The 65,084-nt window shown below is 54.1% G+C and overlaps 2 protein-coding genes across 6 annotated transcripts; one reads left to right on the forward strand and one right to left on the reverse strand.

Annotated features, from left to right (window-relative positions):
• Positions 1 to 1,431: 1,431 nt before the first annotated feature.
• BRD9 (bromodomain containing 9) lies at positions 1,432 to 23,174 on the reverse strand. Of its 4 annotated transcripts, none has more exons than XM_059916055.1 (16): positions 23,011 to 23,174; positions 22,158 to 22,372; positions 21,732 to 21,864; positions 20,137 to 20,197; positions 19,556 to 19,700; positions 17,538 to 17,648; positions 16,751 to 16,926; positions 15,417 to 15,549; positions 13,730 to 13,805; positions 12,487 to 12,582; positions 11,919 to 12,051; positions 10,055 to 10,166; positions 6,605 to 6,643; positions 5,422 to 5,521; positions 3,243 to 3,410; positions 1,432 to 2,179 (listed from the first exon to the last, which is right to left on the reverse strand). In XM_059916055.1, the coding sequence occupies exons 1-16, from the start codon at positions 23,060 to 23,062 to the stop codon at positions 2,079 to 2,081; spliced, it is 1,851 nt and encodes a 616-aa protein (XP_059772038.1). In that variant the 5' UTR covers positions 23,063 to 23,174; the 3' UTR covers positions 1,432 to 2,078. The 4 variants fall into 4 exon arrangements, with proteins under 4 accessions (XP_059772038.1, XP_059772037.1, XP_059772035.1 ...); XM_059916054.1 differs by having other exon boundaries at positions 16,751 to 16,863; positions 23,011 to 23,149; XM_059916052.1 differs by having other exon boundaries at positions 16,751 to 16,866; positions 23,011 to 23,149.
• A 50-nt stretch (positions 23,175 to 23,224) lies between these two features.
• Positions 23,225 to 37,713, forward strand: TRIP13 (thyroid hormone receptor interactor 13). 2 transcript variants are annotated; one of them, XM_059919199.1, is made up of 14 exons: positions 23,225 to 23,456; positions 23,911 to 24,129; positions 24,281 to 24,446; positions 24,541 to 24,670; positions 25,375 to 25,430; positions 26,231 to 26,321; positions 27,573 to 27,645; positions 30,282 to 30,345; positions 31,136 to 31,222; positions 31,433 to 31,539; positions 33,200 to 33,353; positions 35,272 to 35,384; positions 36,381 to 36,450; positions 36,773 to 37,713. In XM_059919199.1, exons 1-14 carry the CDS (start codon positions 23,365 to 23,367, stop codon positions 36,866 to 36,868), a joined length of 1,518 nt encoding a protein of 505 aa, XP_059775182.1. In that variant the 5' UTR covers positions 23,225 to 23,364; the 3' UTR covers positions 36,869 to 37,713. The 2 variants fall into 2 exon arrangements, with proteins under 2 accessions (XP_059775182.1, XP_059775183.1); XM_059919200.1 differs by lacking the exon at positions 23,911 to 24,129.
• The last annotated feature ends 27,371 nt before the right edge of the window (positions 37,714 to 65,084 follow it).

Genomic DNA, 65,084 nt, shown 5'->3' on the forward strand with positions numbered 1-65,084 from the left:
TGGCCAAGAGCGCCTGTGGGTCTCGGCTGGATCCTGCCGGCTTCCTTAGGCAGAAGGCCTGGCACGGAGGCCCCAGGTCCCCCGGCTTCACGGCTGCGACACCCCCAGGAGGGGCCTGAGCCCCGGCAGGGCCCGGGGTGAGGGCCGGTCACCCGCAGGGCCCCACTAACACCTGCTACAACATGGATGACCCCTGAAAACCGTGCTGAGAGAAGCCAGACCCAAAAGGCCGCAGAGCGCACGATTCCCCTTGAACACGAAGTCCAGGGCAGGGACGTCCGCGGAGACTGAAAGCAGAGTGGTTTCCAAGGGCGGGAGGAGGGGGACCTGGGGGGTGGGGGCTGCCAATTGGTGCAGGTTTTCTTTCGGGGTGATGGAATGCTCTGGAATTTGAGAGATGATGGTCTACGAAAACATGGGGGCCTGGGTCGGAGGGCCCTCCTTGCCAGCGGGCGTGCAGCTCTGAGGGGCAAGGCGGGCTCCCCTGTACACCGTGTGCCCCAGACTCCACACGGCGAGCGCGGGTCCCTGGGACGCCCTGCCGCATGCACCAAGGCGCGGGGTCCGGCCTCCTGTGTGCACAGCTGACACGGCCACTGTGCTGGAGACCAGGCCCTCAGGGGAGTCTGTGCTCCAGGGACTCATGTTCTGTCTCGGCGGCCTTGCCCTCATGTGCTATACTCCACGTCACGCTGGCGTCTACTGGAGAGCTCAGGCTGCGGGCCAGGGAGAGGCCACGCCCGCGGGGCTGCACCGTGGGGACCCCGCCTGGGATGCGCAGGGGTCCCGGCCTCCTGAGCCCTGGTGGGGGCAGAGCCCACCGCCATCCCAAGGGGGTTAATCCAGATCCTGCCCCTCCCGGCCTCCCCACAGCTGGGGCGCTGGCTGAGGTGGGGGCTGGGGGGCCTGCAGGGCGGCGGAGGGCCAGCCACAGGGCTTGGGGCCAGCTCTGCGGCCCCGCGTAGGTAGGGAGGACGGCTGCCCTCCAGCCCTCCCGGGCGTCGGCTCCGTACCAGCCCTGCTGATGGGCTCCTCTGCTCACAGCGGCCACAGCTGCTCCCGACGCCTCGCCTGTGAGATGCCTTGTGCTCCCCTCTCCCCAGCGCTCACGGGGACCCGCGTCCGTCCAGACGGCGAGGCAGCCAGCCCTGCTCCCTGGCCTCTCGGCCACACGCCTCCCCCAGGACTGACCCTGCCCCGGGAGGCAACGGAGGCTCCGGTTTTACGTTTCACGGCGAGGGAACAGAACGGGAAACTGCGCGGGGATGGGCGTGACCCTGGACGTCACTGCGGTGCCAAGAACCGGGCCAGATGCGGAGGAGACGGCAGGAGACGGGGCTAGGAAGAAGGAATGCCATCCAGCTCGCACGACAAGGGTTTTTACTAAGTCACGCAAAAGGGGACGCCTAGCAGTGCTGTAAATACGCGTAATGACACTCTTTGTGTATCTTTTTATTAAGATCTGTATTTACATTTTGCAAACACAAACAGGCATCCAGTAAACACTTCCAGAACAAAGAGCGCTTTCGGACACTTAACCCTTCGCCGTGCCAGCAGGACACGCCAGCTCGCAGCACCAGGCTCGGAGAACGGGGGGCGCTGCCCTCACTGCCAGCTCCCGCGCGGCCCCCGCCACGGCCCGCCTGGGAAACGTGGGGACGTGGGGCACGGGCGGGGTGGGAACGTGCAGGACGCCCCAGGGAACAGAGACAGACGCACCCACGTCTGCCTCCCAAGGGCTTCTCCCAGAGGACGCGGGGCAGACAGGTGCGTCCACACAGGCACAGAGAAGGACTTCACCGCCACCGAGAAGCTCGGAGACAGACCACACCAGCTTCCCAGAATCTGGTCACACACCCTTTATGAGTGATCTCCAGCTCTTCAGGACGCACAGGACTATCCACAGAAACGCTGCATCCCAGCGCGGCTAACATGACAACAGACAATTCACCACCTCCCCGGGGCTGCTTCCCGCATGCCAAAGGGGACAAAGTGAAAGTCTTCGTCTCACGACAAAAACTCTGTACATGCAAATAAAAACTTAAAAAATAAAAAACAATCAAAGACTATCTACAAGGCTAGTTCTTCGTGGAGGCTGCAGGTTCTGGGGACTGAAGAAACTCGTACGGGTCGTGGGTCCCCTCTGGCTGCTCCCCAACACTGAGGCGAGAAGGGCTTCCTGCAATCACGGGAGAGAAGGCACGTGTCAACCCGGCGTCTGCCACACGCGTGCAGCTCAGGACCCTCCTTCAGGGGCGTCGCTGCTCCACGGAACAACTTTAACAGCTACAAATTCACGCGTGCTGCACACGAACGTCCGCGTGGCTGCAGTCAGCTGAGCCCAGGCCTCAGCCCCGAGCCGTGGCTCCCGGGGACGGGCCACCCGATGGCCCCAGAAAGGGGGCCCCGAGCCTCCACGCAGCAGGGTTGCTGCTTCTGTAGGAAGGAAGGCTCCTCGGCCGGGGGCCCTCTGACAACCCCAGCCTCCGGAGGAGCCCCAGTGTCACCCTGAGTCCACCAAGACCTTGGGGTCCTCATATCTGGGGCTGCCCCAAGGTCACCTGGAACCTCCTTCACGTGCCTTTATCACAAGGTTAACGGGACCAAAACGCTGGTCCTTAAGACAGTTTTAGCCAAACCTCTACAGGCGATCAGTCCCCTCCCCCTCCCCCAAACGCCAAGATCTGTTACGTTGAAAGAGTAACTCAGTATCTGTATCTGGGAACGAAAACAGCAGCACGAGGACTAATCTGCACACTCAAGGGGCCAGGAGACACCCATCTGCTCCCTGGCCGGGTGGGGCCCCCATACACCCACCCGCCCTCACTGGTTCAGCAGGGGACTCCCAGGCCAAGCGAGGTCCCGTGCTCTCCCCACACGAGGGTCCTGCAGGGACATACTTGTCCACACGCTGTTTCAGGACCACAAGTAGGAACAGCAGAAAGAAAGCAACGTTCCCAATCCCTCATTCTGGAAGGCTGGCAGGTCCACAGCTTGGGGCTCCTCCTGACACAGGACCTGCAGCACCTTCCGGCCAAGCCCCCAAATCCCTAGACTGAGTCCCACCCAAACCCTTCACCTCAGTGCAGCCGCCTGACCCGGGAATCCCAGGGGACAGGGTCCTGGGGGGGGCAGCGGGGCCCACGGAGCCCCGTGGGCCTGGACCCAACCCCGCACGTGCCCTGGCCTCCCAGGGTCTTCCCAGCCGCGACCCACGCCACTCCGCACGAGGCAGGCCTCACCCAGGTGGTGCTGGTCCCTGTCAGAGGCGTTGGACAGGGAGCTGAGATTGGAGGACGGCCGCGAGCCCCCGCGCTCTACCTGCGCCTCCTGCAGGTCCTGAAGGAGCTTCGTGGTCTCATCCAGGCTCAGGTGGCCGTCGTCGTGGTCCAGCTCCTTCTTCACTTTCCCTGCACACACGGGACGATGGGATGTGGGCCAGGCCGGCCAGCCCGTCCACCCGCAGCCACGCTCGCTCGTCACCACGCGCACCAAGGACGATAACCGCCTGGCCGAGCCTGCCCTGCGCCAGTAGGAGGGCGGCCTCTTGGGGGGTCAAGAGCCGCACACGTGCTGTGGACACCTGCGGCCCAAGCCCCCAGAAGGCGCGGCCCAACGGCGGGACCACGTTCGCCCTGCACTGACCTGGCTCTGTACCCTAAGACGGCCTAAGAAAAACCTGGACAGGGCCCGACGCTCCAAGCTGCCTAACGACCGTCGGAACGGCGCCCGGCACGTGCAAAGGCGCGGACTAAATCCAGCGCATCCGGCCAACCACGACCCGGCAGGCAGAGAAACAGGGACACGCAGCCCCACCGGGGTGCGGGGGGCGGGGAGCGTCGCACATGAGATGCGGGGCCAGCGATTAGCAACACGCACCACATGTGCAAAAGGCAAAGGACACGCGACCGGAGGCAAGAAGGGGGCGACGCAGGAAAAGTCGGTGGAGCTTCTGGGGGTGAAAAGAACGGCAGCTACCGCGAGCCCAGGAGACTGACAGGTCAGCAGCAGAAAGGGCGCCCAGTGCCCCCAGGACTCCGTCCGCCACGGCCCGAAACCAAGCAGAGAAAAGACCAAAGGCAAATGGGCAGAATCGGGCCCAGGAGAGTGCTGAAGAACTACAGCCAGAGTCCCCACATTCGATAAGAACCCCAAACCCCCAGGCCCAACGAGGAAACGTAACCCATGAAGGATAAACCTAAAGAAAAACAAACCAGGGCTGCTGTAACCAAACTACCAAAAACAGGTAATAAGGAGAAAACCTCAGACTCTGCGAGAGGAAAAGAACAGTTGGTCAGAAGGCCAGACCGGCCCTTGGCTGGGTCCCACCCGCCGAGTGACCGAGGAGGGGTCGATGTGCCAGACCGTCTGTGCCATGGTGTGCTTTGTCCTGGGCCCCTGCCTTCCTGCTAGGAGTCTGGGGCTGGGGCTGGGCCAAGCAGAGGCTGCCGGTCGTCACAGCTCCGGCCGGGGGCTCGCAGGGAGGGCGCGGGCAGCTGGCGCCGGGTCTCCTGCAACAACACCCCCCCGGGCCCCTCCCCTTTGGGGATCCTGGACTTTGTCTTTTCGCCGTAATGAGCCGTGAGTACGACCACCACCTGCCAAGCCCTGGGGTCCTAAGGAATCACCACATCTGGGGGTGGTCCTGGGGACCCCTGAACCGCTGGGACACCAGAAAACAGCCAGGTGGCAGGCTGGAACGCAATCCTATCCATAACTGCGTTGAACACCAAAGGTCTGAAGCGCTCCAACCGGAAGGCAGGGCCCGCCAGGCTGCGTGACGGAGTGAGGCCCGCCTGACACCCTTCACGACGGGGTGATGAGGTCCACTTCCAACAGCAGGCAGGGGCCCGGACGCAGCCCCCGACCGCAGGCCAGGCCATCCTTGCTGGGGCTCTTCTGGGGTTTCTGGGCGGTAAGCAGCACCTCCGGCCTCTGTCCACTTGAGGCCAGAAGCACCAGGTCCCAAGTGTGAGGCCAAAGAGGTCTCCAGAGGCTGCCACAGGTCCCCTGGGGGAACCGCCCTGGGCGAGACCGCCGAGGGGACGCACAGCACATCCAGCAGGTCTGAAGGGGGAGGGGAGGAGGCGCTCCACGAAAACCACGGGCCACGAGGGGCTGGGAGGGCCTCGTCAGCACACGAGAGCCGAGGGGAGCACACAGGCATCTTCCCCGATGGGGCCGGCCCAGCGGGCACACGTGGACGATGGTGGTGTGCACACCGCTGCACTAACCAGGGGCGGGACCCCAGCGGACGATTCCCAAGGATGGGGCCTGAGGTCAGACAGGAGAGCCGGGCGAGCCCCATTTGGAGTCACCTGGGGGGGTCCTGAGGATGGGGGTCTTTATCGTGCGGCCAATGGGCAGGGCCGAGCCACCCTCCCGGGGGGCAGGGTACACACAGCGCCCGGCACAACCTACCCAGACAGCCGAGCACGGAGATGTCCAGAGAGACGTCCGAATAGGACTTCATGGCCATGAAGTCCAGGGTGGAGCCACCATCCCCGAGAGGGTCCCCCACCTGCAGGAGACAAGCGACGTGAGACAGGAAAGGAGAGGCAGCTGACACGGACGTTAACGGCCTGCCAGCCACGGGGAGGCCAGGCCTGCCGCGTCGTGTCCACCCCGAGGAGCCCACGCCGCAGCCCAGGGGTGAGCTCCCAGTGGATGCCTGTACCTGGACCAGCAATGAAGGCTGCCGGTCTCTGGGGACCTACAGGCGCTGAGGGGACCTGAGAGAGACCCAAGACCTGAAGGGCCAGGCTACCTTCCAGGAACTTAACAGATAACGCGGCAGATTCCAGAGCAGCGCACTCTCCTTCCTTCTCTGGGCTGACCCGCGGAGGCCCTGCTACGGGCCAGAGTGGGTGGTCCCTGCCCAAGGCGGCCTGCAGCCCATCCCAGCTCCTCGCAGACTGTGCGAGGCTGGCACCCAACACCACACGTGTCTGTGTAGCCCAGACAGAGGCCCGAGCAGAACCCTGGCCGCCCCGTGCACCCGGGGGAGATGCCCTCGGCACCCTCTCCAATTCTGCCCATCCAAGGGCCCCCACCTGACAGGCACCTGACGCTCTGCCCTGGCTGGGCCCCCCGGTCACCAAGGCCAGGTGACCCCTGCAGTCCAGGCCCCCACACCCTGCCCAGAGGAGTGGCACCTCTGCCCACATGGCCATGTGCAAAGCTGGGGGCCACAAGTGCTCCAAGTCACTCCAGGGCAGGATGAGGAAACCACGGCCGGACCGCAGCGGACCGTTTCCTCAGAGAGTGCCTGCCCCGGCGCCGGCGAGGCCCCAGGACGCCCCAGCTGAGAGCACGTGCCCGCCGGCAAGCCCGCCTTCCGGGAGGACCGGAAGCCCCCTGCTCACCCTGCGGGCCGCCCCGCCAGCCTGTGGATCCCTCTGTCCGATTTGGAGGCGCGTGCTGCGCCCACACCCCCAGCCAGTCATCGCAGTCGGCTGGGGGACCACCACTTAGGATTCCTCATCAGCAACACAGCCAGTTTCTAAGTAAAATACCTCAACCATCCCACCTCAAAGGCCAAACGCAACTGTCCTCAGGGGAACCCGAACGATTAGGCTTCCACTACCTTGTCCACGAGACTCACCTGTCCTCCATCCGGGGGCTTCGTCGGAACGCTTCTCCTCTGCAAAGCAGGAGAGACGAGGGCCAGTGCTCCCCGACGGGCTCACCCAGGGCCACTCACCCAGCCGCCCGCGCGTGAGGCGGACGCGCCCACCCGCTGCGCCGAGCGGGCCCTTGTGGGGTCACGCTGCCCGGTGACTCACACGGCCCGCGGGTCGCAGCCAGAGCGAGGCCGCCCCTCGCCCCCTGGGGCCCGGCTCACGAGACCACCCTGGGGTGAGGTGGACACCAAGCAGAGCAGCCCAAGCTGCGTCTGCATCCCCAGGGGCAGAAAACCAAAGAGGAAAGTCAGACGTTGGAAAAACAGCCGATGGTTTAACCCAGAAGATGGTTTAACCCAGGAGGTAGAGAGATGCAGAGACCAGCTGGATCCCGACAGAGCAGGACGCCTGTGGTGCCGCCGCCCTTGCAGGGATGGGGCCACGGGCCAGGCACCCTTCTCTCTGGCCTGCTCAGCACCAGGGGAGGGCGTACACTTGACCACCCCTGTGACCACCACTCTGACCACAGCACAAACGCTGCACTGAGCTGTGTCCTGTGATCTGGCAGGAGCATTGTCTGAAACTACCCTAGTTCTGTGGACGAACCTAGAAACAGCTACTCAGCCTGCATGCTCTCCATCTGCGATCTTTGGCTCAAGATGATGTTTCTGGGATTCGCTTGTGTTAAAAGCTCCACAACTTTTAAGTAGAAAAATAAATACTGCCATTGTTTTAACGTCTATTTCCTCACATAAACTTCTGCTAACATATATATTTCATTATTGGATGCTATTTATGCTGTGGCACGCCTGAAATTATGCCATTCTGAACAGAGTTCACATTCAGAAAAGTGATCAAACTGTTCTTGTCTCCTTTGTCATAAATTGGCCATAAGTGGATGGGTTTATTTCTGGGCTCTCTATTCTGTTCCACTGATCTGTGTTTCTGTTTCTGTGCCAATACCACACTGTTTTGATTACTCTAGCTTTGTAGTACAGTCTAAAGTCTGGGAGTGTGATACCTCCAGCTATTCTGTCTCAAGATTGCTTTGGCTATTTGTGTTTCCATATCAATTTTAAAATTATTTGTTCCAGTTTTGTGAAAAATGCCACTGGTATTTTGATAGGGATTGCACTGAATCTGTGAATTGCCTTGGATAGCATGGCCGTTTTAACAATATTACTTCTTCCAACGCAAGAAAAGACAGTCTGTTCAACAAGTGGTGCTGGGACAACTGGACAGCTACATGTAAAAGAATGAAATTAGAACACTACCTAACACCATATACAAAAACAAACTCAAAATGGATTAAAGACCTAAGTGTAAGACCAGAAACCATAAAACTCCTAGAAAAAAACACAGGCAGAACATTTTGATATAAATCGTAGCAATATTTTTGTTTTTGAATCTGTCTCCTAAAGCAAAGGAAATAAAAACAAAAATAAACAAACAGGACCTAATTAAACTTAAAAGCTTTTGCACAGGAAAGGAAACAATAAACAAAACAAAAAGACAACCTACTGAATGGGAGAAAATATTTGCAAATAATATGACTAATAGAGGTTAATATCCCAAATACATAAATAGCTCATACAACTCAACATCAGAAAAACAACCCACCCAATTAAAAAATGGACAGAAGAACTAAACACACATTTCTGCAAAGAAGACATACAGATGGCCAACAGGCACATGAAAAGATGCTCAACATTGCTAATCATCAGGGAAATGCAAATCAAAACCAAAATGAGTTATAACCTCACACCTGTCAGAGTGGCTGTCATCAAATAACAAATGCTGGAGAGGGCGTGGAGAAAAGGGAACCCTCCTACACTGTTGGTGGGAATGTACATTGGTGCAGCCACTATGGAAAAACAGTATGGAGATTTCTTCAAAAAACTAAAAACAGAACTACCATGTGATCCAGCAATTCCACTTCTGGGTATATATCCAAAATATATACTAATTCGAAAAGATACATGCACTCCAATGTTCATAGAAGATTATTTACGTTTGCCAAGACACGGAAGCAACCTAAGTGTCCATCAACAGATGAATGGATAAAAAAGATGTGGTGTTTATGGGTGCGTGCGTGTGTGTGTGTGTATATATATACACACACACACACTCACACACCCACACACATATACATACAATGAAATACTATTTAGCCATAAAAAAGAATGAAATTTTGCAATTGGCAATAACATGGATGAACTTGGAGTGTTTTATGCTACGTGAAATAACTCAGACAAAGAAATACAAACACTGTGTGTTATCACTTATATTTGTGATCTAAAACACACAACAAACCAGTGAATACAACAAAAAAGAAGCAGACTCACAGATACAGAGAACAAACTAGTGGTAACCAGTGGGGAGAGGGAAGGGGGAGGGGCAAGACAGGGGAGTAAGAGGCACAAACAAGCTACAAGGATGTATTGTGCAACACGGGGAAGAGAGCCAATATTTTGTAATAACTAGAAATGGAATTTAAACTTTAAAAATTGTGAATCACTGTATTGTATACCTAAAACTCACATAACACTGCACATCAACTATACTTCAATAAAAAAATGATAAAGAAAAGCACAATCTAGACTTCACACACAAAAAAGAAAAAAAGATATTTGAAGAAATAAAGGCTGAAAATATTCCAAATTTGATGAAAACTATAAACCGGTAAGCCCAAGAAGCTCAACAAATGTTAAGCAGAATAAATACAAGGAAAAGCACACGAAGAAACAACAAAAGTAAATGGATGAAAGTCAGTTATAAAGACCAAAATTTTAAAGTATCTAGAGGAGCAGGCAGCACTTTTTCTCCAAATGGCTGGAGAGCAAATATCTGGGGCTTTGCAGTCACGCACGGTCTGTAGCACGTTTTTTTTTCTTTAAACCTTCAAAAACTGTAAAAAACACTATTAGCTTATGGGCCAAAATTTGCCAATCCTTGATCTTGACCAAAAAAGACACATTACAAATGGAAAACAAAGATAAAAATGACTGCAGACACTTCCTCAGAAACAAGGCGAGTAAGACATTGTTTTAAGTAGAGGCTAAAACGTCACCCTATAATTCCACACCGGGAACATAACTTTCAAAAATGAAGGAAAACGAAGACACTTTTCAGATAAAGAAAAAGCTGAGTAAATTCGCAGCCAGCAAATCTGTCCTTTAAGAAACTTCAAAGGAAAGTTTTCAGGATGAAGAAAAGTGACAGCAGATGAAAGAAATGTAGGTCTAGAGAGCAATGAAGAATACGTGCTAGACAGAGAGGATCTCTATAAGTTTCTCTGAAAGACAATTGGCTAAAGTAAAAACAAAGAATAAATAATAACCAGAGAGGGAGGAACAGCCACCGACCACTTAAAGACAGCACATCCCCTAGCGCCCAGTCCGGCGGGCACAGGAGTGGCCCAGCGCGCCCACCTGCCTCAGCTGGAAGAGCAGCCGCGAGTGGTCCCCGCCCGTGATCTGGTCCAGGAGGTCATCCACCAGCTTCTTGCTGTAGCTCCCGGCATCCTTCACGAACTCCTGCAGGCTGGGAGGGGCCGCAAGAGAACAGGCTGGAACCCACCCTCCGCGCCCACTCCCCATCCTGGCTGCACGCCCCTCAGACATCCCCCCACAGGACAGGCTCTCCCTGAGTGCTACAGCCCTCCAGGTGGGGCGGCTTGGGGAGTGGACAACAGTCTTCATCAGAGTGGCCCATGACCCAGAAAAGTTAAAGAGCAAAGTGAAGAACACGTATCCGCATACCGACATACCTCACGCTAACTTTCATACAAGAAGCACGCTCCTATCTGCTTGTTTTGGATTTAGCAGCACAGGGAGATCGAGGAGAATGTGCAGCGGAGGGCTCCACACTGGGGGGCGGGGGGCGCAGGTACGGGAGCAAGACTCCCCACGTGCACCTGGAGTGTCATTTTGATTTCCTGACCACGTGAATGCTTGAAAACCCAAAATAAGACTAAATAGCAAATTTGGAAAGGAGCCCGGGAACGGAACCCAGAGCCCAAGCAGCAGAGCCAGGCCGAGTCCCAGAAGGGGCCCCGGACTGCAAAGGCCCTCACGTGGGGCGGGGAGGGCTGCGGGCCTGGAGGGTCTCCACCAGGAGCCTTGGGGTGGGGAGCAGGGCCGAGCAGCGGCTCTCCCGGGGGCCTGGGAGTGCCCAGGGGAAGGGGCGCTGGCACCTCGAAGGGCGCGGCCTGCGCCCTGGGCTGTTCAGGAGGCCCGGGATCCGCAGGCCTTCCAGGAGCAGGCGCCGGGGGCAAGCTCGTGCTGGCCGCACTTGCTGCCTGAACCAAGGGGAGCGGCGCCCCCAGAGCTGCGAGCCGAGGAGCGGGCCACCACTCGGGACACGAGCCTCCCACCTGCAGCTTCCTCCTCGCTTCTTTACCTTCACTTCTTTTTTCGCACAAAAATCAGGGTGAGGTATTCATTTACTGTATTAGGGGCGAACTGATTTCTTGTTGTGTGCTCTTCAAAGATATTCCATATTCTCTTTGGAATAAAACAAAGATCTAGCATGGGAAGACTCTATTTCTCAGAGACTAGCAAAGTCGTTACTGTCCCCATAGAAAAATCACTAAAATTCTATCTAAAAGAATGATCCACTTCTACTTCATCTCAGAAAACAAAAAATACGAAAACAGCCCCATAAAAATGCAGTGCTCTATCACTAATTTTCACATCACATCTTAATCGCAGCTGGGGCTGAACCGCGTTCCCAAAACTCTCACGTTGAGGCCCTGAGCCCCCATGCCTCAGAGCGTGACTGTATTCTGAGACGGGGCCTTTAAAGGTGATGAAGTTAAAACCAGGTCTTTGGGGGGCCTAACCTTGGTGTCCCCAGAGGAAGGGAGCTGCGGACACAGACGCGCAGAGCGAAGCCGGGCGAGGGTGCGGGGGACGGCGGTCTGCACGCCGGCGAGCGAGGCCGCGGGAGGCGTGCCCTGCCCGCACCTGCACCTCGGATTCCCGCCTCCAGGACTGGAGACCCTGAGCGCGTGTGGCGCGAGCCGCTTTGTTTGGCGGCTGGAGCCCTCACGCAGCCACGAGACCCTCTTCAGGACAGCCGTGACCCCGGCTCTCCCTGACGGCGCACGGCCGCCCCACACACGGGCTCCCGTGGCTCCGGCCTGGACCGTCATCACCCCCAAACCCCGACCGACCGAGTGACCCGAGCTTGAGGGCCGCCTGCGGTGGCCGCGGAGCTTTCCTGGACGCTGCCGGGGACGGCGCTCGGCCCCCACCCCAGCCCTGCCCGCAAGCGCGCCGCGCCGCCGCCCACCTCAGCGCGCACTGCACCCCCGTCTCGTCTCCGTAGGCCGAGTACAGCAGCTCCACCTCGTCGCACTTCAAGTCGCCGAACACTGAGTTGCTGTGCGTGGACAGCGCGGGGCTGGCGCCGGACAGGAAGGTGACTGGGGGGGCGGGGCGGCGTCAGGGCTGCGGGCTCACGCGGGCCACGCCCCGCGCAGCCGCCGCGCCCCGCCCACGCCGCGCCCTCCGGGGAAGGGGAGGTCCCGGCGGAGCCGCGCAAACCGGAGCGCCCAGCGTGAGCCCCACGCGTCCTCCCGCCCTTCGCGCAGGGCCCCCGCTGCAGGCAGTCTCGCGACCCCTCCAACGGATGAAGCGTGACGGCTTGTTGGAGGAAACGTACACCGCACCCGCAGGGCGGCCGCCAAGTGCAGGCCCCGCCCCCCCCAGCGGCAGAGGCGGCCCCTGCGCCGCCCCCGCTCCCGCCCGGTGGGCTCCCGATTCCCACCGCTTCACGCGACCCGACTTGGGAGATTAGAGTCAGAACCAGGACCGGATGCGGCGCCCACACGGTGAGCCGGGGCCGCGGGGGCACTCACCTCTGCTCCTTCTCTCCTCCCTGAAGCCCAGCGCGGTGAAGCCGGGCAGCAGCTTGCTGGACAGCGCGCTCAGGTCCACCGGGTGGGTCTCCTCCTCTGCAAGGGGACCAGGGCCGTGAGCAGCTGACCCCGGAGCCCCCAGCCCCAGGCAGTGATGGGCGCACGCAGGAGGGCGGGCCCGGGGGCTCCCTGTGCCCATCTACAGCCCATCTACCCAGCCGGCTGCCTTTCATCTCAGCTGCACCGTAATCTCACCTTAGTGCCCCCGCAGCTCTCACGACGACAGGCCAGCTGTCTGCCCACCACAGGGCAACATAACCTTCCCAAACCCACGCTACTGAGAGACCTCGGGCCATGTGCCACAAGAGCAAGAGAGCAGCCTGAGGGCAATTCCTACACTGAATTCGCCCTTCAAGTTGCTCACGTGACCTGAGCAGGACCTTCAAATCCCCAATCTGAACCTTAATCTCATGTTCTCTAAGTGTTGACCAGCTCGCCTGTTCTCTTCTAACGAGAACGTATGATTCACTCCAACTGAAGGTCAAAGGCAGTGGTCAACGCTTGTCCTCCTCAAACATCAGAGGACACTGAGTGACCCTGCTCATCTTGGCAGTGGCGGGGAAGCACGTAGGGGCATGCTGGGCCGTGAGAGCCGTCCCACATCCACACAGGTGAGAACAAGGGGAGTATTTCACCTGCTGTGTGTGTGTGACAAGCCTTTGAAACACTTTTCCAGAAGATGGAAAAGTGTAAAAGTACTTTAAAGACCACAGCCGTGACCATGCAGGTTGGATGGACCCTCCTTTTAAGGAAGCTCATGCCTCCTTCGAAACCTTCCCTGATGTAACTGACGAACAGGCCGTGTGGGGCAGACGCCTGCCTCGTTCTCGCTTCAAGGGCGGGCAGAGCCCAGTGCCCCAGTTCCAACAAAGGAGCCTCAGCTGGGCTGCGAGGCAAACCCAGCCCCCAGGGCTCTGCGGCAGCCTTGGGGAGCGCGACCCAAAGCGCTTGGGGCTTGGGGGCCCTTGGCCCGAAAGGTCTGACCAGCATCTCCGTCCTCGCTGGATGGCCGCCCGCGGTCCACAGACCACATTTGCATCCCGCTGCGTGGAAAACCGGACACGCCTTTATCTACCCTTCCCCACAGCGTCGTGACCAGGGCGAAGGGGCATGTCTGGCAGGCTGTGAGGTGCAAGGTCACTGGACGGGACAGAGGTGAGGAGAGCGCATGTGAGCCACCCACCGTCTGCGTCCGGCTCGGCCGTGTTGACCACGCTGTACAGCAGGCTCCCGTCCCCGTTCTTCTTCAGGTAGCCCATCTGCAAGGAAGCACGCCTGAGTGCCCACTCTCTGCGCGGCCCCGGCTCCCTGGCCCAGGGCTCCACCGAGGCACCCACAGAAGCAGGCCTCCGAGGATGGCCTGAACCCTCAAAGGCCACGAAGTTACTCATTTCCCTGTGAACAAATGGCCACGTGCACACGTGTGCGATCGAGGAACTTCGGGGACGGGCTCCTCGGGACCCCTTCCAAACAGGAGCTTTGAAGACAGAGAATGAAACCTAGAAACAGCCTTTTCCAGCAGTCAGAGGCCCGAGCAAAGCGAGCTGGAGCGGGACCTGGTCAAGGAGACCAGAGATCCACCTCTGACGCCCGTGAGAACTCATCTCCGTTTGAAAACCAGCCTGCGCCTAAGAGCAGCCCCCCTGCACAGGCTGTCGGGAGGGCCCAGGAAGGGGAGGCTGCCATGTGGGTCGGTGTGTGCGAGGGGCCCAGCGTCCGAGCAGGGTGAGTAGGGCATGGGTAGAGGGGGATGGAGAGGGGATGTAAGTTGGGTTTCTCACTGTGGAACTACGAAACTGTAAGGAGGAAAAGCAAAGCAGACCCACTGATGTTGGACGGAATTGAAGGTCTCAGTGTGAAAACACGGTGTTCAGTGAACGTAAACACAGCCGTCAGTACAGGCTGTACGGACGGATGGGGCCTTCCTAGCTTTGTCCACCAGGGCCCAGGTCTAGGTCTGGGATGCCGCTCTCCGCTAGGGAACCAGGGCTCCTTGGAGAAATGCTGACTCCAGGGCTGAAAGGCCACAGGAGTGCAGACAAGCGAGCTCAACAGAAAGAACTATCACGTGAGCCACACGGGCAACTTCAAACTTTCTAGAAGGCACATTGGAAATAAAAAGAAACAGGTGACGTAAAATGTAACATATTTCATATAACCCGACACATCCAAATCGTTACCACTTCAAACTTCTTTATGTAAAATGTAAATTCCAACGCATGTTTCACAGACTTAGTACAAAAAAAAAAAGTAAAACTGTAATAAGTCTTTACACAGACTGCACGTTGAAATAAAATTTTAGACATTATCAGGTCAAACTAAACACTAGGGTTAATTTCACCTGTGTCCTTGCTAACACGACTACTAGGAAGTTTAAAGCCGCACACGTGTGTGACTCACCCTGTTTCTATCGGATGCACGGATGTAGGATGCCTTGTGTGTTAGAGAGAAGGTGCTCAGAGGAGCGCAGGGCCCCCTCGTGAGGACCAGCAGCCCTCTGCACAGGCTCACACCTGGGTCACACCCACGAGGGACTGCAGGGGCACACAGACACGTGAGCACACAGGGGAAAGGATTCACCTACAGCGGAGAGTCCCGGCCGGCTCGGCCTCGGTCCGGGACAGAGGGTAGCGCCCCTGCTGGCGGGCGGCCCGCACACAACCACACCCGTCCTGTCCTTGAGGTGCCCTTGGAGTCCCTCCCCGCCCTCCGGGAGGCCGGCCAGCAGGCTACCCTGGCCAGTGGGGAGGAGGAGCCGACCCCTCCGGTGACAGCAGCGCCGCACGCTCGTAATGCCCGGCTGACCTCTCGCCCGTGACGGCCGTGCCGCTGTCCCGGCAGAAACACAGCCAGCCCGTCGGGGGAGCTACCTTGCCACCAGGCAGCAGCCGGCTGATCCTGTCCCGGGCCTCGTCGGCCGCATGCTCCACCAAGGCCAGGACGTGCTCCTCCGCGGTGCTGTCGGTCAGGCTGCAGGCGTTGCCTTCCGGCTCGAACATGCAGCTACGAGGCAGGAACAGGCAGGAGTCAACGGGCCGCACGTGGCACGCTCACCCTCATCCCCACGGTCCGTCCCTCACGCCACGCTGGGCGCAGCACAGGGCTGGCTGGCGGGGCGGCGCAGAGCACGCTGCAACTCCCTGCCTCTACTTGCGACGCTTCCGCTAAGACGCGAAGGTACCAGCCAAGCAGACGCTCCGCGTTTCCTGCATCTCGGCTGCACGTTTTGGTCACTTGAAGAGCGACAGAAGCCTCACGGGTTAGTGCCACTCAAGGCGTCAGTAGAAAAAATGACAATCCCACGCGGGGCTGGGGCGCTGGCAGTAAGCCTGGGCTGGAGGGCGGCCCCCCAGGACCCAGGGCGCCTAAGACCGCAGAGGCGGAGGGAGAGCGGACTGCCAGCGCCCGAGGGAGACGCCCCCCGCCCCCTCCCGGCGGAAGGCTCTAGAAGCAGAGGCGCCGGGCCCCTGCAAGGAACTGTGGGGATGGGGTGAGCCCTCCTGGGGCTCTTGAGCCTATGGAAGGCCCTCGCTCAGGCCCAGGCTCAGAGCTACCGGCGCGGGGAGCCCGCCCTCACGCAGCCGTCGGCCCAAAGCAGCACACCCGCGCCGAGCCTGCGACGGGCAAGCCCAGGTCGCCAATGCGCGTCCTACGCAGGAGGGCATGTCTTTGGGAGTGAAGGGTCAACAAATATTCACACAGAGCACGGGTGTGGGAATAGCAGTGACCGGTCAGCAGTGGACACTGCAGAGCCAAACAGCTGGCCCTGGCGAGCCACGCCTGGGACAGAGCGTGCGTGTGTCCGGCCGGCCGGCGGGGGTCCATCAGGGCGACAGCAACTCTTTGCCAGGACAAGCCACTGTGCACTGGCATGCGGAGTGTGTGGGTCACAGAGCAGAGAGCTGCGCCCCTCACAACTGACCCCGGGGCTCAGGGTCTTCTGACACACCCAGCATCCACCGGGGCCACCTCATTCCCAAGGTGGGCAGGGAAGAAGGGTCGCCTCCCTCTGAACACAGGGTCCAGGGCTGTCCCAGCTGCCTTGAAAGCCCGGGGGCTACAACATGGCCCTCGGCTTCCAAAGAGCAAACTCTCCGGCCAGCAACGCAGGCAGCCTGTCCACAGCAGCTGTGCAGACCCGCGAGGCCCAGCTTGTCCCCCGCTCCCCACAGAGCCATGGCCCCCAAGGCGGGCGGTCCTTTACCTGATGACTTCTCTACTCGGCCTTTTGGATTTCTTGGCAGTTTCTACTTGTACGGGCACAACCTCAGGGACAGGCTCCTCGACGGCTGTATCTTCGTTGCCCAAAAGAGCTGCCTGCTGAGAAAAATCCATGTCCTGCATAAACGACATGCTGCGCTTCAAAGCTAACAGCCGCTCCTAGAATCAGAAAGGACAGAGCAGCAGGGACTTTACCTCTCCCTCCGGCCAAGGCACCATGACGATGGGATGGGATGGGTGGCCACAGCCTCACCTGGCCTAACAGCTAACCTGCCACGGGGTGCGGCACCAAAGGGCGTGCCAACTGGCCGGGAGTGGTCAGAGCCGGCGGGGATGCACCTCACCTATGGCCTGGTCAGGCCCAAGGCACTGGTCCTAGATGCGTGACGCATGCAGCCTGGCTCACGGGAGAGGTCGGGGAAGCCACCTGGGACGGCCGGGATGGCTGTTTGGCTTCAGAGAGGCAACCACGTAAAACAAGCCCGCAACGCAGGCTGCGACCCAGTGAGACCAAGAGATCCGGAACTCTGCACCAACCCTACGCGAGACCCTGCAGCTGGGGCAGGAGCAGAGAGAAGAGAGCGCCTGCAGGAGAGGGGCGTGGGGAGGGCGGCTGGCTGGGGGGCTAGAGCAGAGGGCCCACGCCGTGGCCAGGGGCGGATGGATGGAAGCATGTCAGTCACTGTGAGCTGCCGTTTAGGCACGAGGACCGTGGAGGAGGAGGACGCTCACAGCCGTGGCTCCGCGCTCGCTGTTAGAGGGTCCCTTACTTTGCTCATCATCTTAAAGCCCGCGTGGAGGATCTTCTTAGCTAACTTGTAGTACACGGTGTCTGGTCTGTTGTATGTCATTGCATTATCACACATCAGTTTGAAATCTGCCTGAAAAGAAAATGAATTCATCAAGTTTGAAACACCAGATAACAACAAAGAGTTGAGATTTCTATCAGAAGAGGCCAGAAGTGGCTGAAACAGAGTGGAAGACAATTTGGCTCTTTAATTCAAAGAGTAATCGTTGTGAATTTATATGAACTTTGACAGGTTATTTTCCACTACGGATTACTATAAGATATTGAGTATATAGTTCCCTACTCTATATAGTAAGTCCTTGTTGCCTATCTGTTTTATATATAATAGTCTGTAACTGTTAGTCCCAAAGTCCTAATTTATGCTCCCCCCATGCCTTTCCCCTTTGGTAACTGTAAGTTTGTTTTCCATGCCTATGAGTCTGTTTCTGTCTTGTATATAGATTCAGTTACATTTTTTACATTCCACAAGTGATGTCGTATAACATTTGTCTTTGTCTGACAATACTTCATTTAGTATGATCATCTCTAGGTTTATCCATGTTGCTGCAAATGGTAATATTTCATTCTTTTTTATGGCTGAGGATACTTTTTAAAAACTGAGAGATTTTCATAATTGTTCATTGGTCTTTACTTGTATGAAAAATATTCCAGTGAGAAGCTTGCCAAAGTGTGTAACTGCTTTCTGAACGTAATACACACATTTCACAGGAGTAAAATGCTGGTTCCCTCTGCTTCCTTCCTGACCCACCCTATTCCCTCTCTTTGGAAGGAACTCAGACGTTAATAGGAAAAAAACCCAACAACTGGTTCTTTCAAGCAAAAGCAGAGGGATGAACTGAGAGGTGGGCATGTCCTCTATCTCTGGGATTTTTCCAAAGGATTTAAAATTCTGTCTACAGACAGTTACTCTAGTACCATTAGAAAACCACTTTCCCCTAAAATAAAGAAGAGCCTTAGTGAAAAACTTACAATAAAAGTAAATGCTTTGAAATATCAGCATTTTACCATCTAGCCAAATTCTTTAGGGTACACCTGTCACAGGTGAGTCAGACCTCAGGATGGACAACTGCTAACGTAGCGTGTGCCACCCGGAGTCCTTACCAAGTCACGTGCCAGTGTCCCCAGGGCTGGGACTGAGGCCGTAAAGTCCCTCTGTCACAGATCCCAACTGTGACAGGTTCAGAACACTCTCTGGAGGACACGTCTTGGCTTTGTCACTGGGTGAGTGACCAAATTAGGGGCCTGCAGGTAGACAGGTCGACTCTAGGACATGGATTATTATTAACCACCTGCCCACAGGAGTAGTGCCTGACCTTCCTATGAAAACTTTCCTTTTCTCCCACCCTCCCTTTAGTCTATTGTGCTGTTTCTGCAGGTCAGCAAACCCTTTCAGTAAGGTCTCCAGTAAATAAAAACAGAAAAGCCAAGCTTTTCCAAAGTTAACAGAACCTAAGAAAGAAACCTAATGCCTTTTTCTAAGTGACAGTATCGTCAATGTTGTCAGGCATTCGTTTTGATCTTCCCCCGAATCTGAAAGCCAATAAGCCATTTTTCCCTTTCACAGCCAGTGCTGAGAAACAGGGAGTTAGGGACAGAGCACTCAGAAGACATAAAGATTTATTATCCTAAAAAATTTAAATTCCCCGTTATTAAGATAAGGAAAATTATGTTTCTAAAAATACCCATTCTGGAGCCAGGCCAAAAGGAACACATCCTCGCTTGACCCAACATGTCCGTTTATGCCAAAACAGTAACTTAAAAAAGAAACACGTCTACTAGAACGCAACATACAGGCCAGCTTCTAGACCAAAATACTGAGAAAAGTACAACCAACCCCTATGTTGGCGAAACGTCAACCCCACACAGAAACACCCACGAAAACTTGGAACTGGAAAGAACCTAAGATGTACGAAGTGTCCACTGGACGTGGAGACACATGGAGCCTCCTAACAATGACTTCAGGAGCTGAAATGAATTTACCTTAAATTCCGTGACTGACTTGTATTCATTAGCTACAATTTTGTCTTTCATTGTGCCAAAATCCATCGGGTGTTTTATTATCATTGAGTATCCAGGAGCAATTGCATCGGTGACAGGAAAAGCAAAAAATCCGTGAGGATCTTTTCTGAAAACACAAACATCTTTATTTAAACTGGAAAAACCCTAAAATCTAAATTTCTGAACAAAACCCCTCACAGTAAAAAATTTGATACAATTAACCAAATTTTAAGATTGTTTCTTAAAAATAACAAATAAAATTTATGCTCTTTAAAATTGTGGTATTTTGGATACACTGAAAATTCCAAAACTACCGTCCCGGCTCCTGCCATGACTCTACGTCAGGGCGTCTGACAACCGGTGCAGACTCAGAGGAGGTGAAGGAGGTGTTCTGGAGCCCTCCCAGCTCCACACCCACATGGCAGCACCCCACCGCCCCGACCGAGCGTTACCCAGTGAAGGTGAAGTGCCTGCTTCACAGGGGACGGGGTGAGGCAAGAACGCCAGAGAGGGAAGGCACCTCGGATGTCCCCTAGCACAAGCTCTTTAGAAAAGCTCTTTACCTCTGGAGCTGGCGGAGGAAATGCTCTAGTAGTTGCTGAATAGGCGTGCTCTCATTTTCAGCTGACGATTTAAACAGTAAAAAAATAAAATTGAACAAAAGGATTTTGGTATCACTTCACCGGAAAGAAAACTCCAATTTCGTAGTACTTATTTATCTATTTCTTGTTCTACAATGTTTTGGGTTCAAATGAGAACTGGATATAAAGATAAGCAGACCCCGCAAAGCTCAGCAGGGTGAAAAAGGGCACCCTCAGCATCGGTCCCCTAAACCCCTCAGACTGCCAACACCCCTCTAAAACAGTGACGTGGAGACATCACTCATCACCCTGTCTCCAGCCCCCATCACTCCTGGGCCTGGGACATTCCACACAAGGTATGAAGCAGCAGAAGGCTCTGGACATAGAAGCTGACCCTGGAGGCACCGATATCGTTGTACTTGATATCGTTTACGGGTCTAAACTTCTGGGCACGCCTCTGTTTATCTGTAAAATGGGAATAAAAATGAGGGTTCCTGTGAGGACTCCAATTGTTAACTACGTCTCTGGGCCCATGGTGTGAAAAACACGGTTTTCAGGGAATGTGAACGCAGATGTCGGTACAGGCTTCCTTCCACAAGAGTATGTATTAAGTGGTCCTCCCTAGCTTTGTCCCCCAAGGCCCACACCCAGCGCCCAGATCTGGCATTTTGAATGCTGTTCTCCACCAAGCAACCAGGGCTCCTTGGGGAAATGGCTCACTCCCGGGCTGAAGGGCAACACAAGTGCAGACCAGTGGGTCCCAAGAGTGACGCTCTCGAGAGTGATCAGGACAGGTCCAAGAGAGCATCGTCTGATCATGAGCTTTTCAGGTCTGCCGGGGCAGGTGCTAAACGTATGCCCTCAGACAGCTTGTTACGCAGATTAAGCTAGCAATTACTAGTAACTGGAGTAACTTCAGGCACGTTCATCTGAGGAACTGATGCTCTGTGCCTGACCTTCTCTGCTCCACAACAGGCCCAAGGGCCCTGAGTCCTACCTGTTCCCTACAGCAATGACTCCCGCAGGAGAGGGTGTTGCCAGGAAACAGCAACCCCACGACTGCAATACAGTACCTCCCCCCCCCAACCCCGGCAAATCAAAGGTGGTCAGACCCCAAGCCAAGAAAGAAACACCTGCAGGACAAACCTGCCTCCCATTCAGTACCTCCCGACAACCTGACAGCCTCTGAGGGAAGTGACCGCACACAAATCAGAGGGTCCCGAGCACTCCAGAAGCCTTCCTCTGCTGGAGCCAGCAGAGCTCCCAAGGGAGCTGATGTCCTGCATAACTGATGCCAGCACTAGCCTCCTCCCGTCTATGATGAGCTTCTCATTAGCTCATGGGCTTTAAAAAAAAGAAGGCCAGGAGCAGCGGTGGGCCAAGCCCTGCTCTACAAGTTCAAAGAGGACGGCAAGAACCTCAGGTCCGTCCAGCTACTCTGTGTGAGGTCCTGGAAGAGAAAATGCTGTTCCTTCCTTCCTATGCTTCTCCCAAGAGTTGAAGGGCGGATGGCAAGCACTAGCTCCCAGCGACAAGCTCCAAAGCTCCAGGACGTCTGTGAAAACGCCGCCACTTGCCTGGCTGTGTCCGGCACGCTCGGACAGGCCGGTCGGGGGGCGGCTCCACCTCCACCTTCTTCCCGGGATCAAAGTCGTCCGCCTCTCCCTCTGTGTCACAGTGTTCCTTTTCCCGTTTCCGCTTCTTCTCTTCCTGTGAGCAGGGTCAAGGCAGCGAGAGCAACGAAGCAGCTGTTAACAGATCTCGTGTTTCTAAGGGAAAGCTACGAGAGAAAAGCCCTCTTCCAGAGCCTCTTCTTACTCCAGACCACCACCCTTCAAAGACCCGCCCCCCAGGGGCCAGGCAAGAAACAATGCACAAAGAGCCAAAACCGAAGCAACTGACCTCTGCAGGGTGCACCCTACTAGAAACAGAACACCCCCTTCCTGAGGCCAGGAAGCCCTTACTCCACCTGCCCCCCAGGGGTTTCGGCCGCCCTCGCTCACCTTTCGCTTCCTCCTTTCTTCATCGTCAAGGTGCTTCTCCTTCTCCGACTTTTTCTTTTTCTTCTTCTTCTTCTCCTTGTGCCTCTCTCGCTCGTGGTCTGACCTGTCATCGTAGTAACTGGAGTCGTGGCCGGACCCCGAGAGCTCTGTCACTTCACTTCCTCCAACCTTGAGCACCAGCTTCAAGGGCTTCTCCAAAGGCTTGTCTGCATAGTCTGTGGACACGCAGGCGGCCTTCACCGTGTGTGCTCAGGGCGCTCACTGCTGCCCTGTGGGCAGCATGGCGGGCCCAGGGGGGGTGTCACGGGGAGGACACAGAGGCCCAGGAAGGTGGGGGGATCAGCTGAGCTCAGGGGGACAGCAGGGGAATGCCAAAACCATCAGCGAAAGATGCTGCTGGGTGCAAAGACAGGTGGGGTGCTCCTTCCGCCCCGCCCACAGTCATTCTCAGGGGGGCTGCAGGGAGATCTCTGGGTCACTGTCAGGGGGGAGGAGCCAGACCACGCCTGGGGCCCAGGCGCCCAATCCCCTACCCCAGGTCCTGGCCCGTGGTCACCCCCTTCCTGTCCTGAAGCAGCCCCCGTGCGGCGTCCCTGACACCGGGACCAGGGCTGCCGGACCAGGGCACAGGCGGGAAAGGCGCGAGAAGACCTCGGGAAACACGGACGAAGAACCACAGAGATGCTCAGCGCTTCTCTCCAGGACGCGGCCAGAGCTAGACGGACGCGTGAGAGGCGCGGCCCCGAGACCCCCGCCGGCGCGCCCCGGACCCCCGCTCTCGTCCCCGGGATCCCCGCCGCCTCGAACGCCCGGCCCGCCCTCCCGGCGTCACAGAGCGCGTCCGCCGCCTCACCCTCGTACGACGAGCGCCACTCGGCCTTATGCTTCTTGTGCTTCTTGCCCATGGCGACGGCGCCGAGGGCAGCAGCGAGCCCTGCCGGACCGTGGCCGCCGCCCCCCAGCCCCGGCTCTCCGCCCGCCTCGCCGCGGAGCTGGTAGGATCGCGCCGGAAGCGGGCGCCGCGGCCGGAAGTGACCCGCCCGCCGGCGCCGGCGCTTCCGGGTCAGGGGACGGGACGCTGCGCGCGGCAGGTTCGAAGCGCGGGCGCGGCCGGAGGGCTGAGGCTGCTGCGGTGGCGGCGGCGTGGGGCGAGAGGCGGCGGCGGCCGCGGTCCGGCCCGGTCCTCTCGGCTTCCGGCGGCGGCGCCATGGACGAGGCCGTGGGCGACCTGAAGCAGGCGCTGCCCTGCGTGGCCGAGGCGCCGACCGTCCATGTGGAGGTCCACCAGCGGAGCGGCAGGTGAGCCGGGCCCCGAGCCGACCGCGGCGCAACCCCGACCTGACAACACCCGACCTCGACCCGCTCCCCCGAGCCTGACCCCGACCAGATCCTGCCCTGACAGGAGCCGACTCCGATCCCGAGGCGGACTCCGGCCCGGCCCCGGCCCCGGCCCCAGCCGAGCCCGGGAACGCCGGGCTCTGGGACGGCCGGTCGCAGGAGTTCCGAGTCTGGGGAAACGGCCCTGACCCCGCACCCTCGCCCGCAGTCCCGACCCCCGGCGAACCCTGTCTGGCCTCGGTGGGCGGGGAGGGGCCGGGGCGCCGGGGGTGCCGGTGACGGGCGAGGGGCGCCTGCGGGCGGCGGGGGGGGGTGGTTCTCTAGGGGCAGCCGAAGGGCCTGCGAGGTCTGGGAAGTAGCGGGCAGGGGGCTGAAGGGGGACCGCAGCTCACGGCCTCGTTGCCCGCCGCCGCAGCTTGGGGCTTCCAGTCTCCGTTAATCACAGCCCTGTCACTGCGCCTGCGCTTTGCGGGCTTCACGGTGGGCCTCGCGTTGTCCAGCACAGCTCCAGCGTAGTGACTGACCTCCAGGAGCCCAGGATGGCACCGACTCTTGCCGTCGCCCCTTCTCCGGATGGGGACCTGGGGCACAGAGCCCTTGGGCGGCTTCCCCAGGTCACGAGGAGTCCGCGCAGGTCTGCTCCCCAGGCAGGCCCTCCTGCCTGCCCTCTTCACTGCTGCCCTTTTCCCTGTTCCCCCTGTTTTTTTTTTTTTTTTAAATCACTTACTGTTAAAATGTTGGTGTTTAACTCAGACCTGATTTACACGTTTTGTTTGCTTTCCTAGCACTGCAAAAAAAGAAGATCTAAAGCTGAGTGTTAGAAAGCTCCTCAACAGGCATAATATCGTGTTTGGCGATTACGCGTGGACTGAGTTTGATGAGCCTTTTCTGACCAGAAATGTGCAGTCTGTGTCCATCGTTGACACGGAATTAAAGGCTAAAAATCCACAGGTAACTTACTAATTCTCAGTGGCCCTGTGAACGTGCACTTGCTGTTTTGAGAGGGTGTTGTGTAGATTTATTTGATGTTTCCTTCTCATCGCAGCCCATTGATTTGAGCACGTGCACCATTGCACTTCACATCTTCCAGCTGAATGAAGATGGCCCCAGCAGTGAAAATCTGGAGGAAGAGACAGAAAATATAATTGCAGCAAACCATTGGGTGCTGCCTGCAGGTACCTGTGACAGTAACAGTAGGCAGAGCATGCCGAGAATGGGAGGTCGGAGGATGGCACGCGCCTTGGGCTTGTCAAGGAGATTTTGTCCGCTGTGTAGAATTTTAGAATGTTTTATCTGTTATGAAATAGAAAGTATATCACGACAGAGAAAGGTAGAAATTTCCAGTTTGAACCTATTTGGATGGATCCCTCAAAGACAGTGCTAATTGAGAATTACACTGGTGCTCTTCTCTCCTGCCCAATTGGTGAGTCTTGCTGGACCACTCCTTTCTCCTGCCTTCTCGATGCTCCTCTGTGAACTTTGCCGATGGGGTCTAGCAGGCAGAATCCTGCTTCTAATCCGGGTTAGGCTTGATGTCCTAACGACTGGAATAGACCTGCCGCTCAGCCCTGCCGGAATGTCGGCTCGTGGGGAGAGTGGTGGGTTCAGGGTCTGTGTTGTGTCCGAGCACAGGTCCACAAAGACAGGTGTACAGAATAATATGACAAAGAGGTTAATTACCTACTCAAAGCCACGTGCGACTGCCATTTATTCAACATCTTTAATTTTAAGAACAACTTTAAAAGTCTGGCTTCCCGGTAACCAGAATTTTAGCTTACCGCGTGTGGAGCAGTGGAGGGCATCAGCGGCTCAGGGCAGACCAAACCAGTAGGTGCAAGGCTTCCTTTCCTAAAATTAGGTTTTTGTTTTATTCTCTCAGCTGAATTCCATGGGCTTTGGGACAGCCTGGTGTATGATGTGGAAGTCAAATCTCACGTGAGTTGTGCATTTTTCCCAAAAGACCCCATTATTTGAAGTAGAATCATGATTGTGTCACTCTCTAGCACTCCTTAACTCAGATGGGCTTTTGTGAACACTGCTTACCAGCAGCCCATGTCCTGGATTTCTGTCCTGTGGGATTGCTCCTGAGTGGAGCTGCCCTCCGGGGAGTTCCCCTTGGGAGAAGGGGGAGTGTTGGGAGGGTGAAGACCACTTGCACTGGGTGTCACGCTTGGTGTGACCAAGCACGTGCACAGGGTCACTCCGTGGGCTGAGGAGGCAGTGCCGAGGGGCAGACTGAGCAGGTGGGCAGGTCTGAGCAGGTTCCAACGTGTCTGAACCCCCTTCAAGGGGAAGAGTCCTTCTGCACGCCAGGGGGACACTAGGGGTCTGTCCCCACCACCCCTCATCACCCCAGGCTCCTCTAGGCCGCCACAGTGGACCGCAGAGCCCCGGCTCTTGTTCTTTCAGTGAATGGGCCGTGTGCTGGTCCACTGCTGTGTCCCAGAGGAAGGAGCTCACTCTTACTTGGCGTGTCCCTCAGTTGTTTTGTGTGTCGTTGGCATTTTAAATAAAAGTGATCTTCGTGTTCACCTTTTATTCTTAAAACAGTAACAGCCAGCGCTTGTCCTCTTATATCTCAAGTTACCGTCTGAGTTGAAAGCCTGTAGGTGTCTGGCAAGCGTCTGGCCATGGCAGTCTCTGAAGACTCCCGTCGCTCTGCTCGTTTAGGGCACATTCAGCGGAACCTTCGCCTTGCCAGGGACTTTATCTGTATTTTTCCTTTCTCCACTCAGCTCCTTGACTATGTGATGACAACTTTACTGTTTTCAGACAAGAAGGTCGACAGCAATCTCATCACCTGGAATCGGGTGGTGCTGCTTCATGGTAAAGCATTACAGCTTTGTTTGACGAGATAAACTGCGTGAAACCAGGCTTCTACTCGTGCCTTTGTCCTCCTGCGAGGAGTTGCAGCTGCTTTTTTCTGCTGGGGCCAGAGTTGTCCTAGAGCGTCCTCCTCTGTGAAGCCAGTCGGGCTCACGCTCGCGGGGCTTTGGTTACTTGACCCTTTGTTTGGCAGCCACCTGGTTATGCCTTGTGACTTTTTATACTATTATTAAACTTTTCAAATACCTGCCTCATTTTCCGATCGGTTATGGACTCCTCAGGATAGCAGTTGCCTTGTGTTTCTTCATAGTATCCTTAGAGCTTCCCTTGATGGGTAATGAACTGCAAACGCCACACTTTACAGGACTCTGGCTAGTTCTTGGAGGAGAATGCTGGGTTTTCTTTCTTAATGTCCCTGGAGAGAAAAGAATCGAGAGAAAACCCCAATTACAGTGAAGTAGGAACTATAATTAAAAGGGTAATTAGCCTCTTTATACAATAAAGATTGTAGGCTTGTATACAACTTTAAGAAATCAATGTCTTTTAAATAGCATGTATTCTGGCAGATTGTCTTAATACCAGGGTCAGACTAGGCAATCGAGAGGTGTTTTAATTAGTGCAGTACAGTACTTCCATTTAGAATTGGTTGTATATTTACTCTTAAACTATGGAAAATGCAGAAAATCAGAGTTGAATGTGTCAGCATTTTCTCTTGGATGGGTTCATGCTTCCACATCAGTTACCTCAGAGTTCCTGCAAAACACTGTGCTAAGTGACACACACTCAGGACACAAGCCCTCGCCTTACCGCTCTCCCTGTGTAGCGTGGCGTTCGGGCCCACGTCCAGGTAACGAGTGAAAGATGGTGGTTCCGTGGGCTTCAGAAAGAGCAAACGTCAGTGCCTTCAGGGTCCTGATGGTTACCAGGAAAGGTGTGTTTGACCTTTGAAAGGTGGATTTTCATAATCAGTGGATTTCATAGAGGACGTGTGGGGACGAGGAGGATGTCAGTGTAGATGTGGACAAACGTGGAGCGGACTGTGGGCCAGGAGGCATACTTGGTGATGTTTTCTAGCATTTACACCGCTAGCAGATTTCTTTGTAAGTTCATAAGCGGTACTTGTGGTAATAACATTCGTAGCACTGACGTCTGTTTGTTATCTTATATCCTGTGGATAATGCAACTACTGTTGTTTAACAAATTTGTTATAGCACTGACTTAAAAACATAATTTGCTTGCATTTTGTTACAGGTCCTCCAGGAACTGGAAAAACATCCCTGTGTAAAGCTTTAGCCCAGAAATTAACCATCAGACTCTCAAGCAGGTAACTTCGGTAATTTGAGAGAGGAGAGCCACAGAAGTGGGTTTGCTGGGTTTTCAATTATAACAACGGAAACTGTTTTTATTTTTAAATCATTTTACATGAATAGTAGGTCTCTGTCTTTCAATGTAAATTAACGAATTCCTCTGTACTCAGCGTTGTCTTGAGTTATGATTCCAGTCTTTTTAAACGTGTTGAGACTTGCTTTATGACCAGCACGTGGTCTCTCCTGGTGACTGTCGCCCCACGTGCACTTAGGACGTGTTTCTGCTCTCGTTGGGTCGACGGTTCCATGTGTGTTAGCTCAGGACGCTTGATGTCCATGCTGGCTGATCATCTGTCTGCTGTTCTGTCGCTTCCTGGGAGGACTGTCCAAGCCTAGCGCTGGGTTTGTCTGTTCCTCCTTGAGTTTTGGCAGTTTTGGGGTTTATGGTTTTATCACACTTAGGGAATATTTGGCTGTTACCTTTTCCACTAGTTCCCCTGCGCTCGGCGTTTGTTTACATGTTAGACTGCCTGATGTCCCATAGGCCGCTGATGTGCTCTTCTGGTGTTTTCAGGTTTTTAAAATTTTCTGTCTGTGTTTCATTTTGGATAGTTTTCTGCAGTAGACGATCTGTTTTTAATTCTGTTCAGTGAAATTTTTGTTTCTGATAGTGTATTTTTCTTTGGAGATTCTGTTTGGTTCCTTTTATACTTGCATTTCTTGTCCCATTGTGCTCTTGGTAAATCCTGGGGTAAGTATATGATAGCTGTCTTATGCTCTGTCTACCAAGTCCATTGTCATTATCATCTGGGTCTGGTTACGGGACACATGTTTCTGCTTCTTGGCGTGTCAGGTAATTTTTGATTGAATGTGGACGTTATGATTTCAAGCATCTGGATTCTGTGGTCTGTCTTTAATGACTGCTGGGTTTTGTTCTGGCAGGCGTTTGTGTACTTGTCTTTGGTGTGATCCTTTTTGAGGTCTCTTTTTAAGCTTTGTTCGAGAGGGGTCTTGATGTGGTCTAGGCTTAACGCTCAGGTGGGGCCCTTCTCGGGTCTCAGTTGAGCCCCTGGATGAGCAGCGAGTACTCTGCACCTTGGCTGTTGGGGCCTTGAACACTCCCGGCCTGTGAGCGCCAGGGTTTCCCTACTCACACACACCACATATCCAGGAAAGACTCCAGGGCCCCGTGATGGTTTCTGGAGCTTTATTCCTGTGTATCCCCCTCCTCTCTGGAACCCTGCTCTGTAGCCTCCAGACACCTCAGGCTCCTTGAACTCTGGCCTCTGTCTCCTCGACTCGCCTGATGGCCACTCTTCTTGGGTCCCCCCCACGGTCGCTGTTGGAAGGTGCTCCAGGCAGGAAGTCAGGGCGGTCGCGCTCGCCCCATTGCCCTCCTCTCGGGTCACCGTCCTCCAGAGCTGTCGTCCAGTGCCTGTCACAGACGTTGTTTCATCTGTTCTGACTGGTTTTCTAGTTGGTTAAGGCAGAAGGTGAATATGATCCCTGTTGATCCAGTATGACCAGAAGAGGAAATCCTGTGAGATTTACTTTTAAATCTATTTTGTTTTCAAAAATGTGTTATAAGTAGGGAAATTGCTTTATTTCAACCCTTTTTTTTATGTCTAGTAATTTGGCCTTGGTCTTTACATAGTGAAATGCATCTGTGTTTTGAAGACCTCTTAAGGGCAGTTTCCTAAGCCACCAGAGGGGGAGGTGTTATTACAAGAAATGTAACTTTTCCAGTACAAAGATCTGGAAATCTGTACTTATTTTGTGGCAAAAAGAAGCCTTAGCAAGTCTTTTTCGCCCACTTCACTTAATATTCAAAATGCTTTATGATTAATTTTGTTTAATAGTCAACCCGATCTGTATTCATTAGGTTGTCTGTCTCCCCCTTCTCCTGTTTTGTTAAACAGAATTAGTAAATGGTCTTTTTCAACTGGAAAATTAATGATACTTTTTAAAAGTAATTCTTTTTTTCTGTGGACTTTTGACATGAAAGAAACTGTGAGGAGGACCGGGGAGTTAGCTTTTCTCGGGCCTGTTTCCTGTTCGATTTTAGTCAGAACTGAGTGCATCCAGATCTCTTACCACCTCCTTGGTGGATGGAGTGTTAGTGCTGGACTTCAGTCGGTATGTGTTCAGGTTCCCTTTTGAGCTTTCCAGGGCTCTAGGTTTGCAGGAAGTGATTTTGTGCTGGAAAACAAATTGTCACATTCTTTACGGTTTTGTGGAAGGAGGAAAAAATGTTCTGCTCTGGCCAAAAAATTTTTCATGCTTGTGTTTTGATTTGTTTGCTGTGTTAGTGCAGGTAATGCTTTTTCAATATGGAAGTGTAAATTATAAGTAGATTAAAAATGAGAGGGATTTTATTCTTGCTTTAATTCAAATGAAGATACTGTTCAGTTCGAGAAACTTAATTTGCTCCATCTAGAACTATTGACGGTGATGCATCTTGTTAGATTTTTCGTAATTTTTAGTATATAGCTTGCGAGGTCGCTCGGTCGTGTGTCAGTGGCTGTAATGATTTAACAAAGTAGCCATTCTCAACCTGCTGGGCATTTGAGAGATGTTGCATTAATGAGGTAGAGGCGGCTGCCGCTGCGGACTGATTTGTAACAATTGCTGTGACTCTTTTTTCCCGTCTTAGGTACCGGTATGGCCAGTTAATCGAAATAAACAGCCACAGCCTGTTCTCTAAGTGGTTTTCAGAAGTAAGTGTTAGTACGAATTCCAGTTCTCTCGATTGTCAGCCATGCAGTTGAAAAGTTGTCTGGTAGATTAGGCCAACTTTCTCCTCCAAAAGCTTTAGGAGAGAAAGAGGTGAAATGGGAAAGTGAACAAGGGGCTGACTTTGCGGTCAGAGAAAACTTCCAGAGCTCAGCAGTAACTTGGAAATAGTCTGACGCCTCTGCCCGTCACATCCAGACCTCTGACTGGGTGGGACAGGAAGTTCAGTGTAACGTTAAGAGGGAGGGGTCTGCCTTCTAACGGGGCGGCACCCCTCAGCGGAGCATGCACTTGGGGCTTGAGCCTCATTCACCGTCTGTGAACTGAGGGACTCCAGCCAGGTGATGTCACAGGTGCCCCTCACCTCTGAAAGGCTCTGCCGCGGGCACCTGTGTCAGGAGGTCCCCCTGGTGGGTGGTGAGTGGGGACAGGGAGTGCCCATAAGGGGTGCACCGGGCCGGTTTGCACGCGAAACCCAGGCTGTCCTGGTCGTGAGGACAACTGGGAAGGGAAAGGAGGGAAGACAGGGGGGCCAAGGTGCGAGTCACCTGAGCTGTGCATGCATCCCTGGCCCACGAAGCCAGGAGGGAGGGCATCTGGGTTCTCTGCAGACCTGGCTTCTCTGGTTCAGGGAGTTTTCCGAGGGGCCGTCAGGAGACGGTGGGCTTGTGCGGCCACCTGGGGTCAGAGCAAAGCCAGGTGGGGACAGTGGGCACGTGTGCACCAGGCAGCTTGATGAGTGCAAGTGGGTAATAAAGAGTGTTTTGCTTCCAGAGTGGCAAGCTGGTAACTAGGATGTTCCAGAAGATTCAGGACTTAATTGATGACAAAGATGCTCTGGTGTTTGTGTTGATTGACGAGGTACGTGTGTTCAGACTTTAAACCTGTGACTGGGGGAGGCTCGAGACTGAGGGGCCTCGTAAATCGCTGGGGCGGGTCCAGCCCCCGCAGGCTCCGTGCCCTGCAGTCCTTGCCCCACGGGCACCCCTTTCATCAGGCCCACGGTGCGGGTGCGCGTGCCCACACCTGCGTCTGCCCAGCTGAGAGCGTCCCGTTGCTCCGTCCCTACAGGTGGAGAGCCTAACGGCCGCCCGCAATGCCTGCAGGGCGGGTGCCGAGCCTTCGGATGCCATCCGCGTAGTCAACGCCGTGTTGACGCAAATCGATCAGATCAAAAGGTAACGCTATGCACAGCGGGCTTGCGTGAGAAGCACGGACACCGCCCAGCCTTACTCCCAGCTTTTCTAGCTAAGAACGCATCTGGCACTGAGCGTGGGCTCTGTCTTCTCCACATTTGAGGCAGCTTGTACTAAATGCATGTTTTAGAAATTAAGTATGTTTTCTTTATTAAAGTATTAAAAATGCAAAACAAACCTTGGGTGTGGGGAGGATGTGTGCCCTGCAGAGAAGCAAAATGTAGTGTCTGAGTTAGTGCCAGCAGGACCTGGCGGTGGCGGTCGTTGACGGGCCGGCTCCGGGCGGGTGGGGCGCCCGCGGCTCGCCCTCCGCGGGGCCGGGTTTCGCGTGTCCGCGGTCCAGCCTCGCACTCCAGGCCTGCGGCCAGTGTGCCCAAAGCCGATCCAGCTCTAGGGGGCGACTCCTGACGCACGAGAAGCCCCGTCTGCTCTGTGCGCTGGTTCTCCCGTTGCCCTCCACGTGCCGCGCTCAGAAGTGGGTCTGCTGAGTGGAGCGCCGTGAGCTACGCTGTGCTGTGTCAGACTCGACCCTGGCCGTCACGGTGTTCTTCACAGCGGAGAACATCTGCATTGTCTGTTGGGGTCAGCTGCAGGCCTCCCTTGCTTCTTCTGCAAGCGAACTTTGTGTGAGGTGTAGACCCTCTTGTCTCTGCCTCCTCACCCCACACCCCCGCTCTTCGGTCTGGTTTCTCCCCCTGCCACTGCCCCCTCGTCCACCCCAGCGCTTCGTGCGGAACCGTCCGCGGCATTCAGCCCCCGGGGGCCCCTCCCTCTCTCCGCTCTCCTGACCGCTCAGTTTCTGCTGCCAGCGTCGCCCCGGCATCTCTGGGTGGGAGGAGGGGCCTGCACTCCCGCCCTGCTCACGGTTCTGGTGGGCGAGCCTCCATCGAAGACCTGTACGTCCACACAGTCCCCGGCCCTCGTTCGGCCCAGAAACCCCAACTCCCTGCGGTTCCCATTGCACTGATGGCCTTGCTGCGCACCCACTGCTCAAGGCAGAAGATGGGCCCCCGGACCACCCCCGTCACTCCGGGAGGAGTGGAGACTGGGGCTCTGGTGTGTCTCTCACCCCGCTCACCTCACGCTGCCTCTGTGCGGGTCTGACCGTTTGTGAAAAGCCCGAGCCCCGGACGAGGGGGTCCCAGCGGCGTGTGTGCACCCTCCGCGCAGCCTGGGCTCACCAGCCTCCTGGCCCGTGTGCCCGCCCCGCCCCGGGCTCACCCTGCTCACCCTGCAGAGGGCTGTGTACCTGTGCATGGCCGTGCCCAGGCAGGCGGGAGTGTAGGTGCTGTGGGGCTCGGGGGCACACGCAGAGGTGAGGGGTTCGCCGTGGGTGGAAGGCAGGGGGATGTCAAGCAGGGGCCCGGGAGAGCTTTCCGGGAGGCAGGGGAGTGACCAGGGCACGGCCCGGGGAGGGTCTGCTGTGTTGCAGCCAGGAGAACCTGGCAGGAGTTGGGGGTCAGGCAGGAGCTTCGGAAGGCCTCGCGGGCAGGTGTGCGGAGGGGGAGTGTAGCCGGCTGAAGGGCGCTGGCTGAATGCCCGGGACCTTGGTGGCCGTCTGTCCTGACGCTCCTCGTGTCGGGTCAGGTGTGGTCGAGTCCCTACGGCATGGGGTGACCGGTCCTCACCTCTCTGTCCGCAGGCACTCCAACGTGGTGATCCTGACCACTTCCAACATCACGGAGAGGATCGACGTGGCCTTCGTGGACAGAGCTGACATCAGGCAGTACATTGGGCCGCCCTCCGCAGCAGCCATTTTCAGAATCTACCTCTCCTGCCTGGAAGAACTGATGAGGGTACCTTGGTTTTTTTCTCTCTCTCCTAATCAGTAGATTTCTTATGTTTTCTTAACTCGCTGACGTAGCCTAATACATCTGGTTCCAATGTAGAATGAGGTCTCTCAACCTGACATCAATCATCTCCTGAGATTGAAAGTTACAATTGTTGGGGACTTCCCTGGTGGTCCAGTGGTTAAGGCTCCGTGTTTCCACTGCATGGGGTGAGGGTTCGATCCCTGGTCGGGGAGCTAAAATCCCACGGGCCACGTGGTGAGGCCAAAAAAAAAAAAAAAAAAAGCTACAGTTGTTGTATCTGCAGGTTGAGCGAATAGAATAGTCGAAACCACAGCCACTGGTCCAGTATTTTGCTGATCATCGTGGTGGTTTGATCTGCTGATCTGCAAGGTGCCGAGTGAGTCGGGGTGTGGGCCTGTCCCGGACCTCACGGCCTTTGCAAGTAACCTGCTCTCTGGGCCTCGATTTCCTCCCCTGAGAGAGGAAGAACCGTAGTGGTCCTGGTTCACAGGGAGGTCACCAGACTGGAGGTCGTAGTTCACAGGGAGGTCGTCGGCTGCAGTGTTGGCGGCCCCAGGTCCTACCGTCAGCGCGAGCACAGCGGCAGCGAGCGCATTCATGTTCACAGTCTGCCTCTCGCGAGTCGGTCTCAGGGCCTGCGTGTGCCCGTGGGCGGTAACCGAGCCAGCCAGCAAATGGGGATGTATACAGCGATCGCCAGGCTGGCATCCTTGTAACCGGCTGGGGGATGGGACCGCTGCCTGCACCACGGAGTGGGGGCCCCAGCGTCCTCACAAGGGTGACCCAGCCTCTGGCGGGGATGGGAGCTGGTCTCCGCCCCGGGTGCGCTGTCCCGGCGCGCGGGCCCTCCTGCTTTCCCGCGCCTTGGGGGGCGGGGTGGGGCGTGGGGCTTTGACGTGGTACCGCCGTTTAGGAGCCTGCGTGGTGGGGATCCTGCTGGAGGCCCCCGGGTGCCTTCCCAGGGTGCCGCGTCGTGCTGTGCTGCGAGTCCGGGGGCTGCCCTGAGGTTTCGCCAGGCGTTCAGACGTTTTCTGGGAGCCGAGTGCCTGGAGCAGGTGTCGTTTCTTAGACGGTTTATGGGAAATGAAGACATTCCGATGTGGCGGAGGTTTGGCCGGCCCTGAAGGCTGTCGATGAAGGACTGTGGCCCCGCGCTGTCAGGAGCCCGCTGGACGGCTCAGGTCCCTGGGGGGTCTGCGGAGGCCGCAGGGAGCCTGAGGGAGTGTCACGCAGTCAGGTGGGAAGGTCAGAACACACCCAGCACAGACCCTGTTGCTTAGTTTTACCTACGACCCCCACCAGCCTTCCCAAATGTGCAGCCAGACCTCTCCTTTCTCCTCTCGTGGCTCCTGAATCGGACGGTGTGGCAGCGTCAGCGTGGCAGCCTGACAGTTTAGCGCAGGTGCTTGGGAAGGAGCGTCCCACGTGCAGACACGTGGTCTGGGAGGTGAACTCTAGGACCCGGGTCCATGGTCAGTTAGAGGCTGTCTGTCATTCCACCAAATGAGAGTCTTGATTTTAAAGCAGTGAACAGAGACCCTCCTTGAAAGGCTGGCCAAGTCCGGCTCCAGGGCCCAACTCTGTCCGTTGTGGGGTGTGATGCATGGTCGAAACTGAATACCGGGCTGGATGCAACACCTCTGAGTTCCTCCCCACCTGACACGTGCTGAGGACATGCTTTGCCCACAGGAGCAGAAGGGGCTGAGCCGCTGTGGCTTCTGAGACATGTTTTGCTGTCTGTATTCTTGCCTTTGTTAGAAGCAGCGGGGCTGTGTGAGAGAGCTGCTTCCTGGGGCCCGTGCAGGTCCAACGGCCCTACTTGGATTTCTGAGATGTGACGTGGAGTGTGTCTGCCGTCTAAGTGCTGTCCCCGTTGCTGACCCTCCCTCTGTCCCCGCAGTGTCAGATCATATACCCTCGCCAGCAGCTGCTGACCCTCCGCGAGCTGGAGATGATCGGCTTCATTGAAAACAACGTGTCTAAGTTGAGCCTCCTTCTGAGTGAAATTTCAAGGTGAGCACTGACCTCACTTTTGTAACCAAGAGAAGCCCGTTTGCTTTGGGATTGGCGGGGAGGGCGTCGTAACTGCCTGCGGCAGCCGGGGTGGTAGTTTGGGGTCAGACGGCAGGGGCTTGATCCCAAGGCATCGCACACGCGCCAGAAGCCCCCCAGCCTCCCCGACCCTGGGCTCCTGGGCAGGAGGGTGGAGGGCAGCTGCCCTCCTGCCTCCTAGACGTGACAGTGGACCGTGAACAAAGTGCTGCCCTTGTATCTGGAAAGACGTTCAGATTAAGGCTCTCTTTGACGCATTACTGATTCCTTAAGCAGTATCTGTTAAACTTTTACAAATTGGCAAGAAAATAAAATGGACGCTTTTGCTTTGATAAGCAAACAGTTAAACAATTAAACAATTACGGCGCTAGGCTTGGTGCTTTGGGAAATAAAGGAAAGCGGTCCAGCTGCCTGGGCACCGAGGGACACGTAACACGTGAGCATCGAGAATCGTGGGCAACGCCTGCTCAAGGCCCAGGCTGGTAGCGCTTTCAAGTTCTCAGATGGCCTTGGTGATCAAGGGAAGCTGGGAAATGGAGCAGAGCCCTGAAGGACCGTTAGAATTTGCATAAACTGGAGAGAAATCAGGAAGGCTGCGGGCGCCCTTAGGTGGGCTGCGCTGCAGACACCAGCTGGTGGCGCTGGCGGGGCCTGGCGGGGGGGGGAGTCGCTACCGGTTGGAGAGATTTAGTTAAAGTGGCTGAGGTGGGACAGAGGAGAGCAGTTCAGAGACTTGGGCAAAAATTCACTAAGACGTGAACCAGCCCGGTTCCCGGGGGAGCCCTTGGTGCCAGCCGTGTGCCCACCTCACTGTGCTCCTTGCGAGGCTGTGGGTGGCGTCAGGACCCTGTCCTGGCCCCCCTCGAGGGGCTCTGGGGGAGGGACGTGCAGGGTCTAGTCCGGAAACATGCAGCGGTCCGTGTGGAGTTGACGCCCTGAGTGTGGTTACGTTCACAGGAAGAGTGAGGGCCTCAGCGGCCGTGTCCTGAGAAAACTCCCCTTTCTGGCTCACGCTCTGTACATCCAGGTGAGTCCCCGGCCGAGCTCCGCCTCCGGGCCCTGTTCCGCCGCCGCCCGCTCTGTCCAGCAGGGTGCGGCCTCGCTGAGAGTCCCACTTGCCACCATTGGGGTCTCTGCCTCATTTCACGTTTCTAAAGCGACGGGCTCCTGGGGCAGTGGGAGGAGGTGGCCGTGTGTCTGCTCACCCCTCGCTGGCACGTCGAGCGCTCACGTGCAGGCCCTCCCTGCCTCCTCGGAGGTGCTTGTGCCCTGGGGGGGGGGGGGTGTCGGGCGCTGCCGGGTGGCCCCTCCGAGGACGAGAACCCGCACGATGCCGTCTGTCTTTCCAGGCCCCCAGCATCACCATCGAGGGCTTCCTCCAGGCCCTGTCTCTGGCCGTGGACAAGCAGTTTGAGGACAGGAAGAAGCTCTCGTCGTGCGTGTGACCTGGCGCCCCCGTCTGCGTTCTCGGTGAGCGCACAGCAGGGAGGCGACAGGCTTCTCTCACAGCAGCGCCCGCCCGGCAATCTCCGAGCCCGTGGCTGAGCCTTGCCGGCCAGAAACCCACAGACCAGTGGTGTTCAAGAAGCGTGTTATATTTACGTACTTTTAAACGCGTGTTAGAAGACAAACAACCTGTCGTTTTCTCTGTTTTAAAAGACGATCATCTGAGCTCTGTGTCTCTTTGTAGAGAACCGTCTAGATGTCCTTATTCTAGCCTGGCTCCAGTTGATTGGGCCCAAAATGCTGACAAGTTTTGTTTAAAAAAGATGACTAATGTAAGTTTTATAGAAGCGAAGCAGAAACTACATTGCCTTAAATAAGAATGTAATCATAGCATTAAAAGAGAAGTACACATCCCTCAAGGCAAGGCAGCATTTGCTTCCTGCTGCGAGCTTGTTTGGTTTAGTGCAGACATTTCGGAGACTGATGACTAGGAAAAACCTGTTCCTATGTTAACAGAAGTCGAGAAGGAAATTCTAGGGCAGGTGCTCTTCTCAGTAAGCAGACAGGCTGCACTTGCGGGGCAGGAGCAGCTGGCGCGGGGCGAGCCTCCCTGGTGCCCAGTGCAGGCCGGCGTTCCGGGGACGCTTCACGTCAGTCACGGCTCAGATGCAGGTTGATGTTAACAGGTGTAAAATACATTGGCCAATGATGGATGTATTCCACAGAATATCGTGTTTGTTGCTTTCATCTCATACTAAAATAAATTTCATATTAGTGTTTCGTATACATTTTTAAAAGAACACGTTACCTTTTGTCACAGAACTTCTTAAGTATTAAAATTGTTTTTCCAAACTTTTCTCATTTTGATTCTCTTATCACTCTCAAATGCTTTGAGTTTTATTTTAAAATTACTCACGCGATCACTTGACTTTTAGCCTGTTTTACGCCTTGAGGTGAAGGTGCATCGTCTGCAGGTGGCTGTGCAGCCCGGGGAGGCCTGGGGTCAGGGCTGGGCTGGGGGTGGGAGGACCCGAGTTTCCGCCCCGGGGCCGTCGGCCGTGCTTGGCTCCGGGTCAGATCCAGGACCAGAGTGACTGCGGCCCTGGGGCCGGGCCTGGCTCTGTGGTCTCCTCAAGACCCTGAAATAGGGTGAAAGTGGCGTCTGTGGGCCCTGGGGTCAGAAGACGGGAGGGGTGCTCCACGCTCCAGGGCTGCTACTGAAGTGCCCAGCGTCCAGGTGTCCAGGTGGGAGGAGAGGGGAGCCCGGGGCCGGGCCGGTGCAGAGGCATAGACAGATGAGCGCGGGGGCAGCGGGGGAGGGAAGCCCCGAGAGGGGCGGCGGGGCCTGTGACACGGGTCTGAGTGGGCTCCGCCGGGCCGTTTCCCAGGACGTGGGTACGTCTGACGCCGCCGCCTCTGGGCACCAGGGGGCAGCGCTGCTCCGCGGGACGGACAGCAGGGGCTCCGGGTTCAGCCAGGGCCCCGGGGCGGGGCGAGAGTGGTCAGCAGAGACGGCCAGCCTTGCCCCGCGCTCCTGTTCAGGCGCTCTGGCCTCCTCCCCCGCCGCCATGTGTGCCCGTGCCCACGGGACATCGGCACCTGCGTGCCAGCCAGGTGGGGGCGGGAACACGGATGCTCCGCGCCCGTCCTGCCTCCTCAGGCCCCAGCTCACGCGGGGGGGGGCGGGCCGGGCCCCCCAGGCAGAGGGCGCAGACCCCGGGCGCCTCACCGGGCACAGGCTGTCGTGGGCACGTCCTGGGCCGCGGCCAACAGCCCGAGACGCGAGTGGCCGGGCCCTGGGGCCAGGGTGGGTCCGCGCGGCCCACCCCGTGGGGACAGGTTCCTGTGCGGCGCCGGTGAGGCTGCAGAGCGCTGGCCCCGGGAGGCCCGCCGGACACGGCGCCCGCTGGCCAGGCCTCTCCTGAGCCCCCGGCCCGACCCCTCAGCCGGAGGGGCGCCCTGCGGGAGAGGACGCGGACACGGGGCCGGACGGAGCAGAACTTCCCGGGCAGGATGACCTGGAGCACGAGGCGACGGGGATGGCGAGGGCGATTCTCACGGTCACACCACCGAGGAGCCAGGCGCTGAGCCGAGGGCGCCGGGGCCGCAGCCCCTCCACCCGGCTTGGAGGTGGCACCCGGCAGAAAGGCCCCAGGAGCAAGCTGACCTGCCCCTCCCGAGCCTGGAGGCCCTTCTGTGGAGGCCGTGGTTCCAGGCCAAGGGCCCGTGACTCCAGCGAAGCGGTGCCCCAGGGTGGCGGCTCCTGTCACCATGGCAACGCGGCGGCAGCCTCTCTCCGTGGGCTGAAGTGTCCTTTGTGATGGGGAGGTGGGTTTCCATCCCCTGAGTTCTGATTTCCGACTCTAACTTCCTCCCTCGACCATCTGCTTACTGTTCAGGACAGGAAATATTTTGTTCTCAGTCACCTTATATCATTCAGAACTGGAACCTTCTTTCTCTCTCACCTGAGCTGTCACTTACGGATGGAAACCTTTATTCTCTATCATCTCCAGATTTATCTATTCTGACCGGAAACCTTCTCTTTCTCTAACGTGAGTTAGCCTTTGTTCCTGAACGCTTCTTTGTTTATAATCTGGGTTCGCATTTGTTATTGGAAACCTTCCTCCTCTATCAATCACCTCAGTTAGAATTCACGACAAGACAGTTTCTTCCCCTGCCACCCGAGTCATTATTACTGACTGGAAACCTTCTTCATTATCACTTGCGTCATCATCTGTGACTGCAAACCTTCTTCCTCTGTCCCCCGACGTCGTTCACAACGCGAAGGCGCTTTTCTCTTTCAGAGAATCATCATTTCTCAGGGGAATCCTTTCTTTCTGTATCACCTGGGCTGTCTGTGGCTGCCTTCTCAGTCTCTCGATGTGCCTCTGTGACAAGCGGTCTTCTGTCTGGACCACCTGAGTTACGATTTATGATCAGGAAACTTCTTTCTGCGTCACCTGACTTGGGTTTTATGACTGGAAAGGTTTTTGTCGCCTGAGTGACCATTTATGACTAGAAACTTCGCCCTGTGTCACGGTAGTTACCACTTAGGGCTGGAGACCGTATTTATCTGTCTCCTGATTTAGCATTTGTGACTGGAGGTCATCTCTTTCTACCCCCGGTGTTGTCACTTATGACTGGAAACCGTCTTTCACCATCACCTGAGCTATCATTCCTGACTGGAAACTTTTCTTTTTTACTAGTTTTGAGCAGCAACCTTCAGTTTTGCCCCCTGAGTTGCCATTTGTGACTGTTATCCTTCTTCCTCTGGCCCCCGAACCCTCATTTACGACAGGACGTCTTCTGTCCTGTCACCTGAGTCATCACATAAGGGTGGAACATTTCCTTCTCTGTGACCCTGTTACCTTCGTGACGGACAGTCTTCTTTTTCTGTGATCTGAGTTATCGTTTGTGACGGAAACCTCTTTTTTTTTATGCTGTTGGTTACCATTTACGACTGGAAACCTTCTTTCTCTATTGCCTGGTTATCATTCATGACTGAAGATTTTTCTCCCCTGATTGATCATTTATGACTGAAAAGTCTTCTTTCTCCATAATTTATGACTGGTACCTTGTCTCTTTATCACCTGACATCATTCAGGCCTGGAAACCTTCCTTCTCTCTCACCTGAGTTATCATTTATGAGTGAAACCTTTTTTCTCTGTCACCTGAACTATCACTAATTATTGGAAACCTTTCTTTTTCTGTCTTATTTATGACTAGAAACCTTTTCTCTATCGCCTTAGTTCTCTATTTTGACTAGGAACCTTCTTTCTGTATCACCTGAATGATTATTTATGACTGGAAACCTTTCTTTCTCTATAAAAGTCTTCATTTGTGACTCAAAACCTTCTTCTCTAGCTTATGAATTATTACTATAACTGGAAGTGTTCTTTCCCTATCACCTGAGTTACAATTTTTGACTGAAAACATTTCATTTTCTCTCACCTGAGTTTCTCTATCACCTGACTTATTATTTACAACTGGAAACACTCTTTCTCTATCATATGATTTATCTTTTATGACTTGAATCATTCTTTCTCTATATCACCTGAGTAGTAAATTATAATGGAAACCTTTGTCTGTCTCATACTAGTTACCATTTATGACTGGAAATCTCCTTTCTCCATTTCCTGAATTATCATTTATGACAAATTTTTTCGCTTTCGCCCAAGTTATCACTTATGGCTGGAAAACCTTCCTTTCCATCATCAGATTTATCCTTTATGGGTAGGAACTCTCTCCATATCACCTGGTATCACCATCTTTCTCTGTCGTGTGTTTTCTCCTTCATGACTGGAGTTTTCCCTTCTCTGTCACTTCACTTATTGTTTATGACACGAAACCTCCTCCCCTGTCTCCTGAGTTACCATGTAAGACTGGAAAACTTCTTTCTTTTTGACCTTAGTTTTCATTTATGAGTGGAATTCTTTTTCAATCTCTTGATTATCATTTACGATGGAAACATTTTTTTTTTCTGTGACCATGGTTGTTATTTATGACTAGATACTCCTTAGTTGTAAGCATCTCTTTAGTTACAATTTATGACTGCAACTTTTCCCTCAAACATCTGAATGATCATTTCTGAAGTAATATTTTCTTTCTCTATCATCTTGGGTATAATTTATGACTTCAAACCTTACTTCCCTATCTACCGAGTACTTATTTTTGACTGGACGCTTTCATTCTCTAACACCTGAGTTATCATTAATGACTGGAAACCTTCTTTCTCTACACCTGCCTTATCAGTTCTGACCGAAAACATGTTGCCCTGGGATCATGTTCCCCTGTGATCAGGTTCCCCTGCACTACGTTCCCCTGTGATTTAGTTCCCCTGCACTACGTTCCCCTGTGATTTAGTTCCCCTGTAACTATGTCCTCCTGTGATTATGTTCCCCTGTAACTATGTCCCCCTGTGATTATGTTCCCCTGTAACTATGTCCCCCTGTGATTATGTTCCCCTGTAACTATGTCCCCCTGTGATTATGTTCCCCTGTAACTATGTCCCCCTGTGATTATGTTCCCCTGTAACTGTGTCCCCCTGTGATTTAGTTCCCCTGTGATTATGTTCCCCTGGGACTGTGATCCCCCGAACTATGTTCCCCTGTTTGTCCGGTTCCACCACGTTTCTCCATGAGGCTGTGAGGCTGGTGCTGGGATGCAGTTGGGCAGGTGTCCCTGGCTCTGGGCTGTGCTGCTCTGCGTGGGCTCTGAGCATCCCCTCTGCCCTCGTCGGGTGGCCTGAACCCCAAAGGCTCTCTTCACATCACCAGCACTTTTGCTGTTTGGGTAGGTGCCAGGCCTACCACCATCCTGCTCCGATTTCTCTGAGGACGTTTATTATGTGCTTTTTAAGTTCACCATCCAGCTGTCCCACCTCATCTGCCTCTGTGGGCCACGTGGCATGTCCTTTGCTTTATCAGGGCCACCCTCCTTGGTTGTGCCCCCAGCTGTCCACATGGGGCTGGCAGGGATGGGCCGACATCCCCTGCAGGCTCGGCTCCTGGTGCCCACTGCCAGCTGCTCAGAGGGGTCATGTCGGACGTGGGGACAAAGTGCGGGGGGGGAGGTCTGGCGTCGTGCTGGCCCCCAGGCCCCACGGGGAGGCGAGGGCAGGACCCTCGGACGCCCCGGCCCAGGGTGGCCCCTGTGTCTCCCTCCCGTCCCCCACTCCTGGCAAACCTAGTGCAGTGGGCGTGATGGAGCTGGCAGGGGGAAGCCTGGATAACATATTAAACGTATCTAGCGGAGGAATATGTGGCTTTTGAGCTGAAATAACCCGTCTGAGGCTGCCGGCCGGAAAGAGCCGGAGCTGGGCTTGGATCCTGGGGAGCTGCCCCTTGGGGAGAGGAGAGGACAATCAGGCCCCCCGGACCCCTCCCTGGGTTCATCTCTGAGAGAGAAGCTTTCTTCCTCTCTTTCGTCATTTTTGACCCCCTGAGTCCAAGTCCTGGGGTTGCGTGTGTCCCGGGGTTGGTAGTGTGGCGGAGACCGAGGCTGCTTCTCAGGCACCCCTGCCGCTCGCCTCCCGTCCAGGCCCTGTGAGGCGGCCATGCTCACTGCAGGCCCCGCTGTGCACACAGACTCTGGGGCGGGCGCTGCGGCCAGGGTGACTCGTCGCCACCCCCCTTAAGCTCACAACAGCTCCAAAGGCATCTCAGCTCCTCCAACAGCCTGGTGGGGGGGACGCACCAGCGGCTCCGCATGGGCCTCTCATGGCGGAAGGTCCGGAGTGGGAACCAGATTCTCTCTGGGCAGAGACCTCAGCACCTCATCTCTATCCAGTGCTTTTCAGACTTTAAAAAATCCACGAGGATTCCCTGCTGGCGCAGTGGTTAAGAATCCACCTGCCAGTGCAGGGGACACAGGTTCGAGCCCTGGTCCAGGAAGATCCCACATGCCACGGAGCAGCTGAGCCTGTGCGCCACAACTACTGAGCCTGCGAGCCACAACTACTGAGCCCACACGCCACAGCTACTGAAGCCCGTGCACCTAGAGCCCGTGCTCCGCAACAAGAGAAGCCACCGCAATGAGAAGCCTGCACACGGCAACGAAGAGTAGCCCCTGCTCACCGCAACTAGAGAAAGCCCGCGCGCAGCGACAAAGACCCAACGCGGCCAAAAAGAAAATCCACGAAACTTCTTCAAGAGAAGTCATACCTGGAAGCCCCATCTGTGCATGAAATGAAGCAAAGCTTCCCTGGCTCGTGGAGCAGGGGGAGCTGGGCCCTGCACGGGCACTGTGCCCCCACTGCGGGCCTTCCCGGGGTGGCCCCTCTGCACTGCGTCTGCGGCCCGGCCCCCCTGCAAACCACTCCCCTGGAAGGACAAATTCCTTCTCTGGCTCTGGGTGGGCGATAAGAAGGCAGGGCTGGGAGGGGAACTGGTTCCAGGAAAACCATTCAGTGGTCGGCTTCCTGGAGAGGCCGGCATCTGAGCTCTCGGGAGCTTTGCAATTCTTGCATCACGTCAAGGGGAAAACAGAGGCGGTTTGGGATTGCTGGGTCCTCGGCCCCGTGCCCTGGTTCCCCCGGGCAGGCGGGAGAGTTGCTAAGGCTCAGCCACTGAGACCCCAGGCCCCAGGATCCACTGGCAGAGGCTCTCCTGAAGAGCTGCAGAGAAGTACCTGAGCTTCACAGGGAGTTCAGGCTGCTGAACTGGGGGGTCCCAGGGGCCACCGACTCAGCCAGGCGGGAACCCTCTGAAAGGGGGCGAGGTCAGAGGATGGCTGTGCCACAGGAACGAGAAACCTCTGTGCCAGGGACAGCCGCCATGTAGGCCCACAAGGACCCGGAGTGACAGTGACCTGCCCCGGGGCAGGGGTCACGTCCCATGGCCGCGCTAGGCCCAAGGGGTGGGACCAGCCAGCCCGCCCAGGTTAGAGGCTCACAGGGACCCGCTTCCTGCCGGGGTGCAGGAGGGCTGGGCAGCTTTGCCCACCGCAAAGGAGGGTGGGGCAGAGGAGGAGAAATGCCCGTCCAGAGGCGGCTTGGTGAGCGTGGGAGCCGGACGGGCCAGCTGTGTGGAGCTGGCCTTTCCTGCGGGTTATTGGACACGCTTCCCTCTGCCTGCCTCTCTGTTGAAGGGGCTGAGGACTGGCCGGCGTCCCACTGGTCACACGTGTGGTGTCGCCAGCGGCCTCATTTTCTTCTCTCTTGGTCTCCAGCCAGGAGAAAGGCCCTGGATGGGACCCGGCCGGAGCCTGAGGTCTGCAGGGCAGTTGGTCCAGCCCCGAGTCGACCTAGTACACTCTGAAGTGACCTGAGGTTTGTAATAATTGTGGCAGTGGAATTCTTCCTGAGGGGTCACTGGGAGTCCAGTCGTGGGGACGGAAAGACTCCGGGGTCCTCCGTGTGTCAGGAACATGTCCTGAACACCTCAGGTCCTGGCTCACCTGGTCCATAGCAGGCCCACCTCTCGCCGAGTCAGGCAGCTCAGTTTTCCCCTGAACGCAGCCAGCACATGACACCAAGCGCTCTGAAGGATGAGCGTCCGGCCTGAGGGCCCTAGGGGTCAGCGTTTGGCCCCAGCGCTGTCCCAGTGTGGCACACTGGGGCCACGTGCCAATCCAGAAGCAGCTCTGTCCAGCCCTGCCCTCCGTCAGCCCTGGCCGGGACCTGTGACGGTCAGCACGGACCGTGGCCTCGGGCGCTGCACCCCATCAGGGCTCACGTCCCTGCTGGACCCGGCTGCTCAGAAGGCACCACACTGCCTCCTGAAGTCCAGCCAGCCCGAGATGCAGCGCGGAACAGCCTGCACGGGCCGGAGCCGGCCAAAGCTCTGCACGGGCCCCGGGGCAGCCCCGCCTCTGGGAGGGGCCTTCGGGGCTTGGGCACGTGCACGCCTATGACAATAGTAGCAACGGGGAATATAAAGAAGTGACACAACTCAATCAAGAAAATAAACAACGTGATGAAGAAATGGGCAGAAGATTAATAGACATTTTTCAAAGAAGACACACAGATGGTCAACAGGCACATGAAAAGATGCCCAACATTGCCAATCATCAGGGAAACACAAATCAAAACTACAATGAGATACCATCTCACAGCTGTCAGAGTGGCCATCATCAAAAAGTCTATAAACAATAAATGCTGGAGAGGATGTGGAGAAAAGGGAAGGCTCCTGCACCGTTGGTGGGAATGTACATTGGTGCAGCCACTATGGAGAACCGTACGGAGGTTCTTTGATAAACTAAAAATAGAGTTACCATATAATCCAGCAATCCCACTCCTAGGTATTTATCCAAAGAAAACGGAAACACTAATTAGACAAGATACATGCCCCCCAATATTCATAGCAGCACTATTCACAGTAGCCAGGATGTGGAAACAACCTAAGCGTCCATCAACAGATGAGTGGATAAAGAAGATGTGGTGTATGTATATATGTATATATACAATGGAATACTACTCAGCTATAAAAAAGAATGAAATAATGGCATTTGCAGCAACATGGATGGACCTGGAGGGTATTATGCTGAGTGAAATAAGTCAGACAGAGAAAGACAAATACTGTATGCTATCACTTATATGTGGACTCTAAAAATTAAAGCAAACAAATATAACAAAGTGGAAATACACTCACAGACACAGAGAACAAACTAGTGGTGACCAGTGGCAAGAGGAGTAGGGGAGGGGCAAGGTAGGTGAAGGGGATTTAGAGGTACAAACCACTAGGAATAAAATAATAAAGTTACAGGGATATAATGTACAGCACAGGGAATATAGCCAATGTTTTATCATAACTTTGGAGTATAATCTATAAAAGTACTGAATTACTATGTTGTACAGCTGAAACTAATATAATATTGTAAGTCAACTATATTCAAATAAAAAAAGTGAAATGAGGATTTAAACCACTTCATAATTAAATTACCTTAGAATTTATTTTTAAAAAATTTTTTTAATGAATTTAAGAAAATAAAATAAAAACAGGAAATGCCAGTGGGAAGACTTAACCACAGAGGCACTGCCGACTGGCCGAACGTTTCCCCGTAAACGGGGCTGGTGCTGCCCCGGGGCTGCTTCATCGCTGCGAGGGCGCGAGATCCCCACGGGCGGAGGGCTCCCCTGGCGGGGCTGGGGTCCCCATGGTGCAGACCCCACGGCGCAAGTTTCGGGAGCCCAGCAGCTGGGCGGTGGTGATTAAGAACAAGTGCCGCCCAGCTCTGGACAAAGAACAAGCTGATATCAAACACCTGATAGACACTGATGGATGTCGGAGGCCGAGAGTCTCCCGCTGTGTCTGTGAAGCAGCACGTGCTCGGTGACCCCCGTGTCCTCTGAGGGCCTCACGGGAGCCCCCCACCCACCCAGCAGAGGGCATGTGGCCCCAGGGATCGCAGGTCCAGCCCTGCTGAGATCCACCAGCCCAGCTCGGTCCTGAGCCCACGGCGGGGGCGGGCTGTGGTCCCTTGTGGGAGGGTTTGAACTCTAGCTGGGACCCTCTCCTTCACGCCTGGTGCCAGCTTCCCTTCCTGCTGTAACAAAACACGGGAACTGGGGCCTAAATAGCAGATTCACTCTCTCCCAGCTCCGGGGCCAGACGTCTGAGATCCAGGTGCCCTAGGGCCGCGCTCCCTCCCGAGGCCCCAGAGAGGGTCCTTGCCACCTCTTCGGCTCCCGGGGCTCCAGGTGTCCCCGGGCTTGTGGCCGTGTCATCACGTGGGTCTCCTCTGTGGCTGTGTCTCTCTTCCCCGTCCCTTGTAAGGACCCTGTCTTTGGGGTTACAGCTCAGCGGATAAGCTAGCATTCTCTCATCCTACGACACTCAACACAATCACATTTGAAAGAATCGTTCCCTAATAAGCCAGTAAGTTCATGGATTCTGGGGTGAGGCGGTGGACATCTTTTGAGGGCCACCCTCAGCCCACACGGGGCTCTGGGATTAGCCTGCAGGCCTTCCACTCTCCCCTCCTGAAAGCAGCACATCTGTCCTGGGCAACTTCCCTCCGGGCCAGCCAGCCTTCCAGACGCAGCGTTACTTCCAGAGTTTGGCTGTGTCCCAGAGGTCCTTCAGAATTTGTTCCAGAACTAGAGCAGCAAGAGAGGAAACCCCAGGCCCTGCACACGGATAGGGGGTCCCCACACAAGGCCACCCCTGCCCTCGTGGGCATCAGCAGGGCTCACCCGTGGCCTCCCGGCCTGTGGGTGCCCCCGTCACACCTCTGGACCAAGGATGTGCCTGTGTCCCAAGGAACTCGTGGGGTGTGGGGTGCCTCCTCACCCCCTCTCCTGTGGCCCCGAGGCCCTTTGCCACTTCTGGTCCCTGCAGGCGACAGGCCGGAGTGCCACACCTGGACGCGAAAGAAACAACACCTCTTGTCCAGGCCTCTGGGTTGTCCGGCCTCTCGCGACAGAGGCTGACCGGTTCCATGGTGGGAGGGGCTCCAGGATGCCCCGCCCTCTGCTCTGTCCACCATCCCAGGACCACCCTCCGTGTCCACCTGACAGTTGCGTTAGTGATTGGGGCCCAGAGAGCACCTCAACCCCGCATACTCGGGGGGAAGGGTCTTCCTCTCCCCTCTCGCCCACTTCTCCGATGCGCTGGTTCTGTCCAATCCCACTCCCCCCCATCCCCGGCCTGGTCTCTGCATCCCCTCTGCTCCACCTGGTGGACATGAGCCTGGTCCTCACTTGGGTCGCCCCCCCAGGGCTCCACTATCAGCCCCCCTGCATTCTGGTTCCCTGGAGGGAAGCACTGCATGCTGGTCTAACGTGCAAATGACAGGAAGCTGGGAGGGAGAGCTAATGTCCTGAAGGGTGAAGTCAAGATCCAAGACGACTTCACCACCCTGGAGAAAGGGCCCAAGTTAACAAGATGGAAGATAGTGGGAGAAGTCCACAGCCATGCTCTCGGGCCCACTCGGTTCACAAGAGGAGCAGGAAGACCCAGCCTGACAGTTTGTGAAGAAGATCCGAGAGTGTCAGTGGACCACAAGCTCATCAAGAGACAGCTGTGTGACTCGGCTGCTTAAAAGCCCTGGTGTAGCCTTGAGCAGCCCGGAGAGAAGAGGACCCTCGGGCCAACAAAGGAAATAACCCCCGCCTTGCCATGGTCTCCACTGGTCAGTGCCCACCAGTCAGACCCAGGGTAACAGCAGCCCACGCTGATGGGGCAGTTCTGTGGCCCTGTGTGGACATTTCATGGGTTAATAAGGGTGTGACCCTCACATCGTGCAGTGGGTCTTTCCACTGAAGGGAACAGGAGGTGGGCCCGGGTAGTGGGAGGCGAAGCTCCGCCCTCGGGTGCCTCTCAGGGGTCCTGCAGGGCGTCCAGCCCGGCCTCAGGGTTTCCAGAGGGGCAGTGACAGACTCGTGAGCTTGCAGTGGAAGGGCAGGGTGGCACGAGTCACTTACTGTGGACTTGGACGTCGGTGGTGGGACCATAGACACTCAGCCCCTAGAAGAGCCTTCACTGAAAAAGGAAGAGAAATTGTCTTTTCTGCGGCCACGAGGTGAGTTTTCAGAGCTGTGGGGATAAACTAGCCGGGCGGGGGCAAATGAAGGCTGACTGAGGGGCCCAATGAGCCGTGTAAGCGGCCCTGGCCACATGCTCGTGGTCTGTTCTGTTTTGGTTTGGTTTTAGAATTATGAGATAAAGCAAGGTGACAGGACAGTGTACAAAAGCGTGTGTGCACAGCTTAAGGGACACGGTGACCAAAGAGCCTCAGGCCAGACCCCACGGGAACGACATGCCTTGCTCGCCCTGATCAACGCCTCTCTCTTCCTCAAAAATAACCACCATCTGGAGGGTGTAAGCACTCAGTATCAGTGGGGAAGTTCCCCGCCGTGGTCTTCTGCTTCTGGTTCATCTCTGCAACTCGTATTCCTCTGCCCATCCACGTGACTTTTAAAATCATCTCACCAGGGTCCACAGCAAACCCGCCGGAGGCTAATTGGAATTGCGCTGGGTTCACAGACCCATTGGGAGGCCCCGGCTTCCTCACAGCACGAGTCCTGCCCTCTGTCTGCGTGGCAACCTCTCCTGGAGTTAGGTCTTTATTAATGTCTCAGTAAAGTGTATGATTTTCTCAATTGCCCTGTTCATCTTTTGTTAGATTTTTACATTTTTAGAATGTTTTATCTGGGATATAGAAATGCAGGTGATTTCGTGTGTTGGGTTCACATCCGACACACTTGCTACATCTTGTTACGTCTAAGGTATGTGCCAATCCTTTTGGATTTCTATCTTTATTCTCTTTTGTTTCTTATCTTTATTATTCTTTTTCATTTTGTTCATTTTTCCTAATTTCTATAATATAATAATACCATTTGTGAATAATCTAGTTTTTCTTCTTTCCTTTCCGATCCTTAGCCATTGTCTCTCTCTCCATCTTCCTCTGTCTCTCTTTGTCTCTCTGTCTCTCGCTGTGTGTGTGTCTCTCTCTCCCGCAGATGATATGACCGCCTACCTCTCTCTGAATGTAGCAAGAAGTGCAGTTGGAGGCATACTTACCAATCCTGTTCTTAAGGGCAATACTTTCTGTTTCACCCTTTAGTGTTATATTTGCTGAAGGTTTTCTGAAGAGACCCTTCATCCAGTTAAGGAAATGCCTTTCTGAGTCTGATAAAAAGTTTTTCGTGGATGACTGTGAGTGTTCTCAGATGTTTTTCTATAAGCTGATCACATGACTGAATTGGAATTTTGTCTGTCTGTTCGCTGCTGGACGCCCACTGCTTAGAAGGCCTGCCGGGACAAAGCATCTTGACTCCCCCATCTGGAAAATGGGTCCATCTCGGTGACCCGGGCCTGGAAGTCTGGCTCCTGGGAGCTGTCTGTGGCCAGGTCAGGGTGGCACCGGCTGGGCCCAGGGCTTGGGCCAGTGGTCAGCGTGAGCCGTTCGGCCACCAGGAGGGACGGTCTTCCATCTCTGCCTGCTCTCCCGGCTCAGGAGACGTCCCAGAAAGTGGGGGCCCGTTGTTTCCGCTCCTCTGGGGTCTCGAACCCGAGAGGCGGCCTTCAGAGGGCTGCTCCGGCACGAGGGATCCACGGGGTCTTCGGACTCGCCCGTGAAGCCCCCGACCCCTGGGGGCAACTCCAGCGCCCATCCCAGGGCAGCTGGACGTGGAGGAGAGGCCGCGGGGCGCCGGGCGCTCCAGGAAGGGCTCTGTAGGCTGGGTCCGGGTGTGAAGAGCACACGCAGCCCGAGTTCACCCCTCCATCCCCTGGGCGCCCTGCAGGCCCTGCCCCCCACCCCGGGCTCACAGCCTCCACCGGTGGGCGGCTCCCGTCGGCCTCCCCTCCCAGCACAGGCCGGCAGCCAGCGCGCGTCTCCAGGGTGATTGCACGTTCCTTCACCCCCCGAGAAGCCGAGAGCAAGCGAGGTGCCGATGCTCCAGTTCCTGGAACGTTTTCCGGTTGTTTGGGCCGATCTGAGACCCCAGACTGTGGGGCTCCTCCAGAAACACTCTTTCATGGCATTCCATCAAACTACTGGAAAAGAAAATGAAAGGCCCTTGATGACCAGAGAGTGGGGAGCTGCCGGCCCCACGGCTCTGGCTCGGTGGACGCCAGCTCTCTCCCCGGACGCCCAGCCGGGCTGCTCCGGCTCCTGGGCGGCCCCCTGCCCCTGCCGCAGTGCGTCCTGTTCTTGACCTTAATCTGCGGCGGCCACGCTGCAGGGACGGAGCCTCTTCATGTTTCAGGACCAGAAACACCTGTGTGGGTCCTGCCTCAAAGGGGGGTGTCGGGAGGAGCACGGCGATCCCACCCCGAGAAACCACGTGGTCAGCTGGGTCCACTACCCACCTCCTGCGAGAGCCAGCGTTCGGGAGAGATGGACAGACTCAAGCTGCTCTGTGGACTTGCCAAGTATTTTAAACGGTCATTTGATGAAATCCCATGTGGTTTTGGCCAAGTCCATTTCCCAGAACTGTAAACATGCTTCACAGAGGGGAAAAAAAAAGCGGCACAGATGTTTCTGATTCCTTCGCACTTGAGGGACCGTTTCCGTTTCCGGCTGTTCGGAGACTCCCGGCCCCTCCTATGGTCCCTCCCCGCTGGGCCAAGAAGGGGAGGTGGGTGACCTGGGCGGGAGGGTGGGGAGCCGTGCTGGGGGCTTTGTGAGGGGGACGGGTCTTCCCACGCTGGAATTTCAGGGTTTGTAAAATATGCAACTGCCCACCTCTCAGGGCAGAACCGGTGCCCCAGGAGGGGCCTGCCTCTGCCTTTCTTCCCAGGACCCCGTACCCGTCTCCTCCCCAAAGCTCACGTTCTCCTCCAAGTCGCCCCTGAGCACGAAAAGGGGGCTGTGTGCCTACGGTCTCATCTCAAAACTGAGCGATGTGTTCTCCGCCAGCTTTATGTTAAAATGTTATTGCTGCTGCTCTGAGAAGGGCCTTTATGAGGGTGTTTCCCTTCCTTCCTCTCTCCCTTTCACCGGTCCCTCCCTGTTGATGATTTACAAATTCTATGCTGAAACTGAGGAGGAGAAAATGCATGACAGAGTCAACAAAACCTGACCAGAAATCTCAGCCAGCCCCCAGTGGCCAAGGGCGCAAGCCTGGTGACACAAGGGGATGAGGCCCAGCAACGCCGTGTGCCGGGGACCCTGGCTGGGACAGCCAGCCATCAGCACCTGCAAGGTGGCCAGGATCCGAAGCCACTCCCGGCAGATTCCTACCTCCATCATTTTCTCTGAGGAAAGCACGTTAGGTCCAGGTGAGGACGAAAACCAAACGAAACGCGGACACGGTTTGGGAAAGTACGTCACATCACAAACGCCAGCCGCCTCGTGGTTCTCTGTGTGATCACCACCAGCTGGCAGATCATCGAAAATGTGTCAATTCACAGTTACAGGCACAGGCTGGTTCCAAACAAGGAGAGAAGGGGGCTTTCGTGTCTCCAGGAGCGAGGATACAACAGGAGTTTAAGGGACACAGAAACATTGTGACTGAACCAAACTTGGGTCCCCTCGCCCGCGTGCAGTAAAGCCAGTCTACTGACCCCGGGTTGTGGTGAAGGAAAGGGGAGCGTTTATTGCAGGTGCCAGGCAAGGAGTCTGGACAGCTAGTTCTCAAAGGGCTGGAACTCCCCAAAGGCTTCTGGGTGGGGGTTCAAGGGCAACATCAGGGGTGAGGATTGTAGGGTGCCTGATCGGCTCGTGGGCTTTCTTCTGATTGGCTGCTGGTGAGGTCATCAGGAGTCAGCATCATCAACCTCTGGTTTCAGCTGGTCTGGGGTCTACATGCTTGTGGGCAGCAGACAGTTAACTTCTTCCTCCTGGTGGGGTTTCAGTATCTGCAAAGCAGCTCAAAGACACGGCTCAGAATAGTAACTATAGCCCTTGAGGAGGAACTAAAGGTCATTAATTTTGTTTAATGGCTAAACTATTATTACTTTGTCTTGTTTGACGGTTTTCCTTTGTTTCACATTTTCTTACTTCTCTGATTAAATTTTCTCTTTGGAACTCAGGGAAGTCCTAGGAGGCTAAAGCTTTTCTACAGACAAGAGGCAGGAGGAGGACATGGCAGGGTCCCGCTTGGTCTCAGCATGAGGTTGCAGAACATCTATAGACTCTCTTCAATTCCTTTTCTAAGGGGCTGACCCAAAAGTCAACCTGGGTCTATGATAATGGGAAGTAGAAATGTCACAGGGAGGGGGAGTTAATTTGCAGTGATATCATTTTATTTGTGGATGTCACAGCAGAGCCATTTCTCAACTCCATGTTCACATTCAGGGTTCTCTCTTCACAAACAAGAACCACAGATTAACACAGGGAATGTATTTTTAGTAACCAACAGTCTCTGAGAGCTTTCTATGTACAAACCATCTTCCAATCAGTTCACGTAGGTCAATACACCCAGTTCTCTCCTCAACACTGTGAGGGAGGCGCCTTCCACCCCATTTTACAGATATGGAAACAGAGGCTCCAGAAGAGAAGCAGCACCCTCGAGGGCGCCAGCTGGAAGGGCACATCCAGGTAGCCGCATCTCTGAGAAGCGGCTCCCTGTGTTTGGGACTCCTAACTTGGGGAGCAGACGGGGAGGAGAAATCCCCCAGGCGTCAGGGAGCAGATGCCACATCTACTGGTGCAGATCTAGGCCTGGAGGACAAGGGTGTCCTCTGGACTTCTTCCTTCCAGGAGCACCAAAATTCAGAAACTATCAACAGCAGTTTCCTTGGGGCTCAGAGTGATGCTGAGGACTGTTACTTTTCAGCTTTTGTGTACATTTTTAAATCCATGGACACTATTCTTTTGTACTTTTTATTCTGAGATAATTTTAGACTCAGAGAAAAGTTGAGAGAGAGTTCCGGTGTAACTTGTGCCCAGCTCCCCGTGCCGGCGTCCTGCGCAGGCACACGCAGTGCTCCCGAGCAGGGATTAACGCGGGTAGAACACGTCCAGCTACACTGCAGGCTTGGGTCAGATTTCACCAGCTTCCTCACAAGTCCAACCCCTGTTCCAGGTCCTACAAAGGACCCCACTGCACTTTGTCTCCTCGTGACCGTCACACTTCTGAAGGTCAGGGGTTCGTCGAATGTCTCTCAATTTGAGTGTCTGTTATTTTATCACGACTCGGTTGAGGTTACGTATCTTTGGCAAGAAAACTGCAGAAGTGCTGTGCGTTTTCTGGTGTGTCTTGTGGGGTGCAGGAAGCCAGAGTGTTTTGACTTGATTCCCCTGGGAAAGGTGGTGTCTGCCAGGTTCCCCCACTGAAAAGTTACTATTTCCTCTGTAAGTAATAAACATCTTGGAGAGATTCTTAAAACTATGCAAATATCCTATTTCTCCTCAAACTTTCGCCCACTAACTTTAGCATGCATCGGTGGATTTTGCTGCGACAATTACCCCTGTGGTGTTCTAATGGTGACTGTGTGTTTACCTCATTCCTTCTACATTTAAGAACTGGAATTTCTGCGTAAGGAAGAACTGTCTCCCTTTCCCTCATGTTTTGCTTATTCCATTATTTATTTACGTCAGTATGGATAGTGGATACTCGCCTTACACTGAGGTGATACCCCTGTACTGCTGTTACTTGTTTGACTGGTCAGATGGTTCCAGTTCTGGCCAGGGGGCTCTCCCAGGTTGTCTCCTGTGCCCGTTGACACACACCTCCCTCCCCACCATCCTCTTTTGAGCGCTTCCTTGCTTCCTGGCACAATGAGATACTCTGGGCTCATCTCATATTTTTGCCCAGCGCTGGAATCAATCACTTCTCCAAGGAGCCCTGGTGCCTTTTATTGGGAAATGGTATTAGGAACCAGTATCTGGGTATTAGGTGTGCTCTCTGCTATTGGGGTGTCATTGAGCAAAGAGAAATTTAAGCAGAAAATTAGCCTGTAATTAGTATTAAAATAAATGTGTATCAGATAAATAAATGAAAGAGTGAATGAAGGAACCGATTCTTCAAAATAGTCAAAAGATAGATTTTGACTGACTCAGTTCTTCTTTATAAGAAATAATTTAAAAGTAAATAAACATATTTTACTTGCATTGTCTTTCCTTCTCATTTCTCTCCTCCTTGCATTTAGAGAAAGAAAATTGCTGAAAATATTTTGACTAAATAATTCTGTAGTTCCCTCTCAGCTCCTTTCCAACTCTGAACCAGCACCTCTCACTGTCAAAAGGAATTCCTGGGGGTCTTAATAATGTAAATGAACTTCTCAGCTGAAACAGAGTGATCCAGATTGGGCTTTTTCACCTGAAAGTAAATGCTTGCATGATGCCACATAAGTAAGAGAAGTGCAGGCAGCAGTGTATTCAGAAGGCAGGGGCATAGCCCCACAGGGATCTCTGGAGCAGGAACTGTTCCAGAGGCACTGGGTGCTCTGCACACACATTGGCTTCTTAGCCTGGGATGTTAAGAAGCCAATGGCCTGCTCCTTGACCTGCACTTATACTGATTTTACTTTTCTTTGGTAATTAAATTATTTTAGTAACATTTTAATTGCATTAGTAGCAATGATACAAAACTTTTAGGAGGAGCTTCTGTCCCTCCTTGAGACATGGGTTTTCTGTGGCAGGCACTGCTCCCCCGCCCCCCACTGCACCCAGACTTGACTCTGGGTGAGAACTCGTCACACCGCAAGACAGCCTGATTTTACGTTTTCACATCTGCTTCCTCCATCAGACTGTGGTGAGGGCAGGGTCCGAGTCCTAGGGGTCCAGCCGAGCGAGGGCCTTGGCATCTTCCTGTGTGCAAGCTGCTGAGACACATCAAAGAGCAAGAGACACCCCACTGCGTGCAGATGGAAATGCTGAAGAAAACACAGCAAAAGCAAAATAAGGATTGTAGAGGAGTAGCTGAGCTTACGAGAAAGAAACAACACATTCAGAAAAATACCTGCCTCCTGATAAAATTAGATGGATTAATTAACATAATTCAGCCCACATTTACATTACTTCTGTGATCCAGGAACCACCAAGGTAAAACGACAAACAAACATGTTTCCAAGCTGGTGATAAGCCAAGATTCCTGCCGAAAGTAAAGGCCAGAATGTGCTGAAGGGGCACCCCAGCCAGCCTGCTCGGATCCCCCTGAACAGCAGACCGTAATCCTAAGGACAAACACGCAGGGAGACAGGGTAGCACTACAGAGAGTGGGCAGAGGCCACAAAGCAAAGGGTTCAAACCTTGGAATCTGCCCCAAGTCACTATGTTTAAAGTCATTAATTATAAAGGAGGGACTTGAAGCCAAAATAAAATATAAAAATGAAGAACAAACATGAAACGTGAAAAATAAACAGGAATAATTTTTAAAAGGACAAAATAAAACTTTGTCTTATCAGTTCAGCTGCTATGACAAATTACCACAGACCAGAGGCTTAAATGACGATGTGTATTCCTCACGGTTCTGGAGGCTGCAGGTCTGGGGTCAGCAGGATCGGGTTCTGGTGAGGACTCTTCCTGGTTCATACACTGCCATTTTCTCACTGTGTGCCCAAAAGGCAGGAAGTGTGAGGGAGCTCTGTAGGGTCTCTGTCTTCAGGGCACTGATCCCATCATGGGGGCTGCACTCTCATGACCTCATCAGCTCCCGAAGCTCCCACCTCCTAACACCATCCCATCAGGGGTGAGGGTTTCAGCACATTAATTTGGGGGGACACAAACATTCAGTTCATAATAAACTCCTAAGAATGAAGTATATTGTTCATTGAAATTAAAAATACAAAGAATGGGATAAGCAACAGATGAAACATCACTGGAAGTTATGCTTTGAAGAAATAACCCACAATGTTCATTCATAAAGAAAAAGAGATGGAAAAACATGAAAGAGGAATTAACATACACGGAAGAGAGAATGAAAATGTTCAGCTCGTTTTCATGGGAGTCACAGAAGAACAGAAAAGGAAAACCTTAATGGCTGGCAGTAAATAGCAAAAGAAATAGAATAAACCCAACCTAGATCCATTGTATTGTAGTGAGATTGCAAGATACGAACAATAAAAACAGCTTGAAAGCATGTTGAAAAAAGGCAATTTGCCTGCCAAGGAGCATTTAGACGGATGCAGGCTTCTGAAGACCAGCAGCAGTGGCCAGAAGACAGGACAGTAACACCCAGCTGTGAAGGAGGACGTCGGCCTGAGGTCCACGTGAGTTATAGCGCTGAGAAGTGCTCAGCCTTGAGAGTGGTGATGGGTTCACAGGTGTGTATCTATGTGACGAAACTCACCAAATTGCACACTCTAAATACAATCACTTTTTGTATTTTTGTATATCAATTATTTCTCCATTAAGTTATAAAAAGAAAGTTTAAGACAACTCTTCATAGGCAGGTTTAAAAGCAGATTAGACACAGGAGAAGAGGGGAGTGGAAAGCTGGACTGTAAGATGTAGGAAGTACCTGGGCTGAAGAAGAAAGACGAAAGAATTAAAATAGAAAATAAATGTAGTTTAAAAGGTGAAGATGTGATGAAAACACCTAACCCCATGTAAGTATTTGGAGCCCTAGAGAAAGAGTCGGGAAGCAAGACCAATTCCAACGCCAAGATCAGTGCTAAGAAAACCATGTACTGATGCGTCGACAAATCACAGGAGAACTGCTGAAAACCAAGGGCCAAGGGACATATTTTATTTTGTTTTTTATTAGTTATCTATTTTATACATATTAAGGTATATATGTCAATCCCAATCTCCCAATTAAGGGACATATTTTAAAAGCCAGAGGAAAAACACAAGTATCACTTCATAAGGGGCAATAAAGTGATGCAACCCAGAACAGAACAGACTGGCATCTTTGTGGTGCTAAGAGAAAGTGAGTACATCCAGACTCCTGTACCCATGTGAGTAGCCTTCAACACGAAGACGGAACAGACATTCCAGGCTGAACACCAGAGATAAGACATTTTTAGGGGCCGGCACCAAAGGAAACGCCAGGTGAGCTACTCAGCTGGAGGAAGCGCATCCCAGGTGGAGGCATGAGAATGCAGGTGGAATGGAGGCCACAGAAGGGCCGCCCGCCACCACATCCGACAGCCAGGGTGTCGTGTGGGACCCGGGGTGCTGCGGGCTCACGGGGTGCCTCACGTGGGAGGGGCGGGGCGGGGTGGGGGCACCTGGCCCGCACTGCCAACACCGGCTGCACCCTAAGGTCAAGGTCGGGGCAGACCGTGGGGCCGAAGTGTTCACGGGGGTGAAAAGGCCATCCAGCGGGTGGTGCGGTGATTCTGATCTGTGCACGAGACACAGCCTAAGTGGTGACGGATGTCAGGTCCACAGAACCAAAGGATAAAGTGGGCGAGTCCACAGTCATCGCGGGAGATTTTAGCACACGAAGCTTAGCAACTGGGAACAAACTGCCTAAAGACATAGGTTTGTAAAACACATTTACATAATTGACAAATGTAGACCACCGCGTTCAGTGCATAGAACACAAGCCTTTCAAGGGCACGCAGGACATTTAACTGAACTGAGAACAAGTGGGTCACGAGGCAAGACTCCGCAGACCTGAAGGACTGGATCGCTCGAGCGTGTTTTCTCTAACTGCAGCGGGACAGCAGAAACGCGATTTAAGAAATCCTCGAATGTTTGGAAATTAAGCAATAACCTTTTGGATAACCGATGGGTCAAAAATAAATCACCATGGAAATTAGAACGCATTTGGACTGAGCGATAAACATATGACAAATTTAAACTTGGGGGATGCAGTGGTTTTATAGCCTTAAATGAATATTGACGGAAAAAAAGAATTTAAAAACAATGACCTAATTTCCATTTTCAGAAATAAAAGAAAAGCAAATTAAAGCCAATAAAAGTGGCAGGAAGGAAATAATAAGGATAAGGACAGAAGCTAATAAAATAAAAACCACAGGGTAAAGCATTGTTTTTAAAAAGATGGCTCTTTGAAAAGATCAAAAACACTGATAAAACCCTGACAAAAGTGAACGAAAAGGGCAAAAGGCCTAAATTACTGACATCGAAAATAAAAAGTGATGTTACTGTGTGTTCTGTGAACAGTTAAACATTGTAAGAGAGCGCTCTGAAACACTTTGCGCTGTTATATTTGAAAATACAAAGGAAATGGATGAGATCCTTTCCAAAACTGACACAAGGGAAAAAGGAGAAACTGAATCCCTTAGCGAAATGAATGTGTAATCAAACCTCTCCCACGGAGAACACGCTACGCCTCACCCGCTTTTCTCGTGAATTTTCGGGCGAACCCGGGCGCCGGAAGCGCTGCCTTCCCTCCCCCGCCGGGCGCTCAGGGCCCGGGTCTCAGGCGCCCGGAGGGCACAGCCAGGCCACGTGGGTGGCGCCGCCGCCTCCCCGCAGCCCCGGGCCAGGGCTGTCCGAGAACCGAACGCACCCGGGGTGGCGCCGGCTCTGTGCTCGGCTGCTTTCGGCCGAGTGACCCGAGGCCTGGGACCCAACCCTCTGCGGACCCAGCCCTGAAGGCGTCCCCGCTGAGAAAGCTCCCGGGCCAGCCCTGCCCCAAGCGGCCCCTCCCTCCGCCCGAGGGCCGGCTTCTCCGTGAGAACAGCCCCCGCCCCGAGGCCATCAGGGGGTCACGTGGGCCGCCCGGCCGCGCCGGGCCTGCGCATGCGCACCCCTCCCGCTACGGGAACTTCCGCCTGCCGCCTTCCGCGCAGCTGTCGTCGTCCTGCAGGCCGGCGCCGCGCGGGTCATCCTTCGCTGGCGCGTCGGTGGTAAAGGTGCCGGACGCTTGGCACACAGGACAGGACCGGAGTCTCACGCGTGTCACGGAACTCACACCTCACCCTCCAATTTGTACAAAGGGAACCAGATGGACCACGAACAGCCCACGGAGGGGGGGGTCTCTGGGTGTGGCATGTTGTGCCCCCTCTTCTCCACGGGAGCCCAGCTGGGGGACAGGACGTCCCCGCAGGCCCCTGGCGTTCCCTCTGCTTCGCTCTGAGTGCTCGCCTGGGGAGGGGTGGCATGTGCTAAATCTGCATCGAATCCTGTTTTCACGACTTGGAGTGTCGGTCCTGCCCAGAGGGCCGAGAGCCGGGCCGCAGCCCCTCCGCCCCAGAGCACCCGGAGAGGCCCCCGGAGCGGAGGGAGGACCTGGGGAGGACGGGAACCCTGACCCCGCACCACGCCCAGCGGGGACGCGTGGGAGAGGCCCGGGGTGCCCAGGGCTCAGCAGGGGCCGGGGGCGATGGGCGTGTGTCCCCTTCCTCCCGAGGGGCCGCCCCCAGCAGAGGGACCCGCCCTCCTCTCTCTCCTCTTTGGTGCTTTACTCCCCTCCCTCTCGGCTTCCAGGGCTCTCACAGCAGGAACTGTCTCCCCGACGTCCCTGCGCCCACCGAGCGCCCTACACACACTAGGGAGCGATGCACGCCGCGGGGTGAGCGGTGGGCCGTCAGGGCAGGGGACGCAGGAGCTCCAGCCTCGTACAGACTCTGCGGGCACTGCAGGCTTGGGGGAGCAGGCTCGCGGGTCTGCCGGCCTTTCTGCAGGAGCCGGAGCCGGGGAGGGCTGGCCTGCCTCACCTGGGCAGGTGACGTCGCCCGCCGCCGGGCCAGGTGAGGGAGGAGTGCGCCCGTCTCCTCGGAGGCACAGGGACGCCACCCTGGGACGCTGGGTGGCTGAGGAAACTCTTGCAGCAAACTGTTCACCTCCTGAGCTCTGATGAACCGGGAGAGAAACGGGCCCAAAGGAAAAAAAGGTTGAGACAGACGGTCCGGCCGCGGCCGCATCCAACAGCCTGTCAGCTCCGTCCACTGTTCAGCCCACGTGGGCCAGTGACTCGATTTTTGCCTTAATTGACTTAACGTGTTGGTGTCATGAGATGTGACAAAGAGTGAGTTCCTGGCCAGAGCTTAAACTTAAGAGCAGATTTCCAAGGAGGCCTGGGTTCTTCTCCCCTCCGGGGACTCTGGGCGGAGGAAAACAGGAAAGGAGGCCGAGGGCCTTTAACGCGGTTGGTTTCTGCCCTCCTGGACCACCAGAGTCACGAGATGAGATGCAACACCGACAGGTACATTTTAAAGGATCTTGTGTGCTTTCCGGAGTGACAGGGGTCTCGTCCGGGACCAACGACTGATTCTCAAGGAGGTCGGTGTGATGAACACTTACAACTAACCTTTTATGCATTTTAACACGTAGCTCGTCTTTTTAACAGACTAACTTTTAGTGAATACTCATGCATGGGAGGCCCTGAGCTGAAGTTTCTAGAGAAGGCCCGACGGGGAGAAGGGCTTGTTCTAGGAAGTAGCGTAGCCGAGAGCGGACCTTTAGACAGCATCTCGCTGGGCGTTGGGCACACGCTTCTCTGAGCAAAGGGAACTTCTCTCCTTAGAACAGTGAGGACAGACGTCCTTCTGTCCTTCTGGGCACGAAGCTGTGTCATGACTGCAGAGGCGGGGAGGGCATGGCGGCCTCCTTCCAAAGTGTTTTGCAAGCCTCCCCTCAAGATTAGACCCTGGGCCGCTGGTCAGGTTTCAAATCCAAACTGGAAACAGATTTGTTTTCTCTGCTTTGATGAAGTTCTGCTGTTTTGTGGGGCTTTGAAGTTTATTTTTTTGTCCTTAAATTGCATTAATTATTTTTGAAGTTTATACTTTTGTTCACGAAGTCTCTGTGAAGGGCGTAACGTGTGTAGATTCAAATAATTCAAAGGGACCTGTCTAATAGTTACTTTTAATTGGTAGCAGAGGACGGCATCCAACTTAACTACAAACCTACATGCTATGGTTGAGAACTAATTTAACTTCCCCTTGAAGCTGGAATTCAAAGCCTCACTCGTGGCCTGACTTGGTATTATCCGGGGAGAATGTTTGTTTCATAATTTGAAACAAGAACCAGGATCTTGTATGAGGCCCAGTATTACTTCCATATGAGGGGGCTGGACGGAAGGACAGAGCTGGACCCCTGACTAGCGCCTCTGCCCTGGGGGCGCTGGCCCCTGCACTGGGGGCTGCCCTGCCCTGGGCCCGGGGTGCAGCCACCTGGTGAGGCTGGGAAGCCATGAACATGTCTGTGTGCCATGTCCACGCAGCGACCATGAAAGCAGGGGCCCAGGGGATGGGGTGCGTCCATGGTGCAGCCTCTGAGCAGAAACCGAAGGCCTGTGGGACCCGGCCCAGAGAACCCCTATCCTGGGGGCAGAACAAGTGGGTTGGGCTGGAGGAGGCTGGGGAGGGCGGGCAACGACCTGGGGCTGCAGGCGTTTTGGGGACTCTAGTTCCTACCGGGAGGGAGGAGGGTGGGCACGGGGGGCTTCTTAGGGGGTGGCTGGGCCTGGCTCTCAGTTCTAGGGATCCTTTGGCTCCCCATGGAAGATACAATATGGGGGGCATAAGAGCAAGACCTGCCAGGAGGCTGTGGCCAGTGCCCAGGGCGGCTGGATGGGGACAGGGGTGCGAGTGCCTGGGTCCTGGGTGGGTTGGCAGGAGAGCTGAGAGTGTCTGCTCATGGCTGGGTGGAGTGTGAGGGGGCTGCCAGGAGAATCCTGGGGTTTCATCTGGAGCCCCTAGAGGAGGGGCTGCCGGTTCCTGAGAGCAGGGGAGATATGGGGGAACACGTAATGAACGTGCTGGAGGGGCATCCAGAGTGGATGTCGTGGAAATGCACATCTGGGGCCCCAGGGGGAGGAGCCAGGGGCATCACGTGACCATGAGGCAGAAGGACACACCCCTGCATCCCAGTACAGAGACCTAGGCGCTTGAACTCTGAGGCTGGGGACCAGGAGGAAGAGTCAGTGAGGTGAAGGGAACTGAGAAGAGGTGTCCTGCAAACCCAGGAGGCCTGGCACACCCCTGTCAGCCCACCCAGGTTTTCAGAGATTATTGATGTATTTGGACGTTTCCTATCACCTCTTAAATTTCAGTTTGCTCTACGTTTTCTCATTCATTTTTCTTGTTTTTGCCTTTATTCAGATTGATAGCAAACGCTCACTTGACCGGAGGAGGGTTTAGTGGCTCTCAGAACCCCTGGTCTCCACGTCCTGGTCCCTCATCTGTTGCAACTACTGGGAGTTCTTGTTCTGGGTTCATACATATGTGTGTCCATGTTTCTTTTCTTTGGTCTTAGTTTTTTCTTAAGACAACAACAAACTTTATAAAGTTACAGTTTTAATCTTTCTTTTTTTCTTCTTACATCTCTTGCAGCTTTTCTGGGTTTGTTTCTTTATATTTTGAGGTTTCCTCCAAAAATGTTTTCATTGTGGGTTTTGTTGGCAAATCTTTTGAGACCTTGTAAGAATAGCTTTATTATGCCCTCAAAATAGTTTGTTCTTTCAACTATTGTGTACCTACTATTTCTACTTTCTTCTTTTTTCAGGGTATTTTTTTCTTTTTCCTATTGCTAATGTCTTCCATTATTTTTAAAGGGCATTTGTCATACTTATTTCAGATAATTTGTCCTAACACTTCTGCTTCAGATGTTATAAGCTCCCTGGTTTGTGGCTCTTTCTTTGTGATTTTTAAACTTCTTGGGTGTTTAGATTTCTTGACTCGGAGCTCACTTCCCCCTAGAAGTGAATTAAGTGATCTTTGGAGGAAAATACATCATCCAAGCCTCTATTTCCATGCATGGCATCCAAAACACACTCAAACTTTCCAACCATACCAAGGACCAAGTGGCCAAAAACCTTGGGACAAAAAGACAATGTAAACAGTATCAAATGTGAACAGATGCTGGACTTGCCAGATATGGATTTTAAATTAACTGTTTTTAACCCTTCCCTGCCAGTTTTTAACAATTAAACTAACTATTAATATATAAACAGAAATATGACAGGATGCCCAATTTCACAGGAGAACTGAAATCATTTTTTTAATCAATGGAAATACTAGAGCTAAATCTACATTAATTGAAATTAAGTACTTGAAAGGTGGATTTAGTGATGGGTTAGAGCACAGAATAGAGGTCAGTGAACTGGCAGAGAGGTCGGCAGAAAATATCAAAAAGAGCATAAAACCACCTGAGATTTAGTGAAAAGCTATAATGTGCATGGATGGGAATCCCAGAAGGAGAAGAGAGAGAATGAGGGGCAGGAAATATTTGAAGAAACACTGGTCAAGAAATTCCCAAGAAAATGGAAGACATCAAACCACATATTTGTGAAAATCTACAAACATGAAGCAAAATGGACACGAGGAAACCACCCCTGGGCACATCATAGTCCAACTGTCAGAAATGTAAATAAAGGGAAAATTGTAAACAGGGTTACAGACAGCTGACTTCTTCACAAAATGATGGAAGTTGGGAGACAATTGAAGGGTATATTTAAAATCCTGGGGAAATAACAGCTCACCTAGAATTCTCTATCCAGTTAAAATGCTTTTTGAGAATAAATATGAAGTTAAGATATATTAAAATGAACAAAAATTGAGAGAATTTGCCAATAGCAATTTTCACTAAAATAAATGTTAAAGGAAAATTTTCAGGCAGAAGGGAAATCTTGTTTTTTTAAAGAAAGAGAAAATTGTGGAAAACAATAGAAAGGGTGCATATGCGGGGAAACCCAGATGACTGCTGACTGACTGCAGCAATACAATATCTCGTAGAATTTAAATAAATGTAGAATTAGGACACAGAAAGAAAAAAAAAAAGCTAGGATAGGTAAATGGGATTCAAGAGTTGAAGTGTGCTTGCTTTGTCCAGGAGGCTGAGTACTAACTCTAATTTATCAAGGATACATGGGGGAAATCACTAAGAGAAAAATAGAAATCGTATTTAGGGGAAATAATAAGAGATATTTAGATATTAGTCAAAATCTGTCAGAGAAAGATTTAAAAGGGACAGAGGAGACCACTACAAAGCAAACTGTAATATGGTAAATTTGACACAAATGTACCATTAATTACACCAAAAATAATTATTATTTCGTTAAATCATTAAAATACATTAATCCTCTAACTGAAGCCAAAGATTGTCAGGCTGGATTACAAAAAACAAAACAAAACAAACAATTGTTCCTCCAAGTGACACATGTAAATGTGAGTACATCAACATGAAAGGATGGGGAAAGGTACACCATGCAAACAGACAAAAATCAGTGGAAATACTGAAGATTTGAAAATCATGATAAACAAATCTGACCTGGTTGACATGCACAGAACCCTGCATCTAATCGATGACTGCAGTATACACTTTTTTTTCCAAGTGCACAAGGAACATTTACCAAAACTGATGACGTTTTGCATCCTTCAACAAATTTTGAAGTATTGAAAACATACAATACTCTATGACCACATTGAAATTAACCTAGAAATCAGTAACCAAAAGATACAAAGCAGGGAAATCCCAAATGTTTGAAAATAACATGATAAAGTTCTAAATGATCCATTAGTCAAA

The sequence above is a fragment of the Balaenoptera ricei genome, chromosome 3, assembly GCF_028023285.1.
Source record: "Balaenoptera ricei isolate mBalRic1 chromosome 3, mBalRic1.hap2, whole genome shotgun sequence".
Classification (NCBI taxonomy): Eukaryota; Metazoa; Chordata; class Mammalia; order Artiodactyla; family Balaenopteridae; genus Balaenoptera; species Balaenoptera ricei.

Excerpts from the sequence above, each read along its gene's own strand:
- BRD9 (XM_059916055.1), bottom strand. The coding sequence starts at position 23,062 with ATGGGCAAGAAGCACAAGAAGCATAAGGCCGAGTGGCGCTCGTCGTAC. Across the intron at positions 12,052-12,486 it reads GGAGGAGAGAAGGAGCAGAG|TCACCTTCCTGTCCGGCGCC; the intron begins GTGAGTGCCCCC and ends CCGCCCCCCCAG. Across the intron at positions 10,167-11,918 it reads GGGGTGCAGTGCGCGCTGAG|CCTGCAGGAGTTCGTGAAGG; the intron begins GTGGGCGGCGGC and ends GGCCCCTCCCAG.
- TRIP13 (XM_059919199.1), top strand. The coding sequence starts at position 23,365 with ATGGACGAGGCCGTGGGCGACCTGAAGCAGGCGCTGCCCTGCGTGGCC. Across the intron at positions 24,671-25,374 it reads CCATTGGGTGCTGCCTGCAG|CTGAATTCCATGGGCTTTGG; the intron begins GTACCTGTGACA and ends TTATTCTCTCAG. Across the intron at positions 26,322-27,572 it reads TCGGGTGGTGCTGCTTCATG|GTCCTCCAGGAACTGGAAAA; the intron begins GTAAAGCATTAC and ends ATTTTGTTACAG.